The 70141-nt window shown below is 44.2% G+C and overlaps 3 protein-coding genes across 7 annotated transcripts in view; 2 read left to right on the plus strand and 1 right to left on the minus strand.

The window, feature by feature from the left end:
• Positions 1-8503, plus strand: part of LOC103756853 (cullin-9) — a 24180-nt gene extending 15677 nt beyond the window's left edge. For 3 of the 5 annotated variants that reach the window (XM_029964848.1, XM_018085458.3, XM_018085456.3), the window contains 10 exons: positions 169-309; positions 2598-2762; positions 2850-3013; positions 3892-3985; positions 4201-4275; positions 4764-4874; positions 6202-6319; positions 6667-6800; positions 6996-7087; positions 7349-8501. In XM_029964848.1, coding sequence (XP_029820708.1) covers positions 169-309; positions 2598-2762; positions 2850-3013; positions 3892-3985; positions 4201-4275; positions 4764-4874; positions 6202-6319; positions 6667-6800; positions 6996-7087; positions 7349-7541 — 1287 coding nt within the window. In that variant the 3' untranslated portion in view covers positions 7542-8501. Of the gene's footprint in view, positions 1-168; positions 310-2597; positions 2763-2849; positions 3014-3891; positions 3986-4200; positions 4276-4763; positions 4875-6201; positions 6320-6666; positions 6801-6995; positions 7088-7348 lie in introns of all 5 variants that reach the window. The other 2 variants (XM_018085457.3, XM_018085454.3) reach the window with 2 other exon arrangements.
• Positions 8504-20724: 12221 nt separating this feature from the next.
• On the plus strand, positions 20725-35737 carry APMAP (adipocyte plasma membrane associated protein). Its single transcript, XM_029964859.1, has 10 exons — positions 20725-20816; positions 25150-25266; positions 27888-28003; positions 29832-29924; positions 31249-31365; positions 32626-32800; positions 33246-33380; positions 33750-33942; positions 34339-34494; positions 35120-35737. Exons 1-10 carry the CDS (start codon positions 20725-20727, stop codon positions 35327-35329), a joined length of 1404 nt encoding a protein of 467 aa, XP_029820719.1. The 3' UTR covers positions 35330-35737.
• A 10733-nt stretch (positions 35738-46470) lies between these two features.
• CST7 (cystatin F) lies at positions 46471-52362 on the minus strand. Its single transcript, XM_008922929.3, has 4 exons — positions 52259-52362; positions 47592-47764; positions 47219-47335; positions 46471-46736 (listed from the first exon to the last, which is right to left on the minus strand). The coding sequence occupies exons 1-4, from the start codon at positions 52332-52334 to the stop codon at positions 46644-46646; spliced, it is 459 nt and encodes a 152-aa protein (XP_008921177.3). The 5' UTR covers positions 52335-52362; the 3' UTR covers positions 46471-46643.
• Positions 52363-70141: the final 17779 nt, after the last annotated feature.

A 70141-nucleotide genomic window follows, 5' to 3' on the forward strand; every position in this document is an offset into this window, starting at 1 on the left:
GTGATTCTTCAGCTCCTGATTTGTCCGTTCCCACTTTTGTGCTTTTGAGTACTTACCCATGGGTTTGTTACTTACCCAGGGGTTTTGTGCACCCTCTGCTGGGTGGGGAAGGCTTCCAGGATCACACGACCCTGTTTAGGTCTCATCTCCTCTTTTCTGCCTTCACAGCCCTGTTGGAGGGAATATCTCACGACTCGCATTGAACAGAACATAGTTGACAACTGCACCTGTCCCATATCTGAGTGCTGTGCACAGCCAACCACAGCCTTCATTTACTCCATTGTGTCCTCTGAGGAGATCATAGCGAAGGTGAAGTAGGAGAGGTGGTTGCTTTGTGTCTAAGCTCTGTTTCATTTTGGTCAGCACTATCAAATAATCTTGCTGCTGCTTTTCCCCTTCCTGTTACTAACTCTGGCACTGTGATAATTGAGGCCAACCAGATTTCTGCCCAGTGGTGTCTGTTATCTCTGATTATGACCAATACCAGCTATTCAAGAAAGCATAATATCAACAAAAGAGCACAGTGGTATTTCCTCTAAATATGTCTCCTGCAAATAATGTTTCAGGTGCATCATTAGTTCAGGCCCAGGTGAAAGCTGTGGTAGCAGCTCATGACAAGTATCCTCTACTGGTGTGCTGGAAGCAATTGTAAAATCTAGGACAAAGGAAAACGTGAGCAATTTCATTCTATTGCTGCATTGATGACCTCTGCGTTGTTTCTCTTCCATCAGTCTCTGGCTTTGAGCACCTCAGGTTTTTGTGAAGATGGCAGAAATTACCACATCAGACTTAATCTTCACTAAGTGTGTGTGGGTCTACAGACATTTCTAAACCAGGCTTCCTGGTTACCTTAGTCCTTGGTCAGCAGGGGACAGCAGCAGCTGCTTGTTCTGAGGCAGAAGCTACTTTTTCTCTCTATTCTTTCAGTTTTTAGTTATTAGAGCTGAATGCCTTCCCCATCTAATGGCAGAGCTGTAGCTGTCACATGACAGACTATTTCTGTTAACTGCTGGACAGAACAGTCTCGTCTGTTTTCCACTGTTCTGTTGTTTGACAGGTCTCCACTTCCTTTGCTTCTCCAAAAATATTCTCTTCTTCCAACTTCTTACTGTCATTATGATCCTGTATGAACAGTCATAAGGAGAAATGAACAGTAGTCATGAAGGCTTGTCTATCATACAGTTTCTCTTTCAGCTTGCAAGCTGGCAACCAAAATGAGCAAGGCTACAGAAAAGCATTGGTTTAGATGTATCGGTTTTTTGTTTTTTTTGTAAGAAGTGCTCAAAGAATTAGTGCATATATCTGGACAGTTAGTCCTTACTGCCTTTGCAAATCCCTTAGTCACACCTGTCTGAGAGCAGGTTTAATAGCCTGTTGCTGTGGTTTTTTTATAAAAAGAAATAATTATTGAACATAAATCGCAGCTAATTTTAACAAGTTATTTTGATGCTCTCACTGAAATATTATGTTTTCCTTTGCTCAGTAAGTGGTATGACTGGAGTGTTAATGTCTTGTGCAGAGACAGTCATAGAATAATTTAGATTGCAATAATCTGTGGAAATCTCTAGTCCAATCCTGTTTTCAAAATAACTAGATTATTGTGTGAAGATCTAATGCTGAAGTTAAAACATATTGCTCCAAGTTCAACAAAAGGAAATGCCAAGTCCTGCTCCTGGTGTAGTATAACCCAATGCAACAGGATATGCTGGGGGTCAACCATCAAGAAAACATCTCTGCAGGAATAAGAAAAAGGATCACAGTGGACACCAAATTAAACATAAGCCAGCATTGTGCCCTCATGGCTAAGAAGGTCCACTAGTGTTTTAGGTTGATGTCGGAAGAGCAGTGACAGCAGGCCGAGGAAGGTGATCCTGTACCCAGTGCTGATGAGACAACATCTGGAGTACTGTGGCCCTTTCTGGGCTCACCAGGACAAGACAGACATGGACATACTGGGAAGAATCCAGCAAAAGGGCACAAAGATGAATTAGGTTTTGGAGCACCTCTTGAAGTAGCTGGGAGTGGTGGGTTGGTTTAGACTGGTGAAGAGGATGCTCAGGAGTGGATCTTATCAACATGTGTAAATTCACAAATGAGATTAAGGAGCCAGATTCTTCTTCATGATGTCCAGTGAAAGGATAAGAGGCAGTGGGCACTAAGTTATATACAAGGAATTCCATTTAAATGTAAGAATACTGTTTTTTGGGTTGTTGAGGTTTTTTTTAATAGTAAAGGTAATGAAATGTTAGACCAGGTTGGGCAGAGACGTTTGTAGTCTCTATCCTTGGGTATATTCAAAACCCAACTGAACATGGTCTTGAGCAATCCTACTTTGAGCTGGAGGGGTTGGACTAGTTTTTATTTCCAGAAATGCCTTCCAACCTCAGCAATTCTGTGAAATGAAACAGCCTCCAGATATGACATGTGGGAATGGGGAAATTTACACAAAGGGAATGAAAGAATAAACTAATTGAGTGCTGTTTTGTTGTGAGCAGTTGTTTAGTGAGATGTATAGCCCAGAGGCTCCAGACCCTGCTTGTAAGGCCTAACTATGCAGCTTCTCTGCCTTAAATCTCCTTCCTGGCTTCTTATTACAGTATGAAAAAGCCCTCCTCAGACGCTATGTTGAGTGTTGCTCCAACCTGACGTGGTGCACCAACCCTCAGGGCTGTGATCAGATCCTCCTTAAGGATGGACTTGGTTATGGAGCAGCCTGTTCCAAGTGCTCCTGGATATCCTGCTTCAACTGCAACTTCCCAGAGGTGGGGCTGAGCTGAATCATGAGCAATACTGTCTTAGGTTTGGCATGCACCATTCTGCTTTTGTGTGGTTGACTGTCTCCCTTTCAGGCCCATTATCCTGCCAGATGCAGCCACATGTCTCAGTGGGTAGATGATGATGGATACTATGAAGGAATGACAAGTGAAGCCCAAAGCAAACATCTGGCTAAGCTCATTTCGAAGCACTGCCCAAACTGCCAGGCTCAGATAGAGAAAAATGAGGGTTGCCTGCAGTGAGTATACATTTTTGCTTGCTACTGGAGACAGGAGAGGGCAAAAACAGTTAGGTCCACTGTGCTTTGCTTTTTTTTTTCTTTTTTTTTTTTTGACAATTACTCAATTGTTATAGCAGGTCTGGTTTACAGTTTTAGGAGAATGAGTGATTGCTTTTAATTCCTAGAAAAGCAAAATGTTCCCCAACATTCAGAGTTAAATCTGTTGATGGCTCTGTGATAGAACTGATTTTGCAATACCTTGTGCTCTTGTCTGCTCTCAGAATCCACTATAGCCATACAGAAGTAAAGGGGGAGTGGATAGCTCAGCACCATTTTTTCTTTCATGCTCATCTATTCCTGTAACTTAAAGCAATTTTCTTTTGACTGTTTGTTTTGAATCAGCTTGGATCTCTGGCAGCTTTTTACATGATAGGGGAATTACCTCCAGCTTTGAAGCTAGGGCTTAGGAGTTGCCATTTGTTTCTCTCTTGCACTGGCACAACCCTTAATGCCCAGCTGTGATTTGTCCCCACATGTGATGTGTGGCCTTAGGGCTGTGCAGTGCCTTTCTGCATTGTGTGGAGTGCAACATGTGTGAGGGAAGGGTGAGGTGCTCATGTGGATCTTGCTTCAAACTGTGGAATGCTTAGTCACCCTTTAAGTACTTGATAAGCTACTGTGAGATCATGCTGTCAGTTTACCCATCTCATTTTTGGAGACATTGACTGGTTTTAAGCATCATCTGATTCTAGGAAAGGCTTTAAAAAAATATACTGGGTGAATGGGACTGACTGCGTGGCACACTCCAGTGCTGTGATGTAGGAGCACTGGAAGGAACTGTCTGCAAGTGGCTCTTAGGTCTGAGTGATTTCTATTGTTCTTTTCCTACCATTTAGTATGACATGTGCAAAGTGTAATCATGGCTTCTGTTGGCGTTGCCTCAAGCCCTGGAGACCGAATCATAAGGATTATTACAACTGCTCTGCTATGGTGAGTGGTTTGCTGTATCCCCGTGGTTCATGCCTGTGTTCAGAAGCACCCAGCCTCTCAGAGAGAGTATCTCCACTTGGGTCCTTTATTCTGGACTTTTGTGCTTGCCAGTAATACTAACAGCATTGTCAAAGACTCTGTGTGTGGTAGCCGTTTCCAGGCAGCCCTAGTACTTCAGAGAAATTGCTACAGGTTAGTTTTACCTTTCCTTTCAGGTGAGTAAAGCAGCTTGGCAGGAGAAGCGTTTTCAGGATTACAATGAGAGATGCACCTTTCATCATCACGCAAGGGTAAGGCCTCCTTCCTTTGCAGATGCTGTTGTTGCCTTAGCCCTAGGGATCAAGATAGCTTTTGTTATGTCTCAGTGTCTTTTCTGCTGAGAAGTAGGCTTCAGGTCCAGGTTGGGATGCCTGACCATTTCACCCTTGCTCTGACATAAGGGGTAGTCCTTGGCCTGCTTTCTTCTACCAAGTCTGTTGAGGAAACTGGGCACCTGACTTGTGGCGTTCACAGACTCAAAGTGATGCAGTAGTTGGAAGCAATGGTGATTGAAGGCAGAATTCTGCCTAGAGCTGAGGTAGTATAAAAGGTCAAAGTGATGGCACAGTGACAGAGATGTCATAGTTGGATGCATTAAGTGCTCTGCTGCTGTCTGCATCTTCTGGGATGGCACTTCAGGATGCTTAGCAATTACCTGTGTGGAAGGTGCTGTTTTTTTAATCTTGTAGAGCTTGACACTGACATTGGCTTTTTTTTTTCTCTCCTTTGGTTATTGCAGGAATTTGCCACGAGTCTGAGGAACAGTATTTCTTCCATCAGAGAGATGCCAAAAATTAGGAACTTGACCTTTGTTCTTGATGCCTGCAAAGTGCTAGAACAGGCACGGAAGGTAAGGCTAGATAACAGTCCTGCTGAGGTTTAGACCTAATTGTATTAGTGTGTTTTATGCCTTTCTTAAAGTGAGGAGACATGAGGAGACACGAACCTTGACGTACTCCAAACAAGGGGAGACAGGAAAAGCAGAAGGGGAAGGATAGCATCAGGACAGGGTCAGAGCTCATGTCTGCCTTTCCCTGCTCTCACTCAGAGTTGGGCTCTGTTTGCAGTGTTCCTTACAGTCGGATCATAAGACAACTTAGCTCAAGTTGGCACCATGGAATCAACACAAGGGTCTATAGGGTTTTTATATACTGGGTTTGGTCCATTCCAATTTGAAATGCCCTGGTGAAGATACTTACCTTTTGAAAGCTCTCCTGATGCTGTATTTCAGTTAGGAAGTTCCTCTTGATGTTCATGTTATGATTTTTCTTTCTTAACTCCATTTCATGATATTTTGGAAGCCTGAGTTAATTACTGTATGCCCTGATAGCCACATTAAAAAGGATTTGCAGTGCAGCCACTGGAAGTGTGCAGTAAGCTTGTGACAGCTTAGGCCTGTAATGCCTGCTATCCTCTGAAACATAGTCAGGAGGTGGGAATTGTCTTGTGATATTGACTTGGCATATACACCTTGTTTTTGCACTCAGGCTTGATTTTGAGAGAGGCATGTGGAAGAAGGGTGTCTGACCCTATATTGTCTTTTCAGTACGGTAGCCCCTGTGTTTTCCGGGATACATACCACTGTTGCTTGTTGCTGCTGCTGAATTTTCTGACCTATTTCTTTAAATGGAAACAGTGATCTTGCTTCCTGCTGGGTGCCTAGGTTGCTTTAGGGGTCATTCATTCATAATAAGAGTTTGACACTTGTTGAAACCCCTTTATCGTGGGCTTTTGGTGCTCCATAGTACCATGCCTGCTTCCCTTTGGGCTCCATTCCCTCAGTTCATTGCCACTTGAGTTCAGCCTGGGCTGCCCAGCAATGCCTAGGTCGTGTGTGCTGGTGGTTTTGACTCTTTGCCTGCTGTTCAGTGACACTTGTTATGCATTTACAGTCTGTGTTTTCATGATGGTTTGCAGGTGGGAACAATCAGTTCTTTCAGACTTCAATATAAAATAATTGCACATTCATTTCCAGTCCTGTGAGTAGCTCTAGGTAGCCTGGCACTGCTGTCACTTGGCATAATGGGTCACTGGGCTATGACCACACACCAGAAGTGCTGCCAGGCTTCTTTCAGCCACTGATAGCAATGAGGTCTGGAAGGGTTTGATACTGCTCACTTCTTGCCCACTCTGAAGCTGGAGGAGGGTGCTTAACAGCATGATCTGTACTGTTCCAGGTGCTGGCTTACTCCTGTGTGTACAGCTACTATAACCAGGACACTGAGAGCATGGATATTGTGGAACAGCAGGCTGAGAGCCTAGAGCTGCTCACTAATGCTCTGCAGATCCTTCTGGGTAAGTCCTGCAGCCTCTTTAAAGTAGCGACTAGTGTTCCAAACTGTATAGTTCAAAGAGCAGCAGCTCTGTAGTGGGACAATAGCGTACACACCAGCACCTAGCTGGCCTCTCACTTCTCCCAGCCCATTTTTGCCTTCTTGATGTAATTTCTGAGAAGTCCGCTGGCACAATTTGGCTGCCAATGGAGATTAATGCAGTAAAGAGCAACATGTTCCGTTCTGCAATGTGCCATATATGCACAGGAGATCTAAGTAGCTGTGACTGGCTTCATAGTCAGAGCCAAAGACTTGGTCTCTGCTTAAGAGTGTGTGATGCAACATGACTTTGTTGGTCTTCAATTGCAGAGGAAACCCTGCTGCAGTACCAGGACCTGGCCTCCTCTCTTCAGCTTCTGAAAGCAGAGCATTTCAGTGCTGGTTTGGAGTTGGTACGCCAGATCAAGGAGCGTCTCTTTGCAATTCTCTGGCACTCCACACAGGTGAAGTTCACATGCCTGATAGTGGCTTATCTTGCTCTGGTCTAATTTGATTGTGGGCAAGACAAGGGGCTTGGTCAGCTGAGGGGTTAGACTCTAAGGGTTGTGTGTGTAGGGAAGGGGTTTGCAGCACAAAATACACCCCAAATTGCATATTGTCTCTCTCTCTCTCTTCTGATTGTTCTTTCATGCTAGCAGGATTTCCATGTTGGGCTCCAGTCTTCAGGAGATCCTGGTCAGAGAAAGTTGAAACTCGCAAATGTGCCTACTTCAGCCCTTGCCTATACAGGGTGAGTTTTCTTAGCTGGATAAAAAGTGGATAAGTGCAGACAAAAAGCAGGTGAGCAGAGTTTTCTCCTGTGCTCACTGACATACAAAAGAGTGAATGACAGATACTAATTACTTGCATCTTCTTTTGTGGTTTGAGGTAACAATTTAAGTGACAGTGGTGTAAGGAAACCAGCAAAACCTCTGTAGTAGGGCACTATGGGGTTGGGTTGTGGTTGCTTCTCACAACTGGGGCTCTGCTCTGCTGCTCTCCTTCTCAACAGGCAAAAACATACCATCTTGTGTGACTCCCCCAACACAGATGAAGGTGGCAAAGAGGTTGAAGATGAGGAGTATGATCCACAGTGGCAGGAAGACTATGATGATGATGATGACCTTGATGAAGACAACTTTATGATTGATAATGAATCAGATTGTGATTCCTACTTTGATGATGATGATAGCTATCATAGCTAGAAGACCACCATAGAAGTGGTCTGCCACCCAGCCTGCCAACCTGGACCTCTGCCTCTACTCTGTCTCAACCAGTTTGTGTTAGTGTTTTTCCTCGAAGGCAGGGAGGAGCTCTCAAGCGGAACAAAGCATTTCCTCTGGGAGGCTAATTGCTCAGTGACTCTTCTTTAATATGCAGAAACATTGCTCTGGGCAGCTAGTCTGTGTTCCTGTGGCCACGTCTCTCAGAAAGATATCTCCTTGCCTTTTTTCCTTGTCTCCAGTTCTGCCTATAGGTATTTAATTGAGTTAGAAAGTCACAGTCCACCTGCAAAGTTAGGACTACTTGCCACCTGTTAAAGGGCTGCTCATTGTCCTTGGATGTGCTCTTCCCAAGGTCTGAGCACAGGTGAGTGTGGCATGTATCCTAGCATGGCACTGTTTAGAAATGACCAGTGTCTAGAAATGCTGTAGAGTGATGCATTTACACTCAAGTCAAAGCCTTGCATCTGGATCTGGTGGGATTCCCTCCAGAGCCACAGATGGATGTGGTTCAGTTCCTCTAGTTGAGAGGGGCAGCATTTTTGCTGTTGGGAGTTTTCTTCTCTGCTGTGAAGCAGGAAGGACTACGAGTGACACAAGTTTGCAGGACTGTTTAAGTGTATAAACATATGTTATATATATATATATGCAGAGATTGTTCAGATAATACTTTATCTTTGCAAAAAAAAAAAGAAAACCCTGAGGAACAAGGGTTGAAAAAAGTTCTGTTTAAAAAAAGAAACAGTTTTCTTCTAGCACAAGCCTCCTTGTTGTCTGTGGGGAACATGAATGGTGAGGGAGAGTAGGATACCCTCAAGTGAGGAGGATGTGACCTTGATGTGCTCATCCCAGGAGTTATTTGTGAAATTGATGTGGGTTTGGAATCCTCACCCAGGGCACACAGTCTGCCCTGTAAAGTGCCTTTTCCTTCCTGGGCAGTTCAGGGAACATAAAGAGGTATGGGGAGGGACGGAAAGAGGATGGTGGACCAGACACACAGGGTGATGGGGCTGGTGTTTCTGGGAGCAGGTGCAAGACAAGACTGCCTGCGTGTTGATGAAGGTGGTAACATCTGGTGCCCAGCAGAAGGCAGATGTGGAACTGCTTTCGGGCTTGAGGGGTGATTTGGAGGTTTGTAGGATTGTTTTGGAGATACAGGGCTCTTAAGGCTTGGGTATCATCTGGGAGGGCTCTGGGGTTCTTACGGGATGCTGGGCAGGGACCAACTGCCAGGACAGACCAGGAGAGAGGACTAATTTTTCCACTCCCCTGCACCCCCTAGCTCCTAATCCTGCAGTCTCTCATGGTGGAAGTCCCAACCCTGCTGCCCATATGTGGCAAGTGGGTTCCCTGTGACACCTCTTCGGGCCCTCTTCTCAGGGGCACTGAGGGGGAGAGACATGATGGGGATGCCCAGACAGCCTCATCCCCAGAGTGACCACTTGTTCCTTGCAGGAACAACCTGAATTTCCCAGGTTGTTGGGGGGACAGAGCAGAATGTCCTAGATGCCAAAGTTGCTTATGTGGAGATTCATGCCTTGAGTTCTTCATTCACTGTTTCCTGGATGCCTACTTAAAACCCAAAAGGTCAGAAGGATTGTGTCTCTGCTCTCATGGACAATATTTGTACTGAAAATCAAAATCAAACCTTGCTGTTCTGTTCTGCGGGAGGTTTCTGTCCTCCCTTAGCTTGTAGGACACCTGTGTTATGGTTTGACAGGGGTACTGTCCCAGTCAAGCTACCTACCTGACACTGGAGCTGGTCGTGCCAGGCACTTGGCATCAGAAGTGAGAGCCCTTTGGGACTCACTCACTCACAAACCTCACTGGGTAAGTGGTAGAAATTAGGAGTAGTATTTCACTGGCAACTGGTCTGAGTTGCACAACTGTGGGGGCCTCCCACCTCTGAAGGCCTTCTTCACAGTGTCAGACTAGAGTTGTGATCAACAGGCGCTTATTTCCCTGCTGATTTTTGACAAGCCTGTTCTCTTGACTGTGGTTTCTTTCTCAGCATAGTAAGTAGGGACAGTGAGAGTCTCATTCATCCATGAACATCACTAATTGAATGATGAAGCATTTGCCTGTTTATTAATCACAAAAATGGCATATTTCTCATCCAGGCTAAGTAAGGGAGCCTGTCCATCCAGGTAAGGTTGGTTGATTTTGTTGACAGATAACGTTATGCGGCATGATTGCCAAGTTCTCTTTTATTTCCTGCCTGCTATCCCTTCTACCTCCATTACTTCTGATGAACATCCATTTCCCCAGATCATGACAACCTGTAAACAAAATTTATTTACAATCAAATGACTTTGCATATAAAATGCAAAGGTAGGTACAATATCTACAGACATGCTACGTCCCTACTTTCTTCTTTCACATTCCTTTCTTCTTTTACATTCCTCCTTTCCTTTCCCTCCCCCCTTACTTCCCTCCATCCTCACTGTACATCTGTCCTTCCTCCCCTCTGTTCTTCCTTTCATCCATCCTTCTGTCTATCCTTTCATGTCCGTCCTTTATTGCTCTCTACTTCCTACCTCCTCCTTTTACTACTGACCTCTGTCCTTACTTTATATACTTACACACTTAAATTCCCCTTGTTTTCCTGCCTTTTTGACTTTCTGCTTTCCTCTATTCCTCCTTGCCCACTTCTCCACCTTCTTGACTTCTTAATTCCTATCTTCCTTCTTTTGCTACTTTCCTCAATACCTCCTTCTTTCCTTCTTGCCTGCCTCCCTGCCTGCCTTCATTCCTTCCCTGTTATTTCCCAATTTTCCCTTGCCTCCCTTTTTTCTTCCTCCCTGCTTCATTCTCCCCTCCTTCTTCCCCTCACTTAGGTCTCCCAGGTCCCAAGCCTCCTTGCAGAGTCTGTAGGAGTGTAACAGTACCCACAGTAGCGGGAGGCAGAATTAGGGGCCATTCAGGTCCATTAGACATGCATTAAGTCTTTGCCAAAGGAATGGCCATCCTGGTAAGGTGAGCTTTAAGCTGGGAAAGGTGGGGAGCAGGGGGAAGTTATAGTGACCACCCATCCAGAAAAATAAGGCTTAAGCAGGGATACCTCCAGAAAGCCAAAGATGTGACTATAGGGCATCCTCTTGCACCTCTACACTCCAATCCCTCTATAAGGTGCCTGTATATACCAATGCCTGCAGTATGGGGAATGAGCAGGAGGAACTAGAGCTCCCTGTGCAGTCTCAGAGCTTTGCTCTTACTGCATAATGGGAGATATAATGAGACAGGTCTCATGACTGGAATGTTGTCATGAAGATGTTTGGGAAAGAGACCAGGAAGACTAGACCATGGAGATGCAAAGGCTGGGAGCAGCCTTGGATACAGCGACCATGAGATTGTGCAGTTTAGTACCGAGTGAGGAGGAGCAGGGTGGCAAGGAAGATCGCAACCATGGACTTCAGCAGAACACACTTATCCTCTTCAGGGACCTTCTTGGAAGAATCCAAAAGGAATGGGCCTTGCAGCGAAGAAAGGTTGCCCTAGTTGAAAGGATAGGAGGTGAAGTTTAGCACTATGTGGGGTGGCCAAATGGTGTATTCTACACCATGTTTCATGTTTGGTGGACTGCCTCTTTCAATCCCAAAGCCGAAAACTGAATGTGGGAAAAATCCCTCTTTTAAATTTAGAAAGATGGCATAATTCAGGGAGCAAAGAAACAAGGAATTTATTTGGTGTGCCGGGTCCTTCTCTCACCAAGTTTTTGGGGAGAAAGACCCTGTGGGCGTACAACTCATACATTTTATAGTTTTCCAAAATCCCAGCTGTGCTGGTTTAAAGGTAAACCGGCAGGGGAAATGAACCCAACTCAAAAGAGAGATTATAAGTCAGAATAACAATTTAATAAAATAATACAATAAGTACAATTATACAGACAAACAATTGGTTTTAGCCCACAAAACCCAAATGTGTAAACCAGCACCCTGGGGCATGGACAGAGTGGTGTTCTTTGGGCCCCCTGAGTCCAAAGTCAAAGGAGAGGGGAAAACCTGTTGGTGAGAGTGCTGTTGCAGTCTGGTCAAGAGTGGTGATTGCAGTCCAGTCAAGAGTGGTGGTTGCAGTCTGGTTGAAAAGTGGTGGTTGCAGTCTGGTTGAGAGCGGTGATCTGCAGTCTTCCTCTGGATCCCATGAGTGGTTAAAAAAGTCCTAAGACCCTAAGATTATATGTCCTCCAGTTCAGGCAGGAATGCCCAGTACCTCCCTCAGGGCAGGGAGTTCCGCAGTGGGGGTGAGGACAGGAGCATTCTCTTATCTTGCAGGCCTCTTAACACCTAGTTCATAGCCTGAGGAGTCAGGCTGCTCTGGGCAGAGGGTGTAAATGGTCTATTGATAACAGTTTCTGGGAAATGGCATGGAAGGCTATAGAATACACAGTTTTGGGTTACACCCATTCAGTGATGAACTGGTCCTAGCTGTTCTAACTAGGACACCAGCCTTCTCAGATAAGTTTTAATGTATTCCTTTTTACCTAAAAAGGTTTCTTTTCTCTGAAAAGGGGCTTTCCCTTTATCCCAATTGGCTGCAAGCCATTCCCTGTCAAAGGCGGTGGATCTTTCTTTGTTCTTAGCCCAAGAAGAAAAGGAATCTCGTGTACAAAATGGCCCTAAAAGATTTAATTTTTAAGAATTTTCTCATTTCCCTTATTCCGCCGAAAGAAACCCTGATACCCAAGTTCAGCTCTTGGAACTTGGGTATCTTACAACTTCACAATAAGCCTATTTATAAAAAACCCCGTATTTTTATTTCTCATAGGAAGGTTTGCTATTTTTGCTGCTGCACAGGCAGGAGAGGGTGTGTGGGACTGGGAGTCAGGACTGTGTGTCCTCTCAGCACTGCAAGAGAGCTGCCACAGCTGCACCACCACTGCCAGAGCCACCACATCAGCACCACCACCACCGGAGCTGCCTGGGACCATGGCTGCTGCTTTCACCAGCTGCCACTATGCCAGAACCCACACCAGCATCTTGGCAGAATAAATACTTTTGGACAAAATAGGCTTCCAGGTTTTGTTTTGCCCCTGTTCCCCATTGTTTTTGTCTGCCCAGGGAAGGCGTTAAACTGGAGAAACTTGTTTACCGCATTACTTTCATTTTTTTCCCAGGCCATGTGGTGCACAGCAAGGGAATGGGTGCCATTTTTGGTTTTGCCCTAGGGATGGGGGGCCAGACAACATTTTGCCTTTATTGGTTTTGTGGGTTGACCATTTTTCTCTGTACTGTTGTTATTGGTAATTTTACCTCAGTAAAATTGTGACTAACATTTTTAACTGGTTGCAGTCTTGTTTTCTTTGTTTTCCCCTTCCACTATCATACAGGGGTGGCTCGAACAGTCTTAACTTTTCCTCCCTGGCATTTTAAAACCAGTACAGGGGTCCAAGAGAGCTGATCAATATTCAAACACCATTTCCTCCAAGGCTCAAGAATGGGTCATCCCAATGAGGAAGAAATTGGACAAAAGGGGCAAGAGACATGCATAGACAACCAAGGAACTCCTGTGAATACTCAAATACAAGCAGGAGATATAGAGGACCTGGAAGCAGGGACAGGCCACTTAAAATCAATATAGGGATGTTGTCAGAGCATGTAGAAATGAGACCAGGAAGACCAATGCCCAACCGGAATTAAATCTGGCCAAGGATGTCAAGAACAACAAGAAGGGCTTCTTCAAATACATCAGTAACAAAAGGAAAACAAAGCCTAATGTGAGCCTGTTACTAAATGGAAGGGAAACTCTTGTGTCATAGGTTTACTTGTTCTAAAAAACGAGGTGGGGAAATTTTTTTTCTTCTTTCCCCTGCATCATTGTATTTCTTCTTTCCCCTGCATCATTGTAAAAGAGGGACATCATTGTAAAAGATTGTTTGAACAAGGGAAGGGGAGGGTGGTTTTTTTCTTGGGTGATTCACACACAAAAGAACTGGCCACATTCCAGGCTGATGGCCCTCAGAAAACTGGGGGGGGAGATGATGAGGTTTTTTCCCTCCTCTTGGGAAACAGCAGGCACTCCACTTTTGCCCTGACTCAGGGAACGTGTGTGTGGAGAGGTTCCGAGATTCATTTTGTTTTCGGCCAGGTCATCTGGCTGCTTCTGGCCCCAGTTCAGCTTCATTCTCCTGCACCCTGTTCTGCCCCCAGCCCGGACCTGCGGGGATTTCATCAGAGAGGCTTGGCCCTTCTGCAGAGGAACCTTTGGGGGAGGAGGCTGCCCCTTCCCTCCTCCGTTCCCATTTTTGGCAGCAGCTTGCGTCATCGAGGAAGGGGGGGAATCCCGGCCAGAGCAAGCCGCCGACAGCCTGAGTTCATGGGAAGAACCCCTCTTCCCTCCCCTTCTGGGTTTGGGGAATCTCCATTTCGGCTCCTCCCGCGCTCCGGGGCCCTCACGCGGCGACCGCCGGAGCCCAACAGCGCCCCCTGCCGGCCACAGAGAGCAACTGCAGGCTCTGCTCCTCCAGCGATCCAACAGCGCCCCCTGCCGGCCCTGGCTAGAATTGCGCCAAAAGGCGGAAAGTGCCGAACTGGGTTTTTTTGGAGGGGACTTTGGGTACAGGATTAGTGTTCAGTTGTTTCTGTGTTCTTTTGTTGTTCTACCTGTACACATATATCCTTTACTAAAGGACTGTTATCTTTTCTTTCTCCATACTTCTTCAATTGCAGCCTCTTAATTTCAGATTTACAGTTGCTTAGAGGGAGGAGCTTGGTCTTCCTCATAACTCATCTTCCTTAGCAAAACACTTCAGTCCCATTAAACAGAGACACCTTGAAACAGAGGATGCAGAGCAGGCAGAGTTATTGAACAGCTTCTCTGCACCAGTCTTCACTGACATGAGTACCCCTCAGGAATCTCCGACACAGGAGACCAGGATAAAGGAATGGTGGAAGGAAGACTTTCCTTTGGTCAAGAGGATTGGGGTAGAGATCACCTAGGCAAACTTGACATCCACAAGTCCATGGGCCCTGATGGGATGCATCCATGAATACTGAGAGCTGGTGCACACCATAGCAAGGCTGCTCATGGTCATCTTCAAAAGGTCATGGAGATCAGGAGAGGACTCGGAGAGAGAGTCCTCAGGAGAGCTGCTGTCAGCCCAGTCTTCAAAATGGGCAAAAAGGAAGTCCCAGGGAACTACTGGCAGTCAGTCTTACCTCAATCCCTGGAAAGTCAGTGGAGCACCTCATCCTGCTATAAAGCCTAATACTAATATTGAGGTTATATTGAGTATGTGGGTTCTTCGTTCTTTCATGGCTGGGCTTCGCGAACGAAGATTTGGGAAGGGTTCTACCCACGTTTGTTGCAAGCGCATTGGTGGCTAAAAAGGCCAATATGAGATAGGCATGACCAGTTGCAAAAGGCAAGCAGAAAGACTCCTTAGATGGTGTATTCTGCAAGGCACGATTCTTTCTGCGTTGTCTTTTCCCCTCAAGGGTGATCCTGCGTGCTTTCTCAAAAGCATCCGCAGTGTTATAGATGGTGTGTCTCCAGGTCTTCTGATTGGAGGCCAGAGTAGACCAGTGATGTTGATCAATATGGCCAAGGCTGAGATGTTGTTTCAGGGAGTCCTTATATCTTCTCTTCGGGGCTCCTCTCTTGCGGCAGCCAGAGGCAAGTTCACTATAAAGCAAGATCTCAGGGAGGCGGTGGTCCTTCATCCTTGAGACGTGCCCTGCCCCTCGCAGCTGTGTTCTTAGCAACATGGCCTCAATACTTGTGACTGCTGCTTGTTCTAGAACAGATGTGTTGGTCACATAATCTGACCAGTGGATATTTAGGATTGTGCGGAGACAGTGCTGATGGAAGCGTTCTAAGAGACGCAGGTGGTGGTGGTAGATGACCCATGATTCAGACCCGTAAAAGAGAGTAGACAGCACTATGGCTCTGTAAACACTGATCTTTTCATTCTTTAGGCCATTATCATTGGTAGTTTTTGAACTTTGTTTGCATTTAGAGTGCAGAATATTGTGACAGTTATTAGGAAGTGTAAGTAGAAAGTTAGTTAGGGGGTATTTAACAATTATGGCTCTTCAACCTAAGTGAGAATGCTTAAGATTTTTTAAATTTGTGTTTGACTTAGTCCAATTCAGTCTCCTAGGGCCGAGGCAAGGATTATGGTGATTATATAGTTTTGAGTTGAGTGAGTTAGGAAGAGAATGGTGATGGGAGATGGGAAATTTAATTATGTTTGCTAGAATAATAGCTGTGATTAGGGATTAAGTACTTCTGGGAATCAGAAATGGAATGGGACTGGGACTAGTCTGATTGCAATTGCTGTTGCCAATAGGGGCAGGACGTTGGGTGGTTTAGTTGGCCAATGTCTCATTGGTTATGCTTCAAAAGGCGACTAATGACAAGGCGGCTGCTTGTACAAGGAATTATTTGATTATGGCTTCAATGGTTCGTGGGTGCTGGGATTTGAAGATGAGTGGAATGATAGCAAGGGTGTTAATTTCTATTCCTGCTCAAGCTATGATTCAGTCGTATGATTCAGTAAGATCAGAAAGGAGATTAATTTTGCATGTTACAGTTCTATCTTCACCTTACCATATTGATTCATGTTCAGGTACATATCCTTAAGGAATGAGGCAGGCCTGCAGAGCAGATTGGTACACTGGTGCCTGTTCTATATTGAATCCTAATACTATCTGTAATTCACATTCCAAAGAGGCTCCCTAACGAATAGTGTGACTCTGTTTGCTACCAGCTGTAATAATCAAAGGGGCCTACAAAGTCTAGACCTTTTTGGGCTTGTATGTAATTTAGGACTTATCATTCTTCTAATGTTAAGAAGGCTACAGCAGTTAGAATTGAGATATCATGGGAATAGGGATATGATAGAATATTTAAGAGTAGAGGGTCAGGTCAAGAGTAGGTGTAGTGGGGAAAGAGGATTTGAACCTCTGGATAAAAGGATTAAACCTTTTGCATTTGCTGAACTGTGGCATGCAAGCAGACCTTTTCTACAGCAGGGGATAGTATGGGTGCTCACTTGGTAGCTAAACTGAGTTTGTTAGTCAGAGGGAGACCTGTTTGTACTATTGGACTCACTTTTCTTGTCATTTTATAGAAGGAAAGGTTCATCATAGACAGAAACTGACCCGGATTGCTCTGGTCTGAACTGTCACATATAGGACTGTTAATGCTTGGATATGCAAATCCCTAAGAGCAGCTGCACCTTTAGGATGTCCTGATCCAACATCAAAGCTGTAAACTTCCTTGTCTGAATTGGCTCTTGGAAGAGATTGTGCTATTCTCCCTGAGTGGCTTAGTCCATTGGTTGGCTCTACTGCTCACTCTTGTTCACTAGTAGTACTTCAAGAGGTTGCTCTTCTTCAAGATGGATGGTGTTATTTTTTGAGAATTTCTTTTTCTTCAAGGTCACCCCAACCCAAAAATGCAGGCCAGTATTTCAGGGCAGAGAATCTGGTGGGCTTGAGCTTGTGTGTGATGACCACTAATTTCTAGATTCCACAGGTTCTTCTCATCCTCTCCATCTCTTTCTGCTTTTGCATGGAAAGGTCAAGCTCACTGAGGATCTGGAAGGGACAGAGTTAGGTTTAGGGCAGGCATAACCTTCAAGACTTGGTCAGCAGACCACATCATGGGGCAGGATGCCAAGGGACCAGATTGTCACTGAGTGGCCACAGTAGCAGTGGAAGAGGATCCACTCCGGTGTGCTGTACTCCTGTCTTCCTACAGGATGCAGGCAGAGCTCATCAGGCAGATGCTGCCCACTCCCAGACCCTCACCTGGGCATCCCAGGGGATGCGGGGGCTGTACCAATGGCTGCGCACACACCTGCTGCCTTGTTGCCAGCACCTCACTCTTGCTTCCAAACTTTAGGTTGTGTAAGAAAGCCCCCAATTCTGGAAGAGGGCAGTGGGAGCCCTAGAAAGGCTCAGCCAGTACGTGCAAGGAAAACATGCACAGGCCTACTCCCGCAGCCCCTTTTCCCTGCAGCCCCTTTTCCCCGCAGCCCCTACTCCTGCATTGGCCAAGAGAAAAATCCTAAGGCAGAAAAGGGGAGAAGAGCAGCCCAAGCTCTCTTGCACCTGCAAACGAAAACATCCACTGCATGGGTTTTGCAACCCCCCTCTTTGCCACTCTCCACAGGTGTTTGTTTTTGTCGGGCTGGCTCCCCCAGCACCAGTCCCAGCCAGATCCTGTTCCACAAAATACATCCCCACCACTGAAGGTGTGGGTGGGAAGGGGTCAGATGTAAATCCAGTGTAGGCATGTACCTTTCAGAGGGGCTCCTGAGGAGAGAAAGGGGAGGGGAGAAAATACTCTCCTGTCTCCTGAGATTCCCTTTCCTCCTTCACTAGCCATGTTCCAATCAGGAAGCACAGGGAGCACAGAGCACTCAAATTGGAACCTTGCAGGAGCCCAGCTCTGCCTGCCCATTCTAGGAGTGGGGGAAGGGTAAGAATTTGGGCAGGGCTTGAGCTGAAATGGCATTTGGTTGCTTCTGATTTCCTCGCAGCTTTCGCAGTGGGGCAAGAACTCCATCCCTCCAAACCACTCGCCTTTTGAATGCCCACGCATTCAAACTGTATGGCTGGCACTTCAGGGTCACTGAAGTGGCTGTTGCAGTTTGAAACAGGACCTCTTGTTGCATTTTTCGAGTTGCTTAACCTCCTCCCAATGGCAATAAAGCAGGTAAGTAAGGATGCAAAAAGATTACCCAGGGGACCAAAAGCTTGGAAAAGGATGAAAGAACACTCCAACTACAATAAAAAAATATTTTTTGACAGCAAATAAACACCCCTCCACCCCCTGCCCCCCCAAATTTGCAATTTCCTGTAATGGGGAACTTGATCAGGTTTCTTTTTCTGCCAGAGACAGAGGAGCGGATATATCACAGAATCATGGAATCGTTGAATGTATTGGTGGGAAAGGACCTTAAAGATCACATTCTTTCAACTCCCTGCTGTGGGCAGGACCAACTTTCACTAGACCAGGTTGTCCAGAGCTCCATCCAGACGGGCCTTGAATACTTTCAGGGATGGGGCACCCACAACTTCTCTGTGCAACCTTTTCCAGTGCTGCACCACCCTCTGTAAATGGTGGTGAGGCAGTAAAGTATTTCTTCCTAATACCTAAACTAAAGCTATTCTCTTTCAGTTTGAATCCATTCCCCCTTGTCCTTTTGCTGCATGTTCCTATAAAAAGTTCCTCTCCAGCTTTCTTATAGGCTCCCTCAGGTACTGGAAGGCCGTAATTAGGTCACCCCTAAGCTGTCTCTTTTCCAGACTGAGCAAACTCATTTCAGGTTTTCCTCATGAGAGAGGTGCTGCAGCATTCTAATAATTTTTTGTTCCTGCTCTGGACCTGCTACAACAGGTCAATGCCCTTCCAGTGATGAGGACTCAAGAGCTCGATGGAGCACTCCAGGTGGAGTCTCACTAGAGCAGGGTAGATGGGCAGAGTCACCTCCCTCAACCTGCTGGACACACTGCTTTTGTTGCAGCCCAGGACACCAGCCCAGGCAAATATCAGACATCTGCTGGGAAATCTTGTGCTTTTATCTGCTTCTCTCCCAGCACACTCTCAGGCAGGTGGCTGTGACAGCAGAGCATGCAGGAGTCCTAGGAAAGCCTTATTTGCAATGCAAGGTTAAAACACACCAAGTTCAACTTAACATCCAGTGTTGTTTAGGGAAAGTGGAAACAGGTGGAAAAGATGAACATTTTTTTATGACAATTTTGTATCCTGTGGGCTGATATATTTTTGTAGTTATACTGAGATTACATTGCCACAGCCACACTGATTTCCATGGAATAATTTCTTATTTGTATTCCTGTAATCAGGCCGAGAAGAATCAAATTTTCTGTTTAAACCATCTCTTCATTCAACTGTAGATTTTCATGCTCTCCTAGATGAGTTTTAGACTAACTGTACAACTGTACAGATGAGGATTGCTGAAGGTATGATGTCCTTCTTGATAATTTTCAGTTTTGCATTTCCACAGATTCAGTCTTATTCGCTGCTAAGACTTGCAGCTCCCGTTTATTTTGGTGAGAATTAGGAATTTCTGGCCTGGCAAAGTTCCATTCCCTGAAGGCTGTGATAAGCAGATATAAACACATGCAGAAATTTTTGTGACTCCAATGACTCCAATGTCCATCTTTTGTCTATAGTGTCAGTTTGCTTTCAGTTTCTTGACAAGATTAAAAAATCAGAAGTAGAAAAGAGCATGAAATAGCTGTGGCAACATATAAACTGAGAAAGCAGTACCATCTCCTAGTTTACAGAATGAGGAGTTTAACTGACCCATTCTCCATCCCTACATTTTAAAACATCAGTTGCAAAACAGTGCAGATAGGAATCCTGTGTCTAATGCTAACCAGGGCAGGGAGAAGGCGAAAGAGCAGCTCTTCCCACACTGGTGTTTGTTTTTTCTTCTTAAAGATGTGCATGCAGTTCGACATTTGTTTTCAAAAGCTTACTGAGTGCATACCTATCTCCCGGCTGCTGGCCTGACAGGGAGTTACACGTGTGTGTCCTTGCAGAAGGCATGCTGTCAGTCATGGCACTCAAAGGCGATTTCTTAGTCTGAAGCCAAATTGGCTTCAAGCAGAAAAAGGAAACCCAAGTAACTTGACTATGGTGAGAGTAAGCAAAAGTCTGCTTAATCAGAAAATCATATTATGTTTGTGAGGAAATTTGGTAAAACCTTTCTTGGTAGTTACAAAGAAAAGGTGATAGGAAGCACTGTTCTGCATAAGTCTCCCCTGCCACTGAAATGTGTTAAAAAAGCTCACATAGATGTCAAAAAAACGTAATCCCAAAAAATTTCTGTAATTGAGGCTCAGTGAATAAGAGTAACACTATGCGTATGATAATGTACCCAAATGACAAAAAATCCAAAACTTTTTTGTCCAAGGAAATAATTTTTGGCACATGCAAGGCAAGTATCATAGTTAAATGCTTCTGGAAAGGTGCTCTGAGACCCCCGCGGCTGCAGGGCAGCTGCCGGCACTGCCCGAAACCCGTGCGGGAGGCCTGCGCGGGGCCGGGCCCGGGGCTTGGGCGTGGCCTGGGGGATGTAGGCTGCTCTGAGGCCAGCGGTAGGGCGTGGCCTGGGCAGCGGGGCGTTGGCCTGGGGCCGGCGGGTGGGGCGGGCTGTGGTTCGGTGCGCGGCGGCGGCAGCAGCGGGATGATGAGGGTGGAGGCGCTGCGGCAGCGGGGCGACTGCCCCCCGCAGCGTTCATCACGACGACAGCGCGGCGCCAGCGAGGCCAAGGAGGGCAGGTGTGTGTCTTCCGCTGCGCGGCTGCGCCCGGCGGAGGCAGAGGCCTGCTGGTGACGCTGCGGCTGTGGGCCGCGCGTTGGGCCCTGCCCTGAGAAATATATTGCGCTGGCGTGTGTGCTGGGAGGAGAGCGGCTCTGCCCCGCCTGGGTTGCGACCCGGCGAGGGAGCAGCAGGTCTGGCGTCATGACACTGTGCGCAGGGAGGAGCTGGAAGGGACTGGCTGGCTGCCCCGCGGCTGTGCGGGTTGAGGCCGCATTTCCTCTCGCGTGGCTGGAGGCACAGGTTGGTGCTGGGTACCCGCGGGTGTCAGCTTGCGGGTACCTCCAGCACCTCGGCTCTCCCCAGTGCTCCTTCTGCTCGAGGTCGCAGACGGGGAGGAGGGGTTGGGACAGCGCTTGCCTACCTGCTTTGCCGAGCTGCAGGAAGAGTTTTTAATAAAGGAATAAAAAAAAAAAAAAGCAAAGAAAAGCAAAGAAAAAAAGTTTTAATTTATGGCTGGGGTGGTTTTTTTTTAATGTAGATCTGTTTAAGTACTGTTTATCATTTGCTAGTGAGAAGTTAACAGTTATCCCATTGTGGCTTGCACAGGTTTATTGTGGGTGTGATTAAGTCTTGTATAACTGTTTATATCTTAGCAATAGTTTAACGACAATTCTACATGTTTCTGAGTCAGAATAGCTATATAAGCAATCTCTTTGTGGCTAAGTTAAAAAAGATTCTATTTACTATTTTCTGTTTAGGAATTTTATAAATAAAATAGCCTCACTGTAACTAAGGTAATAGCTGCCATAAGAAAGTGGGAGTATTTACCTTTCATTGAATAAGGTAGTTGATGACTTCTAATACTTTTGTTCACCATCTTTTATGTCTCTGCTGATTTGAGTACTTTTCAGATTCTTATATCTGCCCTTCAGAGTCATCAGAATGAAAGACTGTCTGATGGCTTGCAATGTAGTTCCTATTTTTAAAAAAGAACATAAGCATCTCTGAGCTTGGGACTACTTCTGGCTTCAGCCTCTTTTGGTAACTGCTCAAATCAGTTGAATATCAAGGGCTCCATCAATGATCCAGAGTATTCACAGTTCTCGTGTTCTCATGTCCTGCATGAAAACAGTGGAGGAAATTCTAGGGCCTGCCATTTTTCTGGCTGGGAGCCATGGCAGAAACTCTTGAGGACAGTTGCTTTTCCCTCCAGCCCAGCAGTGCTTCTGCCAAGTGGATGAGGCAGCCTGGGCTCCTAGCTAGGGTGACCCATGGTATTGTCTTGCTAGCTTACTGTGTGTCTTCAAGAGCTGGTGTAATGGCTTCTTTTTTTAGTTCACAGTGACAACTAAATTGCTGTTATTATAGCTGGAGTCCTGGTAAGTTGCATTATTGAGATTTGTGGCTGCAGGCCATGTAGGATTAATTATCAGAGACATAATTAACAAAGGATTTCTGTTTTGCTTATCACTGTTGGTGAACCTTTACTTCAGTGATTCTTTCCTGTGACTTACAGTTGTCATTATTCTTTATCATGTCCTTTGATAATGATTCTGAGCAGCTGACTTGTTTTTTTTAAAGTTTTTGGGTTTTACTTGAATTCTTGTGGTTTCAGCAGTGTCTAAACTAGGTCTTGCAATTTGCAGGCTTGAAGTGTGAGTTTGCTTGTCACCTTATTCTTGCTGACTTTTTCCTTCATTGTTAGTTCCTTGCAAGTTTGAATGAGAATCAGAAATATGACTTTTACTGAAATCACGCCTTCAGGAACTTTAATTAAGCTGTGGTAGATGAGTTCCCAATTAAGTTGACTATAGTAGATGAGTTTCCATTCATCTTTATCTGCTTTCTTTTGTGTGAGCTGTTCTCAGCTGTCACAGAAATGCTCAGGTGTCTGCTGACAGTACTTTGAATATTAGAATGTTGAGGCTTCATCTTTTGAAGGACAGTGGAAAGGCAAGGTCAACAACCGAAGTCTTTGTGTAAAATTGGGGATTGCCTTGTGTCTTTACCCCATGCTCTTGGATTCCAAATCCAAGGGGAGACAGACTGGGAGGTTATTGCTTCCTCAAGACATCAAGCAGGAAGTGCTGAATCATTTCGATTGATTGTAAGGGCAGTCTGGCTCTTGGGAAATATGAAGAGCTCAGTGCAGGTGAAAAAGCTTGTTTGAAGCGGTTTCCCAGACTGATCCAGCTCAGATGGAGACAGGCTTAGTGCTGTAACATTGCAGAAGTTCAGGATGGGAATGCTGCGCTCTTGAGAGCAAGAACTAAAAGTTATTTTTTAATATATTCCAGAGCAGGAATACTTGCACATGCTTATGGAAAGGAGGTAGGCTCAGGTGGTTAGTACCTTAGGGGAGCTGAGAAGTATTTGGTGACCAACAGCATCAGTGCTATCAGCACTTCTTGAAACAGGCTGAACTGTCTGTCATGGCAGGCTGTCAGCATCCTTGTGGCAGTCACCTCGTCACAGCCTGGTGGTTTGTGTGGTGGCTTGTGACAACCTGCTGAGTGCTGTGCAGGGCTGGGGAAACTGGGGCAGGACTTCATCCAAACTGCCTACGTCTGCTGCCAGGAGAGAGGGGCTGACAGCAATTTGCCATCAGGAAAGAGATGTGATGAATTATGAATGTCCGAATTTCTAGACATTGTGCATGCAAGCACTGAGTGAATCCAGGCCTAGTTCAGACCTTGCTGTTCTAGCTGGTAATCCCAAAGGTTACCTTGATGCTGATATCAGTACTACAAGTACATGTCATTAACTCCCCAGTTGTGATATTTGTGCTCTGGGCAGTAGTTCATGTTTCCTACTGTCTGGGTGGTTGGCTAATGAAGAACAAAACAATGGAAGTGGTCCAAGGATTAGTGCAGAACCATCAAGCAGTTTGTCTTTATTTAACTGATACTGCAAAGGGACTGGCTGGCTGGGCCAGTGAATGGTTCAGAACAGCTAAAATTGTGAGAGCTGCTTCACTAGTTCAGGACTAGAATTTGTTGAACTTGGCTCTGTGCTTTCCTCTGTGAATGCCTGATTGATTTCTCTGAACTTTTTGAGAACTGTAGTGGTTTAAAACCAGCTGGGATTAAACTCCAAATAAGATGCTCTCCTTCCCCCTGCCCTCCTTTGGTGAGAGAGGGACAAAGGCAGAAACTATGGGTTGAGATAACAATTTACACACAAAATGGTGCTCACAGTTATTCCCAAGACAAGGACGAGATGGTGGATGTTTCTGCAGCTAGTGCCCCATAGCCTCCTGAGACAAAGACAAGATGGCAGATGCTCTCTGCAGCTGGCCTTCCCAGTTCCTGAGCCCGAGACAATGAAAAACAGTGACGGACAAAACCCCCAAAAGCTGGATCGTCTGTATTGTGCCATGCCGCCCACTCCCCTCGGCTGTGTTTGCCACTTTGGAGTCACGTCTGCGGCTTGGCTGTGTTCGGCAGGATTCAGCAGTGTTTGACTGGGTTCGGCTCGGCTAGGTTCACCACCGCTCCGTTCCCTGTGGCTGCTTCTGGCACCAGCACCCCTGATGGGCACAGTCCACCCGACTCAGCTACGTTTGCTGCCTGGAGCTGCACACTCCTGAGGGATAGGAAGGGACAAGGTCCACAGCGCTGGTCCCAGCAAATTCCCTGAATGGAACAAAACGGCACAGGTCCAGTGTACGTTCACCTTTTTCTTTCCCCTGAAACCACCTCCCCCACCCCCTGATGACAGGAGTGGTATAGAATAGCAACCTCACCAAACCCACATGGCTCTAGGCCCTACCCCCCTGCAACTAGGACAAGAACAAAATCTAGTCTTCTCCTGTGGAAGAACAGTTTTTACTTTTTTTTGTTGTGTGCCTTGATGGGTAAATAGAAGATAATTTCTTTTGTGTGCTTCATTTTGAGTTTCAAACCAGAGTTCACTAAGTTAAGCAACCATTAATTTAACTTTCTCTATGTTTGTTGTATCAGTGGAACTTTTCATTCAGAATTTTTGCTGGGATGGAAACCATGGCCAAAACTGAAGATCAAGTTTAAAAAACCCCAACCAAACAATTCACTTCCTCTGTTTCTTGGTGGTTTTTTTTTTGTTTTTATTTTGGGGTTTTTTTAGTCAGTTGTAACTTGTAGAATGTATGAAACCTGCACGTGAAAATGCTCTACCTCATATGATGCCAGTATGCTGACCTTTCTCTTATCCTAATGTGTTCAAATTGCACCTTGAAGGTCAAGATAGTGGTTGGGCAAAAGTGTTTCTGTTTCCTCTTCTGAAGAAAATAGGCTGCTACAGAATTTTTGAGGACTGTTGCACCTGTAAACAGCTTAACGTGTTAATCCTATTTCTTGTCTGGTTTGGCAGTACTTACAGCAGCAAGGTGTTCCGTGTTACCTTCTTGACTTTGGCTGCGTCTCTGACTGTGCCGCTGCTTGGAGTAACTGTTCTACTGGATTGTCCTATAGACCCTCAGCCTATAAGGTAAACTGTTGCTTTGCTTTGGAGTAAATGTTCCTGAAGCATAACTTCTCCTATGTGTTCTGTTGTTTTGTTTCAACAAACAAGAGTTAACAGCATAAAGTGGTTCTAACTGGATTAAGAAATTGGGGAGTGATTGTGATATTACCTGTAGCCAGTCTGTTTCTGAGCCATCTTGTGTAGTTGTGTGTCACTACTGATCATCAAAGGAGCTGAATTACTTTCTTTGATTATTAATATGGAAAATTTTCTGCTATCCAAGCTATCAGTGGAGCTTGTGATTACACACATGTGCTCTTGCCTTCTGTGAGACAAGAACTGCAATTTCACTAAGGACCAAGCTGTGCCCCTGATATTATCATTCTGTCAAAGAGAGGCTGCTTATCTGAGAATGAAAAATGAAAGTGGATAACCCGAATGAATTGATTTGGTGCTTTGTATCAGGGGAATCATCTGATGATGTTACGTTTAAATGCAGATCTCATAAAGCAATGCAGCTAGGTGTCTGAATTCATAAACATCTGAATTGAGGTATGTGTCACGTGTAACAGTGAATCAACTACATGAGATGTGACCTGTATTGGGAGTTGTGTGTTAAATGCTTTGACAGCTACCCTAGGGTGGAGTGAGGCTGTTTAGCGCTGCTGGCATTTTGAAGTAGGTAAAAATGCTCTGTCTGATAAATATTTATGATCAACTCGATAATTGCTATATGAAAAGGAACAACAACACTGCAAACATCTCCAAAGTTGAAAGAAACTGTAAATGTGGTTGGGTGGTACTTACAAGTCTTGCAAGTAGGCTATTAGACATAAGCTGCCTCAATGCATATCATAGTGAAATACTTTATACTGTGATTGGGTTTAACAAACCCCAATTCCCTAAAATACATTGCGACTGAACAGTAATTTTAAAAGCCAATTGGAACAGGTTGCCCAGAGAGATTGTGAAAAAACATGTAGGAGTCTCACTGGCTAATAGTGAAGTAGTAAGCCACTGGAAACTATAACGAATAATAGGAGGGAGAAAAAACTGCCTGTGAAATTCCTGCAACTCTGTTTTATTTCAAGTTCTTTCTCTATGAGTCTGTCTTGGATAATATTGATCCCAGGGAGATTTTTCTGCTTGCACACACAACTGTCCAAAGTTCCCAGCAAATGAGTTCCTTATCTGAAGCTTCTTATCCTCATCTGAAACTCTCTAAGCTTGGAAGAAGGGATGGAAAACAAATTTGTGTTAGCACTGTGAAGACAATTCTCCTGTAAATCTCTTCTGTACAGAAGCTAATAATTCAGTTGTTTTTGTCACTGTAGTAATATATACTTAAAGAAAAGTTTGCTGTCTGTAACCAGACAGATAGGAATATGTATTTTTCTCTGTTTCTGAATTATTCGTGTTGTGAACCTGTTTTCCTCAATTGTCATGGCTTTCATAGTTTCCAGTTTGTTGACTTTTTTCTTCCAGTTACTGAATCTTTAGAAATTGTAATGATTTTCACCATATGAGCAGTAGATTTGCAACGTGGTTGGTGACAAATAGATCCTGGATTCTATGAACATGGGTAAATTTTGGAGTCAGACCTCATCTTTTAAAGATTCTCTGGGTGTAAGGCATTTGCTTATGGTCATATAAAGGGTTATTAAAAGAAAAAAAATCAAAAAATTATTTCAAAACTTGGCCTGTGTATCTTTAGCATACTCCTGTGAATGAACAACTTGAAATCCTTAACTCATGGAGACTGAGGGGCTTATGTGTTAAAAGCTTTTAAGAACTTAAGAGGCTGAAACATATTCAAGTTCAGTTAAGGCTGGTTTTGGAGTCTGGTATTTTAGTTAGAGTTGTAGGCATCTTACTGCTTCCCTTCTCTGTATCTCTGTAGTTGGAACCCTAGTTGGCTTGAAACTGATTGTTTATGTGAAGGGCTTGCAAGATTGGGCCTTATTTTGTCATTTTGAGATGGGAGTTCAATACCCTTTAAGTTCATGTGCAACTTACTCCTTTGAGTTGGTCTTTCTCTAAGGGCCTGCATTCAAGTTATGAACAAGACCCTATATTTCAATATGGTATGAAAGCATGTGTGTCCTAGTGTTCAAGCTACTGGAACACTTTTCCCCCTAACTGTAAGCTGGGGGGAAATAATTAAGTTATTTTTTCTCTGAAAGTGCTGTACATTGTCAGGTCTCAGTGTATTGTAACATACCAGGCTTTTAATTTTTAAAACTTTTTTGCTTATGAATTTGTACATATCAACTTAGGAAAAATATTCTGGTACAAACAACTCATTCAGCTGAGAAAACTGCTATTCTTTTGTGTTATGGCAATGCACAAATCCTTTGCTTTTGTGTAAGATAGGTGAACTGTTGGACTTGAAGATGTAGAGATTTCTTAGGAACACATAACTGCAACTTTTCTGATGAGCAGAACCATGAAATTGTTGTGATCCTTGAAGAACAAGAGTCAATATTTCAGCTTGTTAGCTGTGGGTGTTTTTGAAATATGCTTTATGTAAAGCATAGGTCAGGGTTGCAGGAGTTGGCAAACTAGGTAAAAAACGATCCAATATGTTGCTCAAGAATGTTTGCATTTTGTGCAAAGCATCACGGGGTCTGTATTCTGTTTTGTAGTTTGAAGGAACCTCCCCTCCTGACGGGTGTACTAGAGCCCAATATCAAGTTACGAAAAGCTGAGCGGTTATGGGAAAACCAGCTGTATGGACCAGAGTCCATTGTCAATATTGGGGGTAAGCACTGACAAAATAAGCTTTTAAAGAAGGGTCTTTAAATGTTGCTCCATCGATAAAGAGTTTGTTCAGCAGTATACCTCTTAGATAACAAACTCTGTAAGTTACTTTGAATTTTTGTAAAAGTAATTGTGTTAGGCAGCAAAACCTGGCTGCAATGTACTGCTTTTCTCCTCTTTCGTGAGAATAAAATAAATCTTGTTGCCAGATTAAAAATCCCTGTCCTTGACTGAAAGCATCAGCAGTGTAGTCAGGGGCTACTTATGTTTGGAGGAAGTGGTCCCATTTCATTTGACTAGCTCTTAACTGGGAATTAATATTCACCTGCTCTTTTAATGGTCATTGCCACTGAGGGAGCTGAGTTTCATGGTCTTCATATTTGCTTTTATGACAGAAAAACCCTCAAATTGGTACATAGCATAATATATCCCATATTCATAACTCCTTCATATTCCATATTCATAACTCCTAAAACTTGAATCCTTCCTCTTCTTTTTGAATTGCAAGAAATCTAACCAACACAGGTACCATCCTGTATTTCTTCCTCACGGAATGTGTGTTCTCCCCAAATCACAAACCCATGCCACCTCTGAGCACTTTCTTAATGACTTATCTAGACTTCTAATGGTGTGACCCTCTTAGCAGGAACCTAACATTGTGCAGGGCTTGTTTCCTGTGCCTCCTGAAGGAAGAATAAGGCTAGAAACTACTCTTTACATGAGTCCTTGAGTGCTTTTTCTCTGAAAGGGAAAGGGTGTGGGAGTTCCAAGCAAGGCCCTTCCTGAAAGATCCTTCGGTACAAGAGGTGTTCAGTAATCATATATTTTTTTTTTCCTTCTGCTTTATCTTCTAATAAATTAATAAAATATTTTTAAGAAATTATTTTACCCAGTAAGAAACTACTGTAAATTCCTTCCTCAGATTACACTTTTTAGCACATTGTAAACAGAGATAGGTAAAAGTGATTACCTGAAGCTATTGATTCTTTTATGTTGCCTGGTTTTGTCAATCTCTTCGGAAACTCTTTAAAGAAACCTTCCTGCAAGGGACTATGACCTATGGATAAAATAATCAACCTGACTGGGAATAAATGTTGGAGTCTTCTTATTCTCTTTTAAAAGTGTAATTAGCAAACCTAAAACATCAGTTAAATTAGAGATGGAAAAGTTCAAGCAATGGGCTCTACTAATCTAACAGTGTTTCATTTAGTTTGGTTGTATGGAAAAGTTTGTGTTGTTTGTATTCAGTTAATGTCTTATGCTATCACACAGCTTGGCATGAATGCAGTAATTTGGCAATGCTTTTGATTTGTATGGTTGTTCGATTGCCATAGTTTTTTGTAATTCATCTCCAGAACTGATACAATATGAGCATTGGCACATGCCCAGCAGCCAACGTGGACTGTATCCGAATGAGAAGTTTTATCTAGTCAGTCTCTCATTGAAGAGTGATAAGATAAATGCAGTGTCTGACCACATTTTGTGATGATGTAGAAATTTACCCAGATGGATCCAATGACTGGCCATTAAGTTATGTTTACCTTTAACTAAGAACTTAGACCACCTGTGGGTGAAAAGCTTCATATCCTATAGACACTCCCAAGGTTTAAATCCTTCCCCTTCTTCCTGAGTTGGAAGAAATCTAACCAAATGCTCTTATTTGCCTTCATTTTTTCCCCTTCCATGTATTTTTCTTTTGCTATGACTGAAGAAGTCTGTCACTTCACTGTCTCTAAAACCTGAATTCTACTACATGCTAGTAGAAGGATCATGTAGAAGGATGTTTGCCACTGTGGGTTTGTGATCAAGCTAATCAGTTGTTTTTGCAGATATACTATTTACTGGGACAGCTGATGGGAAGATTATCAAAATTGAAGATGGGGAAATACAAACAATATCCAGAATTGGCCATGGTCCTTGTGGTGAGTGACAGCTCCTGAACATAGTGTATCTGAAAATGTCTGAGTCAAGGGTATGTGTTGCTTAAACTATGTTCAGTCTGGATTGCTCATGCAAGTGCTTATCTTACCCAGAGTGGTAATGGGGTGCCTGGACTTTTGTACTCCTTGAGTTGGGGAGGGAAGTGGAAATGCTGTAGCCAACTGCCTTCTCCAGAAATTTCTAATTTTTCAAACTGTAGATGTTCTGAACTTCTTAGCTCTTCAGGACTCAAGTATCTCCTTGAATTTGTCTAAATTCTTCAGATTTACAGTATTCCCCTTCCTCTTCGTGTAGAAGTATTCAATGTCCGGGTCTTGAGAAAGCAGCTATTTCATGACAATGTTGGACCTTTTCAGAAAAAGAAAGGTTTTTTTAATTAAAAATTAATTTAATTAAAAAAACCTAATTCCACGAACCTGCAGTAAAACTGATTCTTTCTGAGAAGAAGCATTTCATTAAATTCAATTTTCTGATATTTAACCCTATTTGAGGCAGCTGTTAGCTAGTGACTAGCCTGGCAGATTGTATGATTCTCTCTAGACTGGTGAAAACATGGCATGGGGATATCTGTTTCACTCACACCTAGAAAAGTAGGAATCTTTTCTTTAATGAAGGTATGTGCCATATGTATGCCACAGAGATTTTTAAGCTACAGTTTGAGCCAGGTGCCCACCAAGCTGCTCTATCATTCTCCTCCTTAGCAGGATGGGGGAAGAAAGGAAGACAAATAAAACCCCCTCTTAGGTTAAGATACAGACAGTTTACTGAAACAAAAGCAAAGGTCACATGTGCAAGCAAAGGAAAAAAAAACCCCAAACCCTCAAATGTTTTATTCTCTACTTCCCATCAGCAAATGATGTCTGACTTCTTCCTAGGAAGCAGGGCCTTGGCACATGTAAATTGCTTTGAAAGATGAATGTTGTAAATAATGAATGCCTCCCCTTCCTACTCCTTTCTCTTAGGTTTTATATCTGACCTAATACCATATGATGTGGAATATCCCTTTGGTCAGTTTGGGTCAGCTCTCTTGGTTATGTCCCCTCCCAAGATCTTGCCCAGTCCCAGCCTACTGGAGAGGGGAATGTTGGAGAGAGCATTAATGCGGTGCCAGCACTGCTCAGCAGTAGCCAAAACACTGGTCTGTTATGGACACCTTTCTAGCTACCAAAGCAAAGCACAGCATTGTGAGGGCTGCTGTGGGGAAAATGAACTCCATCTTACACATATCCAATACACTTATATAGGTAGCCAGAATGCCTTGTATTTGTTTCTATTTGGAAAACCATTTTAAAACTGTTTCCTAAGGAACCCACGAAGATGAGCCAACGTGTGGAAGACCACTTGGCATCAGAGTTGGGCCAAATAACACTCTTTTTGTGGCAGATGCTTATTATGGACTCTATGAAGTTGATCCTGATACAGGTATGACCTTTCTGCTCAGTTCTTCCACTGACAAATCTGGGCTTCATTTGCAGTTTTACCAGATACTGCAGGCCAGAAAACAATGCCTGTCTTCTTTGTAAAGTGATTTGAAGCTGTCTGGATGAAATGAGTCATGCAAGAACTTGATATTTATTTTCCTGTAGCAGTCACTTCCTCTCTGTATCTGTCTGTCTGGATCAGTTACTATAACTTATCTTCTGGTGTTACATATTTTTGGTTGTCAAAATTGCTACCTCAGAACCCATGAATAAAGCTCTGTGTAGCTGTTTCAGTTTTCATAAAAGGAAAGAAAAAAGATTGTTGTTACATAAACTTTTTGTTGTTTTTGCTGTACTTTTGTTTCTGCCTTGATCTTGCTGTGGTAGTGAAAAGCTTATAACTTCTCTGTAACCTAAATCTACACAAAGGGAAGAAAGATTTATTTTGGTGCAGCTGAAGATCACGTGGCTTGTTCCTGCTGAGAAAGGCACTGTTGCATTGTGCCTTTCAATGTGTCCCTGAGGCAGATCTCAGGGAGCTGTTTAGGAGCTGTGCTGTCAGAAAGTGATAGTTGGTTTTGTGTAGGGTTGATTTTTCTGTCAGTTTACCTCTGCACATTGGCTTCAGGTGGGGAGAGGCTGGCCAAATGCTAGGTGAAATGTAATAGAAAGATTCAGACTGTGTTGCCCTGGGAGAGTATTTGGATGGCAGACAGCTGTCATAATAGCTCAGTCATGACAAAAACAAGCATACAAACCCAAACCCTGTGCCTGAACATGACTTAATTAGATTTTGGTTGATTTTTAGAGATTTGACCTTAATAATTGACCTGGTAGTTTGTGGCAGAGCAGTTCAGTGGACCTGCTGATGTTTTAATGCCTAGAAAGTATTACTCTTTGTTCCTACAGGTTTATAGGGAGAGAAGGAGTAGTGATTGGCTTGCCTGCATCCTTGCCTGCCCCCTGCTTGCCTGCAGGTTGGGACCTGAGTTTGCACTTTGTTTCATATGAACTTCAGAAATGTGAAAATTTGGCACTTATCATTAGGGAACATAATCTACTGTTTCAGTTTTTCTGGAGAGTATTTTCTCCTGGTCATTCATGTTGAGTTGTTCCATTACAGGCCAAAACCTTCTTGCTTAACAAAGAGGCAGGAATTGAAAAAAGTGAACTGAATTTCGTATTAGTATTTACTCATTTCCAAAGCAGGACATACAAAAGCTTGTCTTGTGAGTCTTTTTTTTGTTTCTTTTGTAACCAGGTGAAACGAAAATGCTTGTGTCAACCAAAACAGTAATTGAAGGTCAGAAGTTGTCATTTGTAAATGATCTTACAATGACCCGGGATGGGAGGAAAATCTACTTCACTGACTCCAGTAGCAAATGGCAAAGACGAGACTACTTATTCTTGATTATGGAAGGCACAGATGATGGGCGGCAAGTATCTCTTCTCTGAGGCATTTAACTTACTGTAAGCTCAGTTGTAGGAATGGACTTCACCGCTTCCTTGGTCTTCAAATTTTTTCTCCTTATAAACCACCTGTGCAAACACTGCACTGCTCAGGAGAGGTAAGAGTATGTGTGGATGTTGCTAAAGAGACCTGCAGCAAAATAAATGAGATTCTTCTTTTTCCTTCAAGAGGACTTGCATGGAACATCTGTTTTAGAAGTGAAGGTGTTAGCATTACCTTCAGCTCAAATCCTTCACGAATGCTGCCAGTCTCAAGTGGCTTATTATTTCTTCTGTGTTCATAAACAAATGCTTCCTGGCTATTCTGCCTTTTTAACTTAAGTGAAGTGCATTGAGAAAAGATGGAATGCCTGGAGAATGAAACAGACATGAATAAATATTTGTGTTAACTCAAAAATGCTTTTTTTTTAGCCTCCTTGAATATGACACAGTAACAAAAGAAGTGAAAGTCTTAATGGTGGGGCTGAGGTTTCCCAATGGTGTGCAGCTCTCTCCTGCAGAAGACTTTGTCCTGGTGCAGGAGACAACCATGGCTAGAATCAGGAGGTGAGTATGACTTCACTGAATTTATTACCAATCTCTGTTTAGAGATTGTTTAAATAAATGAGTGGAATGATAAAAGAAATCCTACACTTTATTTATGCCTAGGTATAAGTGACAGAGAAGGTGGCCTTCCTCGATACTTGTTTTTTTTTTATTTTGCTGTAAAAATCTGCAATGCGTAATCTTTCCATCGTGGGCTCCTTACACATAGTGGAGTAAGCTGACTTTTTTTCTGGTGAGAAGAGTGTGGCTGTATTTCCCTGAACCTGAGGAATGAAAAAAAACCCTCTTTTTGAAATGAAATAATTTTGGGACTTTTATTTGTTATTTAGACTGCTTAAGATGTCCTAATCTACTATCTATAACTTTCAGGTATTATGTATCTGGGCTGATGAAAGGTGGAGCAGATATGTTTGTTGAGAACATGCCTGGTCTTCCAGATAATATCAGGTTAAGCAGCTCTGGAGGATATTGGGTAGCTATGGCAGCTGTCCGGCACAATCCTGGATTTTCTTTGTTGGATTTCTTGGCTGAAAAACCATGGATTAAAAAGATGATATTTAAGGTAAAAAAAAAAAATTAAAAAGAATTTTTTTAAAAAATCACCTTTAGTTTAGGAATCGAAGTGCTAAATATTTGTTTTTCGTGTTTCTTCCTCTTCACAGGAAGACTTAAAAAAATGTTTTGTGTTGTGCTTAAAACTGTTGTTGCTGTCCCTGGGTAGAACAGTCCTTTATATTCATAGGTAGTAAAACAGAATATTCTGAGTTGGAAGGGAGCCACAAGGATCATCTAGTCCAACTCTTAAGTGAATGGCCTGTACGGGGATCATACCTGTGACCTTGGCATTATTAGCACCATGCTCTAACTAGCTGAGCTAATCTGCATTCTGTAAAACTAACGTTTGCTTCTCTGAGTAGCGGGTAAACATCTCTTAAGTTGTCTTCCATCTTGATCTCAGGAAAGAAACGGGACTGTCTCTACTCTAGTCATGCAGCAACACAGGATCTACATTTGGATATGTGAAGACTTCACCTTTGTACCTGAAGTGCCTAAAATACTTATTGCCAGGTGTCTGAGGAGTGTTTGGGAAGTCTGGCCTGTTCTAATGACTACCGTAGGCATCTTGGGAGACAGTGTGTGTGTTATGGATGGTGTTGGGTGACATTTTGTTCTGATTCAATATGCCTTTTGTTGTGTCACACCCTGAGGATGAGGATGAGCAAGAATAAGGGCTATCTGATGCTAAAGAAACGGCATGGTGCTTTTTGGACAATACAAAGACATAAAAATACTTCTTCTGTCCTTGAAAAAATAAAAATCAACAAGTGGTGTTTAGAATGGAAGCACCATTTCAGCTAAACAAGCTCTGTGCTGTCCCTGTCTCTCCTGGTGCAGTGCAGGAGCCTTAACAAAAAATGATGCTACGGGCAGCAGAGCATGATGGCTGCTTGGCTCAGCTGCACCAGAACAAGCTGATGTCTCCTGCTTGGGCAACCTTTCAGCCTAGCTCTGGAGTAGAGTAAGCTTCTGCTGGTTGTTTTGTTTCTTTTCAAGTTGCCTTTTCACATATTAATGCATTAACCCTGTGTAATAGTCTTTACTCAAATTGTGTGCTTATGTTCTTAGCTGCTTCTTCCAAGGAGTGTGGAATGGTCTTTGCCTGTATAAGTGGCTGAGATATAATTGTGGAGAACAAAATCTTTTGTTAATTTTCTGTTTTTCTTTTCTTTTTCTTTTAGTTGCTGAGTCAGGAAACCGTGACAAATTTTGTGCCCAAATATAGCCTTGTTGTTGAACTTACTGAGACAGGATCCTACAGAAGAAGCTTTCATGATCCCAATGGAGTGATGGTAGCTTATGTTAGCGAGGCACATGAACACGATGGATATCTTTACCTGGGTTCCTTCCGGTCTCCGTATATTTGCAGAATTAATCTTCAGCATGTTTAACTGTCCCTCCATGATGAAGTCCCACTGTCCTATAGTATTCCAGAGGTACAAAGGAAGCATATATTAGAGGCAGTTTGTGACCAAGGACAAAAAGTGAAAGTCTGTTAACGTGCAGTAGCACTGTTGCCATAGGAAAACATACAGCTTGCTGTACCTGTTCTCTTCCTTGATTTGACTGCTCATGTTTTGGAGTTGGTGTGCATAATTGTTAATATCTGAAGAGTATGGTGGGGCATCTTCATTCAGTTATTTGTTCCTCAGAGAACTTCCACTGCTTTTCCGTGCCCAGCCCTGTTTGGAGTCATCTTAAACAGACATCATTGTGTTGCCTTTAATGCAACTGTATGTCTTCTTACACTGGAAGGATTTGTGATATATGGAATTTAATTATGTAATATTTGAATTGAAGATAATGGCTTGCATGTGTTTATTTCTGTTTTAGAACCTGCTGTTTAGGATTACAGTATATATTCTGATGTCATACCATGGTGCTGTGGTAGAGGCAGCAACATCCAGAAATCAACAACATGTGTAGAAATTTAGTTAGACCATTGGGTTTCTTCAATTCCAACCTGTGTAAGTAACATTAGACACTACAATTAGCTGTTAATCAGAACCAAATTTCATTGTTACCTGTGGACTCCTGTGTTTTTTTCTAGCATTGTGATCAGATGATGAATGAAAGTTGCATTTTCTATGTTATTAAGGGCTAGTCCCAGCAGGTTTAAAAAGGGTCATATGTAGTATTTCTTCCATGTTTATCAGGTCCTGTAAGTCTGTTGTTGATTATCTAGGTGACCATTCCTGAGAGACAAGTGAGAGAAGAGGGCCAGCTGCAGGAATCCTCTTCAACATGCTTTTTATGGAGAAATGGTAAAGATTTTGGGGAAGACTGGTGTCTGAAGATGGATGTGGACTCAAAGGCCCCCTGTAGAATCTAGTAATGGTGGATAAGGAAGGCTTTGGTGGAAGATTTTGGAATGCAATAGTAGCTCATGGATGCTTTCTGTCATTCCAGAGGGAATGATATACTTCCTCTGTTAACAGATACTCTGCTTGGTAAATCCAGAGAATGCTTTTCTGTCAACTGTTGCAAAGGAAAACCTGTGCCATTACATTTTGTGGCTGGAGAGGCTGGCAGCACAAAGGAATTCCAGGCACCTCAGACAGTAAGTCTTCAGAGGCTCAACTTAAATGCCTCTATGCAAATACACATAGCATGGGGAATAAGCAAGAGTTAAAGATGTGCATGTACCTGCCTGTGGTCTCATTGGCATCACAGAAACGTGGTGGCATGGCTTCTATGGCTGGAGTGTTGAAAGGATACAGGATCTTGAGGAAGGACAGGCAGGAGGCATGAGGAGAGGGTGTTGCCCTCTGTGTCAGTGACCAGCAGGAGTGCATGGAGCTCTGCCTGCGGATGAATGAGGAGCTGGCCGAGGGGTTAAGGGTCAGGATTAAAGAGAGAGCAGGGACAGGTGACGTTATAGTGGGGGTCTGCTACAGGCCACCCAGCCAGGAAGACTGAGTGGATGAAACTGCCTATAGACAGGAGGGGCCACACGTTCACAGTTCCTGGTCCTCGTGGGGGATTTCAATAACCCTGACATCTGTTGGAGGGACAACACAGCAGGGCCAAAGCAATCCAGGAGGTTCCTGGAATGCACTGACAGTAACTTCCTTCTCCAAGTGATAGAGGAGCCAAGGAGGAGAAGTGCTATGCTGGACCTTTTGCTCATCAACAAGGAGGGGCTGGTGGGGAATGTGAAGCTCAAAGGGAGCCTTGGCTGCAGGGACCGTGAAGTGTTGGGAGTTCAAGGTCCTTAGGGCAGTGAGGAGGGCACATAGCACATTGCTGCTGCCCTGGCCTTCAGGAGGGCAGACTTTGGCCCCTTCAGGGGTCTGGTTGGTAGAGTGCAATGGGATAAAGCCCTGAGGGAAGAAGGGCCCAAGAAAGCTGGTTGATATTCAAGGGTCACCTCCTCCAAGCTCAGGAGTGATGCATCCCAACAGAGAGAAAGCTGGGCAAAAATGGCAGGAGGCCTGTGTGAATGAACAAGGAGCTCCTGGACAAACTCAAACACAAAGTGGAAGCCTACAGAGGGTGGAAGCAGTGGCAGGAAGCCTGGGAGGAATACAGAGATTGTGTGAATAGCCAGAATCAGGTTAGGAAAGCCTGAGAGAATTAAACCTGGCCAACAACATGAAGGGCAACAAGAAAAACTTCCATGTGTATGTTGATGATAAAAGAAAGACTAGGAATAATGTGAGCCCTCACTAGAATGAAAGGGACAACCTGTTTACTGGGACATGGCAAAGGCTGAGATAGTCAACAACATTTTTGCTTCTGTCTTCACCAGCAAGTGCTCCAGCCACACTGCCTGAATTGCAGAAGGCAAAGGCAGGGACTAGGAGAATGAACCAGTCCGCTGTAGGAGAAGATCAGGTTCAAGACCATCTAAGGAACATGAAGGTGCACAGGACCTGTTGAAATGCATCCATGGGTTCTGAGGGAGCTGCTGGATGAAGTGGCTAAGTCACTATCATATTTGAGAAGCTGTGGCAGTCTGGTTAAGTTCCCGTCATCTAGAAAAGGGAGAAAATAACCCCCATTTAAAAAAAAAAGGGAAAAAATGAAGACCTAGGGCACTACAGGCCAGTCAGTCTCACCTCTGTGCCTGGCAGGATCATGGAGCACAGAGAGACTGGAACATGTTGCCCAGAGAAGTTGTCTTGAACCCTGGAAGGGGTTCAAGGCCAGGCTGGATGGGGCTTTGAGCAACCTGTTCTAATGGAAGATGTCCCTGATGATCTCTTAGGTCCCTTCCAACACCATGATTTTAAATAAGAGGTTTTTGCATCTTGGAGAACTAAAGGGTTCAGCAGCTTTGTAATTTAGTGCATTGATTTGTACTTTGGAACTGAAGCTTTTGCTGCTCTCTCCTTTTCTGCCACTGGGTGACAGTCAAATATAAACGTACGTTATTGCTCAATTTCCTCATCTTTGAAAAGGAAATAATTAAGTCTTGCTGTATATGTAATGCAAAGCACCATAGACGGGGAAGATGATAAAAATGTCATCCACTTTCACTGGCCTTCTATGCTTCTCTCTATTAATGGAGGCCTATGCGAATGAAAATTATTCTTTCTTGTCAGTGCTTCTGTCACCTTGTTCTGTGTTAATTCCAGGCTGCAGCAGTCCTGTGGCAAGTAGAAATGTTTATGGATGATGGTTGCTGGATCAGGCTGACTTCTTCCTGTACAGGCCAGGAGCTGCAAACCCTATTGCTTAGTATGGTGGTTACTCAATTTGGGAGGGTGTTCAGTAAGATGCCAAAGAAGCTTAATAGATGAGTTGCTGCAGGCTCTGACCTTTGGTGCAGCTGAACCCTATCTTAATAGTTTGTGGACAGAGATGGAGTGATACTGTCGTAACTTTGAAAGGCTGGAGAGGTGTGACTGCTACGGGCATGGGCAGACTTACTGCTGTGAGAACTCTGAAGAAGGGCTGAGAATGGGACATGCTTGCAATGTCTCTTTTTGGGAAAGCCCAGCCCAGGGCGGGCTGTTTCAGCATCAGCTGATTAACACTGCTCTGCCAGCCCTTGGAACTATTTGTCCTGTTCTGGACGGATGTGAAAGTTGAACTTGATGTGATCTTAAACTGGGGTTGAAAAAGCAAGTCTGCTGTGGTGATTCTTTTATGCTGATGCTTTGGTACCCGAGGGGCAAGCATGGCTTTGCCTCTTGAGACATAGTTATCTCTAGTGATTCATTTGCCAAAGTATCCAACAGGAGGTTTTATGAGAAACTTTTCCTGACTTTTGCAGCGAAGTAGACCTCCACTGTTTTGACATGCCAAATGTGATGGCTTTTGTGTGACTAATTCCCTTTTAAGACAGTTTCCCCAAAGTTATGAAGTGGGAAAGCAAATAAGTTGTAGTGCTGTGGATGCTCAAGAGGGTAAGTCATATGAAAACTTGTCTCTTGGGAGTTTTTTAGTTCGGATTCTTTTTCTACTCCTCTAACCCTTCGCTCCTTCCTGGCCATTGTTGGAGATAACTTAGTACACTGTGGTCTTGTCTTTTTTAGTTCTGTTTGAGCTTTGGAACAAGTACAGCTGACCCAGAGATCATCAAATAACTTGCTTTTCTTGGGGAATGGGAAAAGAGAATGCCAAATATGAGTAGTATTTAACAGAGTGTGGCTTTGTCTGGTGTGACTTTTGAGTGCTCTAGTCCAAGCTGTCAAACTGTGGCCAGGTGTATCTCAGGGGCAGGTGCAAGAAGACTAGAAATGTTTATGGCAGAACTGAAGCCCAGAAGCAACTTCCTCTAACTTGAACATAGCTAGTGCCCTTATTCACTGGGGCTATTACCTTCTGAGCTCATCTTTTAATCCTGTGATAGCAGGGAGGGTTGTTCTGCCAGGTGCCACAGTCAGGAGAGAAGGCTGGGCACCACGAACATATTGGAGCTGTCTGCACAAGAGTCTTCTGAGAGGGATCAATTTGCATGTAAAATCTGGCAAGTCAGTGGTGAAAGCTAGTGCTGTGGCAGGGAAGAAGCTGAGCTAATGCCTTGGGTACTTGGGTTCTTTGTTGTCCCTGATGTCTCATGGGAGCTCAGTCACTACTTTTCCATTGTGGCTGGTGGTGCAGGTTTGTTGCTGGCCAGACCTCTTCATCTGTGAAATGCAGCTCTAACCACAGCTGCATTCGAAATAACTGCAGGCAGACACCCCTTTGCACTGAGAGCAGGATGTGAATTCTGGGAGTAGGGGTCAGAGGCAAGCAAGAATTTGTGCCCATGAAATTTGTAGTTTCTGATATCTTGCCCTACCTGTCTTTCATCCACCTCGGGCAATAAAATTTTTCCATCGTTCTTGTCTATGCTACATTGGCAAACAGCTGCATAACTTGTCAGTCTAAATGAGTTTGTCTAAAGGTTAAGCGTTTGGACAAAGTGCGGTTTTCAGTTAAATTTCTCAGAATGAAAAAAACCTGATTGTTGAGCCTGTACAGAGGGAGTTGATTGGGTACAAGTCCAGTCAGTCAGTAGTACCCTTAAAAAAACATAAAGACTGCTGAAGTCTGTAAAACCCCAAATATAAACTCTGGTAGGTGGCATAATTCTAAGCAACAAACTTTGCACAGTGACAGGCTACTTAACCAGGCCACTGGCATTTAATTTGTTGTAAGAACCTTAACATCTTAACACTTAGTTTTATCTGAAGCTTTGTCTACATAAATAAACTGTGTTTGGCCCTGCAAGTCAGAGGTCAACCTGAAGTGGAGTGGGATTGTGGTATGTGAAGCACCAACGTCTAGGAGAAAGCCAGCATGCTTGATGCTTTCTGGTGAGAGAGATGCCTGGCCCAAGATGGCTGATGCTTCCATGGCCACTAAAATGGAAAGGAGGCCAGTTACTGTTGTGGTGACAATGTTGGTGGGGGACCAGAGTGGAACTGCAGAACCAAGAAGAGGTATCATTGTGCAGTTTAAGGATATTATGACAAGTATCTGAATGCAGGGTCTGCATACCTCCAGTCCAAGGAGACCTGAAGTGTGCTGAGGCTGAAAGGAGGTGCCTTTCCTGAGAGCAGATGGTGTTGTCTCCCATTCCTGCTGCTGTGCTGGATCCTGATAATGCAGAAATGGGGTGATCTGTTGACTGACACACAGATCTCTCATTATTCGGCATAAGGGGTTCTTAAGGACAATATTTTTCTAGAAACTCGGGGTTTTCTAATCCTTAATAGTTCCTCAAATACAATTCTCCTAGAGTAAAAGAGCAACGCTAAAATGCCTGTGGAATAAACAAACTGACATAATCTCCTCTTGATGCTTCCATGGAGACTAGTTTTACAGGCTCGTTCCACTTCCACAGAGGCATCAGTCAATGGCATGTTGGTTTCAGATGCACGTGTACATACCTGCCTTGTGCAAGGAGAAAGCTGGAATAAGTCAGGCTTGAAAAAAACCAGCCAGTCTTCTTGATGATATCAGTGCAGGAACATGACACCTTTGCAGCTCTGAGACTGTTTTCTAGTGTGAAAACATGGCCTTACTGGAAGCAGCGAGAGGTATCCAAAGATCTTGCCAGAGCAAGATTGGTTTTTGGTGGCAGAAGAAAGGGGCTGCAGTTCCCTAAAAAGGGAGGAAACCCTGTCTGCATAACTCCCAGAGGAACCTGAGGCTGCTTCCTGTGTCTTATCCAAGCTTCTTTTGGGACATACTATGGCATATGAAAGAATATTGCTCTGTCTCTTGAAGGACTTGGTGAAATTTTTGCTTTAGTGTAAAGCCTTGCAGTGAAACAATGTAAGGCAAGGAACTAAGCTGGAGTACTCCGTGGCTGTGCATTCTAAAGATGTTTTGTTTTGCCTTGTTGGTGGAACAGATGTTCCTGCAGGGCACAAGTATCAGGAAGATTTTGCTGAAGCTATTTAAAATGTTACTCCACAGCTAACTGCCCTGTCTCTTTTCTGTAGCAAACTTCTCCTTTAGTAGAGCTGCTGGAAGATAACTCACGTATCCCTCTGACACTTTTATGCAAAAGTTGGTTTCTCAGTGTAAACAGCTGATGAAAGTGATTGCAAAGCCTTGGCATAAGTCTGATTCCTTTAAATCTGTGTCTGCTTTGTGTCAGTGACCTTTGGAGGTGAGATGATGACCTCTAGGTCTGTCTGTTCAGTGATCTCAACAGAGATCTGATGATGCTGACACCTGGGCCTTCTTATCTAGCTGCAAAGAGCACATAAGGCAGCTAATTTCTGCTAATTTGTTTGAGGTATGGACTGAAAAATTTTGCAGTAAGTGATTGTAGTTAGCTATATACAAGGCTTTTTCCTTGTAGCCAGCAGCAGTCGTGTCTCCTTATCTAGCTGCTGCCGATTAAACCTTGTTTTGGTTCTGTGCACTGCACGTGTGACTCCCCTAGCTGTGAGTTCTGAAGGTCAGTGAGGTTGTGAAATTGGGTACACCTAGTATAGGCACGACTTCCAAGTCCTTAATGTAGAGCTATTGATGTGAAGAGAATGCAAAGTGAAAGTCTGTCAGTAAGCAGACTGGTGGCAGGCAGTTTTTCCTGTACAGTTTCAAAAATGAGAGTATCAGAGGAAGTATTTGCATAGCAAAGCTTTTGAGCAAATGCAGATCTCCCTTTGAGGATCACTGAGCACTGTGAAACTCTGGTGAAACTCAGGCTAGCTTGGTTTGAGTAGCACTGGAGGTCTCCTCAGTGTGCAGCCAGTCCTTCCATGTGGCAGACTGTTTGAGATCTCATCCTCACATGCAGCTAAGTTTCCTCTTAAGTAGATGAGCCAGGAAACTGTGTCATGCATTGAGCCCATTGCTTCCAGCATACTGGAGAGAAATCTGAGGCTGAAGTAAGCCACTCCTTCAGCTTGTTTGTACCAGTCCTGCATGAACCCATACTTCAGAAGCACCAGCTTTGGTTGTTCACAAGCTCTTAATGTCACTGCTGGGATGTTCTTTTTTCTCCAACATCCAGGGCTAGCAAGAACAAGTTTTTCTTTTCACCTTATGCCCTAAATATTTACTAGAAATATTTTTATTTAATCGCCATTGTAACCTGGAATAGACGTCAGAGCCTTGGCAAGCTCTGCAAGGATGTGAACTCCTTGGAGTGAAGTGATGAAGAGTTAACCTTGGTGTAAATTCTAGCAAAGATGCAGAGGGCAGAGACATTGGCTATTTGATTGCTGCATGTCATTGGGATTAAATGGTATTTAGCTCCAGTTCTTTAGGTCAGTGCTAGCAGTGTCCTCTTCTTTAATTTCCCAAATCTTTCCTCAGCGAAGTGCTCTGGAGTGGTACAAAAAGCTTAGTTGACTTTAGCTCTGCTTATTTCTTTGGTGCTCATGAAAGTTCTGTTATCTACCTGGGGAGATGATGCAGCTTTAAACATAAGGCTGACCTGTCTTTCTCAGAAGGTGCTTGTCTGTTTGGATAGAGAGGTCCAAACTGTCTTGCTGCATTTTCCTGGACAGAGCAACAAGATCATGTTGGGTTTATCAGCCTGCATGATGCTAAGTTATTAGAGAACATTATTAAGGTATTAGAGAGTGTCCAAAGGAGGGCAGTGAAGATGGTGAAGGGCCTTGAGAGGGCTGTATGAGGAGCGGCTGAGGTCACTCTGTCTGTTCAGCCTGGAGAAGAGGAGACTGAGGGGAGACCTCATTGCAGTTACAACTTCCTCCTGAGAGGAAGAGGATGGTCAGACAGTGATCTCTTCTCTGTGGTGACCAGTTGTTGGCAGGACCCAAAGGAATGGCCTGAAGTTGTGTCAGGGGAGGTTTAGTGAGATATTAGACAAAGATTCTTCACCCAGAGAGTGGTTGGGTGCTGGAACAGGCTCCCCAGGGAAGTGGTCGCAGCACCAAGCCTGACAGAGTTCAAGAAGAATTTTGACAATATCTCAGGCACATGGTGTGACTCTTGGGCATGGTCCTGTGCAGGGCCAGGATTTGGACTCAGTGATCCTTGTGGGTCCCTTCCAACTTGGCATATTCTGTGATTCTGTAAAGTTCACTTGGCTTTAACTTTTGTTGCTCTGACAAATAGAGAATTGGCTCGGTGAGGAGACTGCGACAAAGCTGCTTGTGTCAGGGACTTGAAGAGTCACACATGGGACACTGTTCTGTGGTGTGCTTACTGTCTGCATGTGTCTCTGCACAGACGTGAGCCAACAGTGTGCTGCCTTTCACCCCCACTGTGGCATGTGAAAGGTGTATGACATCCGTTACTGTCCTGCTATCTGAAGGAAGAACCATTCTGGGCTAGACTGTGTAGGGCCAACAGCCTGGTTGGAAGCCCTTGGCATTGTGTGAAACACTCAGCTGAAGGGAGAAAGGGATTGAGACCATTCCTAACTGTTATGGTGAATATTCATACCATTACGTCATCTGAAGAGGGTATGCCGTGTTCGAGGAGGGGGGGTGTTTTGCTGCGGGGAAAGAGTTGATCCAGGGTCTCAGCCATGGCCAGAAACCGTCCCTGCCTTGCTGGGACAGCAGCAAAGCTGGGAGCCACTGACTCGCTGTGTTGTGCTGGAATCAAAGCAGCCCAGGGGTCACCCCTGCCCCCCCAGCTGCCACACTGCCACAGTCTCACCGGCGCTGCCAGAGTGCCACCCGGGCCTGCCACTGCCAGAGCACATGGAACTGCTGCTGTTCACTTGCCACGTGGAATCGCTGCCTGTGCCGGAGCCCCTGCTGCCACTACACAGCCCAGTCAAGCCAAGTGGGCCAAGGCACTGCATCGGGGGTAACATGTGGCAGAGAACAAGGAGACTCTGAACTGGTACCACCACTGCAGTTTTAGTTTAGTTAACTAAATCGTATGGAGTGGCCAGTTTGGTGGTGTGGCTCCTGTGAGCAGCGCAGTTCTGGTTTTTTTGCTTTTGCCCCTGTTCTTCCATGGTTTTCTTTTGTTTGGTTGGGTGGACAGGGTGGTTGGCAGGGAGGACCCTCCACCATTCTCTTTCCCCTTTGTTCCTGGGGGACTGCGTGATGCGGTAAACTCTTTTTTTGTGGGTAAGCCATTTCCTTTGTATCTTTGTGGTGCTGCTATCTTTCCTTGTTAGTAAACTGTTATTTTTTCACTTAAAACCTCCTTGCTTTTTTTTGTCTCTCTATATTGGGGGGGGGGGCTAATAAAAAGGGGAGGGAATTCATTTTATTGGAGTTCTCCTCCCAATATTTGTCTTTAAACCAAGACACTAACCCCTTTGAGATTCGAAGAGCAGTCTTGGCTTCTTGCCTTCCTACAAACTTAGCTGTGGCTTGACTTTGCTGCTTCCTGAACAACTCAAGCCACTATAGTTGACTTTCTTTCTCCTTGTCTTTGGCACCAGGCTGTCAGTGGTAGCTTGTGTGTTGGGTGAATGTAGCACCAAATTACATCCTTTCATGACCCTTCGGGAGCTTTCTTTTGAACACTGCTTTTTTTTCCAGACAAAAGACTGCTATTCCCAAAGACAAGATGCAACACAGCTGCCTCTCCAGCACTGGATGCTGAATTTGACCTGCTGGTGGGTCACCTGCTCATCACAAATGATGTTTCTGAAGCAGGACTTGAGACTTGCCCAGCTTGCAAAGGTTTGCTTTGGGATTACTTGGAGCAGAGACCTCAGCTATGCTGTTAATAGATCCATCTTAAGATCCCCAGCCCTTGGCCCAGAGCTCTTCACTGGCCTTTCTTGACTGAATGCTTGTTATAAAGGCTGAAATTGTTACTGCTAATACGAGTTGCAATATTGCTGTAGAAAGGCAACAACTCTCAGAAGAGGAGTGTTTGTGGGGAAAAAAACATGCTCTTTGTGGCTTAGGTCAGGGCCCTTTACATTTAGAAGTGCTGGTCTATGAATGACTGAACATGGGGTCAGACTTTATTGCTGTTTTAAGGGACCAGCTACCTGAATCCTTGCTAATAAGGACCTTAGTCCAGTGTAAGCAATAATCAGCCCATGGATGAAGAGTGAAGGCTGAAGGAATGGTAGATGCCCACGTAAAGAAAACCATCATTCTCCTGAACCTGAATATAATCTGTGGTCTGCCAGAGATTAAATATCATGTGTTAACCTACATGAAACTATTTTGTTTAACCTCAGCAGAATTATGCTTTGGGAATATGATTAAGTTTATTCATCTTGGCATTTGCAGTGATGCCCTTTCATAGTGTAGATTAGCTTTTGATTAAAGTAGAAGCAGTAGTTAGACTGTGTCATTTCTGGGCTATCTATGTTTCAAGACATTCTTATCCGTACTTCTGTCTTGAAAAAAGAACTTCTGTCTACCTCTTGCATTCCTGATAAATATGTCTAACCTTTTCCCTATCACTGGAGACTCTTAAAACTTGTGCATGTGTGTATCCCCAGGCAAACTATCCCACTGTTGTAAAGCTTTCCTCGGTGTTGTAGTCACACGTGCTGTGGTTTAGACTTGCTTCCATCATGGCTTTGTGAAGGTTATCACAGAATAAAGCAAGTGTAACGACTTCCTGGGTGTGCTTGAAAATGCAGCCAGAGCGTGGATGGGTCATTACTGAATCAATGAAAACATGTGTTCATGTACACTTTAGTTTTGGAAAAAGAGATACACAACTGGATAGCAATACATTCAGTCAAGGCAGGTCTTTGTCACTTTTGAGTATCGTTCTCAAGGAAAAAACAACCATGCACTTTGAGAGAAAAGCTCTATGGTGGTTCTGTACATTCTCCACTTTAGTATTGATGTCAACAGTCCAGATAAGGAAAAACACATGGTGGTAGATCCCCTGTAAGTCAGGGTCTCATGGGGAAAGCTGTTGGTGACAGTGGACAACAGGGACATGTACTTTCTGTAGCCAAGGTGTTATCCAGACCTCAAAATAGCATCTCAGCGTCTGCAAATAAATGGAAAATTGGTGAGAAAGTTCAGGTGTCTGTTGGTCTCAACCCCTCTCTGTGGGTTGGTCTCAGCATTGCGGGCCATGATGGGGCAGGAGAGGAGAGCATCTTTTTGTCTGCCCACTTTATCCCAGGAAGAGTACTGTTTGCTAAGTAATCATGTCTAGCAGGAAAGCCTGTGTAAGGATTTCCCCCACCTAGAAAACCTCTAGCACCTACTGTATTTCTGCACACGTTCACCCAGGGATATGGGCTAGGTGGATGTGTCCAGTTCAATTCTTTGCAGACAAGAGCTGGCCCTGGATGCTTGAGAGATAATAATCCTACCTCACCCTGGCTGGCTCTACAGAGAAGAGGCTTGTACATCTATGGGGACTTGGCAGAGCCGGTCTGAAGGTGATTATACAGCTAGAGATGGCCAAGAATCACCTCCAGTTACTCCAGCAGTTATTGAATACCCAAAAGGAATTGGACACACCTGTTGCAGGTTTTTTTTCCTCTGGAAGTGACAGCTGTCCAGGCTGGAGTGCTTCCTCTTCTCACACACAGTGCGTTTGATTTCCACATGGAGCATGTATTTCAGCCCTCTGACAATCTAGAGAAAGTAGTTTCCTCCTTTAAAGTAAGGGCAGGGGAAAGAGATGCCAAAATTTTGGCTAGGAATCAAGTGCTACATCTGAAAATTGTGTGTCACTTACACAGAGCCCTCCTGTGTAGCAGGGCGATAGAGGGACAGCTTTAGGCATTCATAGCAGTCCTGAGGAGGATCAGGGCTGCCATGTCTTGGGTGTGCCATAGGAGGGTCAATTAGAAAATGGGTTGAAGGACCTGCAGAAGTGTGCTCTTCTTACCTGTACCATGGCTTTGTTTATTCGTGAATCCTTAAACAGAAAGAGGTCATTGGAACTGTTGTTGTATCTATAAACCCCAAAGCGAGCTGCTTTGCGAACACCAGGGCTGTTGATGTTCGCTGGGATAGGGGAGCCAGGTTTCATGGTTGAATGAGGTGGTGGTACATGTATATCTGAAACAACACGAAACATGACTGTAAAATACATCAGCTGCCTGAAAGGGTGGGACCTTTAACCCTCTTAACGTTCTTACCTGTCCAATGCTTTTTGTGCTTCAGAAGGACTCTGCTCACATCCATTAAAAGTAATTTTCCTTTTTATGTTTGAAATGGTGAAAGAATCCGGTGGAATGAAGTGACATAAAAAGCTGCTGCCAGAAGTGATAGCAGAGCTCAAACTGACTTAGAAGAACCCAGAGTATCACTAATATTATTTAAAAGGTCTCTGGTACAACTCCCAGTTTATAGAAGGACTGACTTTGAATCTACTTATAAAGATAGATCAGGTTGTTCTGAGTACAATACAGTTTTGATAACATATCAAACACTGGCTAGAGAGCCCTGCTGCTCTTAGTTTGCATATCTTATCTTGCAGATATAAGTTCTTTCTCACCCACACCACCCTTAAGCCTTTGATAGCATCTTGAGGTTTTTATGTTAGAAGCATTTAGATAGTGATCAAGGTGAGGGGAAGATGCCCTCATTGTATATACTGACAAAAGACAGGGTGTCCCTCTTCTCCAGCTGGGCAGGGAAGGGCCTGGGGCAGAACTTGGACTAGTTCCTCACTGTAAAATGAGCTGCTTTGAGAATTGAAGTGCTGTTGCCCCGACCCAAATGTCAGGGACCATCTTCTGTCAATGTCAAGATCCCACATGGAATACTTCATCAAACTCTGGGGCCTCCAGCATAAGAAGGACATAGACATGTTTGAGCAAATCCAGAAGAGGGCCATGAAGATGATTAGAGGATGGAGCACCTTTCCTATGAGGAAAAGCTGAGAGAATTGAGATTGTTCAGCCTGGAGAAGGTTCTTAGGTGACCTTATTGCAGCCTTTCAGTACCTGAAGGGAGCCTACAAGAGACATGGAGAAGGACTTCTGACAATGGCATGTAGTGACAGGAGGAGGGGTAATGGCTTTAAACTGGCAGAGGGCAGGTTTAGATTAGATATTAGGAAGAAATTCTTCACTGAAAGGGTGATAAGACATTGGAACATGTTGCCCAGAGAAGTTGTGGATGCCCCATCCCTGGAAGTGTTCAAGGCTAGGCTGGATGGGACTTTGAGCAACCTGGTCTAGTGGAGGGTGTTCCTGCCCATGACAGGGTGTTTGGAATAGATTATCTTTAAGGTCCCTTCCAACCCAAACCATTCTATGATTATCAAGGTCATGAAGTGGAGAAACAAGTTGTGGAAGAAATGGAAGTTGGGGGGTGTGAAGGTTAACCCATTGCCTTTCACACTAGAGCACTTCATAGAATCATTTACTGTATATTTTTACTTGGTTGTGTAGCTATTTCCCCATGCTCTGCTTATTTTTCAATACTTGAAAAGAAGCTGGAAGCTTACAGTTGATATCATTATTTCATCCCCTTTTACATTTGGCTTCCTCTCCATTTTCCATTTTCCCACTTCTGAAATCAAAGAAGAGTAAAAAATCCTCAACCTGCACAAGGGGCCGTGCAGCCACTGCTAATGCTAAGACCTGCCAGTGCAGGAGATGATGCTCAAGTTCATGCTGTGTTTGTGTAGGCAGTGATCGTGTGCACACAGAACTTGTATTGAATCCATTGTGAAAGTCAAGCTTTTTATCACCTCTAGTGGTTTTTCACAAATAGATTACTCACTCACAGCCAGTTACACAGAGCATAGACTCTAAGCCAATTTGCACTGAGAAACCTAAGTAGAAGACAGGGTCTTGGTGATCCATTTAAAAAATAGATTATTTAAAAAAAAACCCAAACCAAACCAGCATTACATGTCATCATCATCAGCATAGAAATTTGCAAAAATTTATCTTACAGGTTGCTTATATATGTCCTAGTTACACTATCACATCCTCCTCCACAGGTGTTAATTGCTGCACCTACTTGCAACACTGTTCAAGGATTTACATCTTGACCTGAAAAGACTCAGTTCTACATCCCTCCTCAACCCAAGGATGTCCAAATTCATATCTCTTCCTGGCTGATACCACAGCTACCTTAATGACTTCCATGTTTTCTTGCAGATGGGAGCTGAGAGACCATGTGTTTGAAAGGAGCAAATGTTCTCCACGTGGCTTTGTGTTTGGTGTGGAGGTGATGAACTTTCCTATCCCATGTCTCTGATCTATGTTGGGACTGGGTGTGCAGCCATTGCTGGGCAATCTGGTGGTGTTTTTTCACCTAATAGTCCAGAATCCACCTATGGGTCCCAAGATTATTCTCTATGGGATGGTATTTTCTCACTGTAGCAAGGATGGGATTCAAGAGTCACAGAAGCTCATGACCATGGAGCCTTGGACTGAAGGTATTTCTTAAGCAAGCACATTTTACCCAGTTGTCAAAGGGGGTTAAGGCACTAGGATCCACAGGTGATTCAAGAGGGTCATGCAGGACCTGCCTGAAGTCAGAAAGGAAGTTTGAGGTAGAGCCAGGCTTTGGTTTGCCCGTAAGGCCAGCTGTCCTTTCCCTCAGGAATGCCATGCTTTTACCTGTGCCATCAATACCAACCCAACAGCTTATAGGAATCAGTTTTATCCTGAGCTCACCTAGCAACTGAAATAGTCTGCCAAGCTAAAAGCAGGTCACTGCCCTGGGTTCTTCTTGCTGCTCACCAGGACCTTGCTTGAATCTGTGCTTTCACACCTGTTGGAAGGTCAGGTGTGGCAGTGATGGGGGTGTTAACATCAGATACTCTTCTTTGTAGAAGAAATCATAGGCTTTTTCAGTCTTAACACAAGGTCCTTTTGTGGCTTTTGAGAGCCCTCAACACCTCTTGAGTCATGGTGATGTCTTTTACAGGCATGGGGTGCGAGGGTGAGTGAGACTGGCTGAAATTACACTTTATAGGAAAAAAACTATCACCTGTGTTACTCAAACCAAAAGTCAGAGTCCAAAGTGACCTTGTTCCTGACTCCAGTGCCTGGTAGATTGATCAGTGTCACATGTGGCTACATGTCTGAAATGCATCACCTGGAGATCTTTACCCTCCTATTTTCCTTCGATGACTCAGATTCCTTAAGGTTAGGATTCAGTTTTCTTTGTGTGCTTTGCTTCTCATTCAGGATGGTCACTGCATGGCACACACACTGGACTGAAGTCACTTTTAGTGTTTGAAATAGTTTGCAGTACTATATTTCCAAAACTCGGAAACTCTCTGATGTGAGGCACCTGTACTCTCTGCAACCTTTTCTGTCTGTTTCTTCCCTAGCTTGGCCCTTGAGTGCCATTACCTTAAAAAGTTGAATTTGTGTAAGGTGATGGCCCAGCTCCAGGCACAAGGCAGAATGGCTCAGAGGGTCAGATAGCAGTGCAGGGCTCTAGGCATACCAGCATTGCTGAAACAATTGTAATCCAGTCCTGGGCAGGAGCAGAGACACTGCATGACCTGCCCAGGCACCTACAATACTTAGAGGCCCAGAGGATGTGATCTCATGACTTGGGCAGAAAACTCTTGTGGGTCTACCAGGAGATGCTTAGGGCCAGAGCATACATATTTCAGACCCCATCATTGCTTCTGGATTTGTAAATGTGAAGAGAGAGAGAACGAGAGAGAAGCCAGCCCTCCTCCTGCTCCTCCTCTTGGATGATGGTAGGGTTAGATTCTTTTCTTGCTCAAACTTAACAAGCAAGCGAGGACTGTTCTTGCAGAGAGGAGCTGAATGTTGTATTAAGAGGACCTCTTTTGTGCTTTCTTCCTTAAGTAATACTTTCAGGACCTCGTTTCTGCAGTATGAGAGAGCAATCCTGTAGATGCTCCCTCCCAGCCCGCAGTGAAACAAATAGGCAGATTGAAACAGGTTGATTTTTTTTTTCTATAAGGCGCTTTCAAAACCTCTTCCTCGTTACTAGAAGCAATGCTAGGCCTTATCTTTACACTTAAGATGCACCAGAGTCCCTGCATGCCTCTGCAACACCTAAGGGAAACCACAGCAGAAACAAAAATCTACTGGCTAACCAAATACCATCCCCGAGTGCATCAGTATTTTCAGTATATGGGAGGCAAAGTGAAACTGAAGTAGAACTAAAACCTTCAGAGAAAAACACTCCTGCTTGCAGCTGCCATTCTAAAGATTTAAGGGCAGCTGCAATTAAGTTTCCTTGCTCAGCAAAGAAAGAAACGATACAGAATAATGCTTCATTAAAGTCAGCTAATCGGCACTCAAGTGCCCATCTGTACCTAGCAATCAAGTTGTTACCCACAATCTTTAGATTTAGTATTTAAGGTCACGCAGAGTTAAAACCGTTGACTTTAAAATCCTTAAATGATATCCATGGAGATAACATGCTTAACTACAAGGAAAGTCTTTTAAGCAGTTGGATTTTCAGCTGCAGTCTCAACCCTGCAGTGCTGAGCCAGCATGGGCAGCAGTTGGAAAAGAGCTGTTATTGACCAGTGCATTAGGTAGCAGCACTCACAGAACCTAAAACACAAGGACAAAAGCAATTATTTTTCACTCTTACCACATGAAGTCCTGTTGAAGCTCCAGAGTGTTAAGCAGCAAAGTACAATACAACTGTAGATGAAGTTCACTGCCATCTCCACCACTTCATAGGAGCCTGGCAGACAGGGGAGTGACTGCCCTACTTCCTGCTGGAGAAGATATGCCTCTGTGAGTGCTCTTATTGGCTGTGGGGGAAAGAAAAAAATCACCCTAAAACCCCCTGAGTCATCACAGCTCTGACGTAGATCATCTGCCTCTTGCTGATGACCACATACATCGAAGTCCAGCCACAAAGCTCTGGCTTGGTAATAGCAGCACCAGCCTTGCATTAGACAGGGACTTTTGCTTTGTGATCCTCAGGGGTTTTGCAGAAGCATAGGCAGATATGTGTGACCTAATACTGGGAAATGGTGTGGGGGTGAGGAGTGTAAGAGTCACGTGCTTTGAGGGGGAAACTTAATCCCTAAGAAATGGGCAGTGAGCCCTGTGGATGTAGGTCTTGGCTTGTATATGTGCATCTGCATGTGGAGAAGCCTGACAGAGATGATGAGTCCAGTGTCTTACTTCTGCTGATGTAGAGATGTGGGGTTTGGGTGAAAGACACACAAAAGTTTTAGGGCTATCTACCCAAGAGGACTGAGTGGAGCAAAGCTGGCAGGAAGAAGATTTTGGTTTTGATGGTAGAGGAGAACATCATACCCTACATTTAAGAAGGCTTTATGACAGTAGGAAAGGGCTGTGTTAGGTTCAGAGATGAGGAGTTTTTCTCTAGGTGCTCTCCAGAAACCAAGGGAAACATGAGGAGAGGGGTATTTTGTCTCTCTGCCTTGCAGAGCTTTTCAGTTCTAGGGTTGGATTCCCCAGTGTCAGTATATGGTTTCCAGAGACTTGCTCTCTAGGCAGTGTTGGCCCATGCTGAGAAGCTTGAAAAACTGGGGAAAAGGCTTAGCTTCCAGATTTGTGGTCCACCTGAAATAACCAGCTGACAGATTCAGGAGACCAGGAGATGAACTATTGTCTCACTGAAGGGCTTAGAGGGGTGGACCTCAGTCTGTGTGTGGGCGTTTGCTTCAGGTGATACTTAAAAGCAGCAGAAACAAAGTCCAGTCTTGTTTACTTGAGATACATCTCTTATCTAATTCTCTAGGACTTCTCTAAGATTATTTGAGAATACCGGAATGCTGTGAGTAATGTTTCTATTCCTCCTATCATAGGTGAACAGGAAGGTGATGGTTGCCTTTCACTTGCCCCGACAATGAATCCTGCTCTTTTTTGACCAAAGGCTGCCTCAAGTAAGGTCCTAATGCAGGGCAATGTGCATGGTGTATAAGAGGCTTGAGGAAAATAATCTTAGAGTTTCCTTGTAGGAAGGGATTAGTAAACACTCTATTGAAATGTCCCACCAGGAAAGAAAGGGGAAAGCATGGTGTGTCATATTTATCGTCAGCCCTTCTTGCACAGTCTGCTGAATCAGACTCCAAACCCTGCGGAAAACACTGAGATAGAATGAGAAGGACAATATTGACTCCTCCTCCTTTTTTTTTTTTTTTTAGAGCTGACATAGTAGCCTGTCCCATGACTGCGACACAGGTAGAGACTCAGTCAAGTATTTTCAGGCCTCCCTTTCTCCTGAAGAACTGTGCTCTACAGTTTCTACCTCACTGAGAGACTCTGGAAGAGTGTCTTCTTAAGCCTATAAGGCTGTCTGGTCCTCTAACATGCAAGAAAGATGTGGTTGAGACCCTCATCACCAGATCCCTACCATGTGATGCACCAGAAAGGGGTTCAGGTCCTGCAGGACCTCCATTGCATCTCCTTTTGCTTCCTGGTGTGCTCACAGTGGCCTTTTGATTTGAGTTGAAAGGGGCCTGCTGTGAGTGATTTGGGGGGATCTTTCTGGAGTGCAGATTCCTTCCTCACTTTAAACAAGCGCCTGGGGCACCACGAGCAGCCCTTTGACAGTGTTTGGTGTGAGTGGGGATGGTGACTAGCAGAGGTAATGCGTGCGCTGACGTGCACGGAGCTGTGGTGCTGTGTAGGTGTGGAGTTGCACGGCCACCTTAATTCGGTGATGGCACTAGAGGGCACCAGGCGGTAATTCCCGGTGCTGGAGCCCAGCCTCCCTCTTCGGAGGACGTTCTCCCCGCCTTCTTCCCTCTCCCCTTCTTTCCATAAAATCGATCATTTATAGCTCCTCCACATCAAGTTTTGTATTTTTCTATTGCCCCTTTTATGATTTTGTTGAGGAAATTTCTCCTGTTCTTTTCTCCTAGGAAGTAACAGAGTGCTCACTAATGAGTAGTAGTATTAATAGTGCTGAGTACCATTATGTAAAAAGCACAAAGAACATAACATCAAAAATCCCACCAAAAAACTCCCTTCCCCCAATAACAGACAAACAACAGCAAACTCCTCTATATGGATATACTTGTTTTTTTCCTTGGGAATTTTTGTGCTGTGGAAAAATTTGTGACTGGAGACTGGGACTATTGTCCCTTTGTGATGTCTCATTCCAAACAGGTATCATTTCCTAAGATACTGCTCTTGCCCCAAATCCATCTGCAGGAGGAATGGAGGAGCATGATGTCTTGTCTGACATCGAACCTCAGAAAATGAGTCAGATACTCTTATCATTGAAGGTCCTTCAAGGTCAATGATAGGACTTTCATCCACTTTCCCTGGAACACATGTGTAGTTCACTTCCTGCACTCCAGAACAGGGCATGTGGGGCACTCTGTGGAGTAGTTTCCACTCGCTAAATTTCCCATTATGTGACTGTTTCCTGTGTGAGCAGACATCCTGAACAGGGAGAGGATAAGTGGGCAAGGAAAGACTCACTGATTATCCCAGGGTAAACAGAGCATTTGCTTTAATCAAATAGCTAGTCCTGAGCCAGTCTAAATCAAACTTGTGATCTTTCTGCATCGAGCTGGATTATATAGGCCTTAAAAGTCTTGCACACACATGAGAACCCTTGTGTTTGTTTTTTTGTGTGAGTAGGAGATGTTTGTTGCAAGTTTATACCAAGCCTGCTCTCTTTTCTGCAAGGGAATTTGCAGGGTCATTACCTTCTTTCTCTCACTGTTAGTGTGAGTTACTAGAGGCTTTGGAAACAGTGGGTAACTGTGAGGACTTTTTCGATTAAAATAAAAAAAAACCACCATACTTCTATTATCTATAAACCAAGGATATAATTATATTCTCCTTTTTACTGAAGAAGCAAAATCCACAGTATTGATATTTGATTTTCATGACATTTGGTGCATGACGGGGACTTCTTCATCATTGCTTTTTCCTTCAGTTATTCAAGGCCAGACCTTCTTCCAAACAGCACAACCAAGCAGTTGCTACCATGGCTTCCTAGAATAATGCCAACTGGATCTGCAAGAGATCCTGTTGGAATTATACTCCTGTAAATGCAAACCACAATATTTAATTTTCAGTTTTTAAGCCCTAAACTTGAAAGAAATGGGTATGACATCTTCCACACTCAAGACCTGCACTTTGCAGATGCTGAAATACGTTGAGATGCAGAGGAAAGACAATTCAAGAAAGAAGGACTAGGATAAACAACTGAGGTGAGGACTCAGCTGCTCCTACAGCAGGAACACCTCACTAGCTCACCTTTTGTAAGTGGAAAACCATACTGTTCATATAGCAGCAGCTTTACAGTACAGGGTAACCCGGACAAGCCACAGAATGCTTGAAACCCTTCTGAGCAGGTATGTGGCTGAACAAGTTTGATGAGGTATATGGGAAGAGGAAAATGGTACAGAGCATATGTCCCTATGTAGCATAAAGTCAGCAGTGTGAATATGTGAATATTCAGACAGTTGTGAATATGTGTCTGTGTACTCACTAACAGTAGGATGAATAGGAGAAATTGATGAGTTGACCTCAAAGCAGAGAACTTGTCTCATACTCCCTTGCCTTTTCTGCCAGGTGTTCTGTAGCTCACTAGCACACCCCACCTGTGCCTCCACTGCAGAAGTAACTGATTTTTCAAAGGGATCAAGGCTTATGCAGTTGCATCTGTTTTTTAATACCAGCAATAACTTTTGAATTTCCATTAAATATGAAAGGAGTCTGGAAGACTTGAAGATAATCTGGTTACCATACATTTCTTGAGAAGAGAAGAGAGGAGAGAAGTGAAGAAGAAATTACTGGCTGGGCTGAGGAGTACAACTGTGACATCATTCAGTTTATCTGCCAGCAGCACTGTCAGCTGCTGTGCAGATATTGCCTATAGATTGCACTGTGGGTTATTTATAGGATGGGTCATATGTTAAGACCCCTCCATGTTTTACCTTGAGGCTATTTTAGTAATTTTGACATTAACAAACCTCCCATGCTCTCCATCTGAAGAGCACAGAAGCATTAGTTCTGTTAGCTGGCTGGGGTCCTGTTTGGAGACTGACCTAGTTAAATATGTCTTATAACTTTGGAAACTGCCTGAGCAGAGCCACAGGCTTAGGCAGACAGTTAATCACAGAATGTTCTGAGTTGGAAGGGACCCACAAGGATCACTGTGTTCAACTCTTAAGTGAATGGCCCATACGGGGATCAAACCCACAACCTCGGTGTTATTAGCACCATGCTCTAACCAGCTGAGCTAATCTCGGGGTCAATGCTGCTAAATGCTTGAGTTTCAGCAGTGCTGGAGGTTCCTGCGGTGGACTACAATCAGTTGTGCAAGAGGTCCATGGAAAACACTCACCAAATGAACTTGTGAACTCTGTTAGACACCAGCTACCACAGCAATCAACTAAGAGTAGTTAGCAAGTCTCTATCTAGTTCATGGATGAGAACGCTTACAGCTGCTGATTACAGATGCTTTCCCTCCCTTAGAGTCACCCTGAAGGAAGCAAGCCACTGTTTCTTTGAAAAGAGGGAAGAGGTTGTCTCAGAGGTGGGAAGTTGTGTGATATGAGCTCAACAGGGGAAGTTGCAGAGGGTTAGAGCTGCTAAACAGCCATTTAGATGGCCAAACTAGGGGTCGCAGTGAGAGACTGTCTCAAGATGGCAGCTATCAAGAATTGCTTTTCAGATGAACACTGTGTTTTCTGTATTCAGGATCAGTCCTAACACAAGCCATGAGGAAGCACGTGCACAACACAGTGCGACATATTGGCGCTGCAATGTAGGCCTATGTCTGCAATGCAGCACATGCTGCAGGTCTCCCAGTATGAAGGAGGATAAATCTGTGCTCTCCAACCGTGTTTGAAAATCCCATTCACAACTTGATGGAGCTTCTCTGTCTGGCAGGTACCCAGCTATTCAGCACTGATGAGACTTGGATTTAACAGCCCCAGTCTGTGTTCTCCCACAGAGAGCAGAAAATTGTGTCCTTAATAAAATTTAAACCAAACAGACCTGGGTGCTTTACATTGATACACTAGGCAGAGTGTTAGCTTTGCAATGCCCCTTTCCCATGTGAAGTACATGTGGAGCCTAGGGTGAGGGCAGCAAAGTCCCTCTCCCTTCCCAGCCACTAGGCTTCTCCCTGCAGTTTGGGCAGAGACTTGAAGAGCCACACAAATATTATCTGCTGAAATCCATTGCTTAAAATGTGGCTAAGCCAGTTCTATGCAGACAAAAGTGAGGAATCAATCAAGGCTTAATGATTTTTCCCAGAACGCAACAAGGCCTGTTTAACAGCAATCTTTGCTATTCCACCCCTCCTGAAAGGTAGTGCATGTATTCACTACATTTTCCTGCATTCAGCTTCTTTTCCCTTTAACATCAGATCGCTTAATAGAGAAAGTATTACAACAGAATTGTAGTAGAGAGAAATCTGTCATGAGAGAAAAAGAAGAAGTTTGTACTCATTATATTTAGAGAGTTCAGTGTGTGTGTGAATCAACAGTAACATCTTTCCCTGGGAGGGAGCATTTGGGGCTGGTCATAGAGCCTGTGCCATCCACTGCCTGTAGAAGTGGCAGTAAGCTAAAGCTTCAAGGCCCTTTCTGGAGGCAACAGGGAGTTCTCAAAAACAGCTCCACCTGAGAGGACAGTTATGAACAGCACCTGCTTTGTTAGTGCCTATGAAGCAAACCAGGTATACAACAAGGATGGAAGAGCTGTGCTTAAGTTTCATAAAAGAATCCAGAAATGACACTAGCCTCCATGCTAGGTGCCATGTGAGCTGAGCAGTGGCGGTTGGGGAAAAATGTGATGCCTGGTTACCCTGTCCTAATAGGATTTCTGCACTTTTCTTGGCAGAAGCAAGTGCTGCTCACTGTTATAGACTGGTAGAATAAATTCAGTCATGCTGGAGACACTGGTTGGGAGTTTTCTGTGGAAAATGGTTTTTTTTTGCAATGTCAAAATATATTGCTGTGAAATGAGCTTTCTCAAATATCTTAGATTTATTTTTTTCTGTTTTCCACCAGAAATATACAATCAGAGCAAGTCAGAGTGCTTTGAATTGTGCTGCCATTAAACAGGGCTGCTGTAGTGCCTCAAGGGAGTATGATAAGATGTGCTCTGTGCAGGATGTGGGAAGGGGTCAAGCTCTGTGTCATCTTTGATCTCCCTCTGGGGCTATATTGGTTTTCCATCACACGTAGTATACCTCATTTTGCAATATGCGCCCTGGGTGCAGCCAAGCTCCATCACATCCCCCCTAGGTCCATGACCAGAGTCCTTGCTCTGGCTCAAAGACGCTTCTTCTGTATAAGACCAATGGAGTGGGAAGCTGTGTGTCACTGGTGTTGCCCTGTGGTCCTCATTGTTTTTGCTGGCTGTGCCCGAGGGTGAAAGCTAAAAAGTGAGTCATCTCTGGCAATGGGAGCAGAGATGCAGGAGGGGAGCAGACCTTCTTGACACTGACCCTGTAGTGATCAGGTTTTCCCATTATTTTCTCTTACTTCAGGCTGCTGCTCTTTCTGAGGCAGTGGGATGTCAGGCTTACAGAGTTTCAGTAGAGACCAGTGAGCAGCTTTCTCTGTCAGAAACAGCTTTCCTCAACAGAAAATAACTATGGTTACTTTGTCCACAAGCTGCCTGAGACAAAATAAGATTTTGTCTTATGTAAAATGAGACCCTGCAGATTTCCTCTGTGAGATGGAAAGAGCTGGAGAACTTAATATGAAGACTGAGGTGTGAGAAAAATCCCCATGACACTCTGGGAGGTTGCTCTTTTCCTCCTTGCTAGGCAGCCCAGCATCATCACCCAAGCATAAGGAGACAGAGAAAATGGGAACAACAGGCATGGGACACCCACCAATGAGCAGTTTCTCTTGGTGTTATGCCAGTAGTTTGGTCCCCATCTCTTTCTCATTACATATGTGCCAGCAGTGCTCAGCTGACAGAGAGGATGGGTGGGAAGCAAGTGGACTTACAATGCCCGGGTTGAGGCCAGGGTAATGTCATGGCTGTGGCTGCTGGCACTGAAGATAAGTGGTAAGGAGAGCATCAGCCAGATTTGAGGCATTGAACCACTGTCATCTCATGATTCAATCAGTAGAGACTTTGATGAAGGCCCCTAAGCTGAGGCTCCTAAGAGGAGAAAGGAGTTGTCCTCCATAAATACACTGTGAAGGCAGGAATAGCAGAGGTGAAAAGGGATCTGCCACTTGCAGGACAGAATGGTGCAGCTACCAATTAGTCCAGCAATTCCTTGGAGGAAAAAGAAAAATCCTCAAACTTGGAGATTTACAGAGTAGATGTACAAGTATTTAAAAGTAGCTTTGTCCTGTGGAAATACAAATGTCTTTAGCATAGGAACCCTCATCGTCAACTAACTTGGACAGAAGCTCTAAAGGGCTGCTTGGTTGTAGAAAGACATTATTCAGAGCCAAAGAACCAAGACATTTGCATGAAAACTCAGGGCAGCAGATGTGTCACTGAAGAGCTGGGAACACCTGTCTTTTCTTTCTTATGGGAACATATTTTTCTATGTAAAACAGCAGACTAAAAAGTAAAAGGTGAAGAAGAGCTGAGCTCAGTGTCTGTAAGCTACACTTCTGCTCTGAATAGGGCTGAAGGTCCAGGATCCTGTGTGTCCTGTGCACTGTGGACAGGGGTTCCTCTTGCAGTTGATGAAAGATGACAGGTGTTAACCTTGGAGCAGACAGAGCTTGGCACAGAAGGCTAGACTTTTTTGGGATTCATGGAGAAGCAAAAGAGTTAATATTCCTCTGCTGGCCTCCCAGCAGAGAAGCACTCTGTGCCCAGCTGAACGTGAACCTTCTGTTGACATAAATGTAGTTTCCATCCTAGAGCTTAGTGTCAAATGGTAAATCATCTCCAGTAGCTTGATGTGTATGCCCAACCTCAGCTCTGGGACCACAGTGCTAAACTCTGCAGACCTGCAAGAAAGCCAGAGTCAGTAAAGAGGAGGGTTTTCTCTTGATTTACAGGGCCTGTGACCCATAAGTCAACACCTATTTAATTCTATTTTGTTTCTGTCTTCTGTAGATCAGTTTAAATGGGAGAAGCAACCGTGTACTGAAAGTGAGTTCATGAAAGGCTCTTGGCCTGTGTATGTGTGAACAGGATAGCTTTTTGCTTTGATTTGGATTTGTTCATGTTGTTATGCATAAACAGCAGCTATTAATGAGGAGCCAGCTGTAAAACTACTGGGATGCCTTGTGTGCTAGTCCTGTCACACACAGAATTTGCCCAAAGTCTCTTATTTGAAGTTGCAGATGGTATGGACACATCAACAACTGCTGGTTGCTCGGATATCAGATTAGGCTTGAAAACCTTCTCTCCAGGCCATACATAAATGTTTGTGTGACAGTGTGTCAGAGATATCTCTTGGGCTGGAGACGTGCTGGGGGATGGCAGTAAACCCTATCTCTGACTCAGTTCACCTAGAAGAAGTGAAGCCAATCCTTCTCCATTTGGGTTGGGAAGACTGACAATGAGCCTGCTCTCTTGAATCAGGAAAGGCAGTGCTGCAGGTTACTGTCACCTGCAAAGGCCAGGGAAGAAAAAAAGGGACCTATAGAAATATAGAGACTGGATGAACACTGGTTCCAGCTAGGAAGAATTATAAACCTGGTGGGTGTGGGCTTTCCCTGGAAATGGGGAACTGACAGGGCACTGCGGCCAGCCTGACTCTGGAATCAGGTAAGCCATGCCCTAATAAAAAGCAAGTGCTCTCCATGTGGTCTAACTATTGAAAAAAAAACCCATGAGGAAAGGCCATTCTCCATGTTCAGCTGGGAAACCAAACCAGGACCAGCTATGTTAGAAAGAACACCTGCACCATGGCTCTGAGCAAACAAGATGAATGTTTCCCTTGACCGTCTCCTGGCTGGTCTTTATCCCCTAAGAAAGTCAGTCAGGGGCTCTCTCCAGCTCCCTCTTTTCAAGCAGTCTAATCCTTCAGTGAGCAGGGGTGTGAGCTGTTCCACTGCAGCAGAAGGAGGGATGGCTTTGCACACAGTCAGTTTTCCATACAGAGGATCAGATTGCACAAAGCCCTGCTTACAAAATACCCTCAAGAAAATCTGTATGAAGCTGGGAGTTGGAATGGGGGAGGATACTGATTTAGAGAAGAAATCAGAGGTTTGTTTCTCAGTACACACTAGATGTCACTGCTGGAGGAAGAATTGGAGCATACCTTGAAGCCTTCTGAGTTTAGTGTTCTAAAGAGGAGGCCACTTCTCCTAAAAATGCCTTGCTGGGTTGCTAGAGAGTAGTGAAGGAAGAGTTACAGAAATACTGTGTCCAGTAAGTGTTTATGTCTGGCACTTGTGCAGTAAAGGTTTGAAACCTTTGGTGCACAAGCTTTCTGTGGAAGGGGGAGCAATGGAGCTGTGTGATCCCTGTCTCAGCAGGATTTGAGCCTTTGGTCACACTGTGACTTGGACACCTGCAACTTCATCCCTTACCCCTTCATGGGGTTTGGCAGTTGTGCTTAAGGCCAAATGTGATCTGATGCTGCTGTAACCTGAGATTAAACTGGAAAACAAAGATGAGAGAAGCTTCTTTGTCATCTCCTCTCCTTGGCTGTGGATGTGAATAAAGTCAAGTCCTTGCCTACAGCCTGAGCTGTGCTGTAGGTATGCCTGGCTCTGTACCCTGCTGACCTTTGTGTTGCTTTGTTGATGTGGCTTCCCAGTTTGACCATCAGTCTGCCTCTTCAGCATAGGGCTGTCTGGGGATCACTAGACTGTAAGCATTACCATGGGTAATGTCACTAGACTTGTCTCTGTGTTCAGGCACTGTGGTACTGCACCCTGGTTGGTGAGGATAGTGCCCTGTCTTGCTATGACCCTGGGGTCCCAGCTCTGTTTCTTTCAAGGAACAGCCCCTGGCACAGCCTGTAGTCACCATGAGAGCCCATACAAGTGAGTCTCTAATAACGCTTTTCATCCTCCTGACCCTACAGGATGTGGTCAACAGATCTTTCTGACAGTCTTTGGCAAGTGAAGAAGGTTGAATGTGGATGGAGTAGGTGCAGATAAGCCCACAGGGAAGGAAATCTGGAGCCTGCTGTACTACTTGCATGTTGAATCAAGGAGGCATGCTGATCCTTGTCTGTAAGAACATCCTTATCATGCTGCTGCAGACCCTGGCCTCAAACCCCACTTCAACACAGTATGATGGGGAGTACTGGGAACAGAATGTCAAGCCATTGAGTCCAAGAAAAAATAGAAATGTCTTGAGACACTTTTGGGGAGAGCAGGTTAAGCTGGTATTTTGGTAGCTTAAACTAAATATAGACTTTTCATTTGGTACGTGAAGTTGTCCTACCTTTCTAGTTCTAGAGCTCCTCAGTCCTTGAAGAATGCTTTTCTTCAAGGCTCTGGTTTCATTCAGGACATCAGAACAAAGGCCACCAGCACAGGACCTTAGTTACAATGGGGTCAGAGGAGGATGAATGCTGCCTCCAAATGCACTCTTCACCTGCTGCCTGTCAGAAGGCAAGGTGTACGGTTCTGCCCTGGGGATTGGAGGGAGAGTACTGGACTACACAAGTGCCTACTGCATCCACATGGCAATATAGGCTGCCCTCATGGAAACCACAGTTCTCACTTGCTTTCTATATCAGCTAAATAGACTTCTGTTCACAACACATGTAAGTCTCTCTCTTAAAGAAATGAAACCAAACAAAAAAAATCCCACAAAAGCCCAGAATCTCCACAAGAATCTTCTGGCCATCCTACCATGTTCCCATTGCGACAGTGATGTTCCCTTAAAGATGATTCCTATACAACTCACAATAATCACATAAGAGTAGGGGCTTTTAGAGAAATAACAGGCTGATTACAAAGCATGTTTTTGTGGTTAATTTGTATTCCATGTGGCATTTTTTCCCCCAGTCTTTGCCAAATGGGAGCTAGATATTTTCCTGGAACTACAGGAGAACTACAGGAGCAGGGTCAGGACTGTACCTGCTGTGTTGTGGTGCCTAAATAAGACTGCAAGACTATTTACTATGTCAGAAAGAAGTCTGATGAAATGACTGCCCAGGGAGAGAAAGTACTAGAGGGCTTCTTAATAGGACAGGATGTTCCAGTGACTGGTATAAAGCCCTGAGGTCACTCGATGTTTTTTAAAAGGGTCTCAGGTACTTTGATACTCTGAGGCAGCATGGGGGGAGAACAAAACAAAGTTCTCAGGAGGTTGAATAACTGACTCTTACTTGAAAACTTTTGACTATCAAGATAGCATAAGGTACTTGGCAAATTTTAAATCAACATCCACTTAAAATAAGGCACTTCACAAAGCGTTGATTTGGCAAACTCTAGCCCATCCAACTTGAAGTTACCCAGATTTCTAGAAGAGGAAGTTAGGAGAAGAAGGAGAAAGAGTGAGAGAAAAGAAAGGGACAGACAAAGTCACCACATGAATCCAGTGTCGTCTCAGTTGCTATAAGAGCCAAGATGGTGGCCAGTGACCATGTGTACTCTTATGCTATGGCTTTTATCTGCTCTGGTCTCCTGGAGCCCTTCCCCTCCAGGCATTTCACAAATCAACCAAACAAGCACACCAGGCATCCCTAAAGCTACATCTCTGGGTGAGCTGGGTGGGGGCAAGAGGCTGTCAACAGACATAAGATAATCTGTGCAAACTTTGTTTTTTGACATTCTTTATTTTTCAAGGATATCTTCATACTGGGAACTCTTTCAGAGTGTCTTTTGTAAGCTATTGCACTGACACTGATGACCTGGAAACTATTTCCATTTTAGAAAAAAATCTACCTCATATTTCCACAGTAGACAGATGAGGTTTTCAGAGAGAACTTGTGTGAGCTGTCATTTAAAATTTCCCAGCTTTCAGTTGCTCTTAAAAAAAAATAAATCTATAATATTTTAGGAATGGTGTATTAAAAGAACACAGTATTGGAAGGTGGCATTATTAATCTGGAAATGGTCTGGGATGTACTGTGTGGGAGCATACCTCTGCTTGGCTCACATTACTGGTTATTACTGGTTACAGCACAGTGTCCACAAGCAGAAATGCAGTGATAAAAGGTGCAAGAGTCCTTTTACACCAGAACAGTTGATTTTGCCTCCCAAGGTGGAAGGACATATATAACCCTGGACATACTTTTGGGCCTGATAACCTTATCCACCCTTCAAGGATGTCCCACATGAATTACACTCCACAGGCAAAGCAAAGAACTTTGACCTGCAACAAGGTTTGGTAGCCAAAGCCTGGGTACATCAGTGGAAAGGGCATTGGTAGGTTTAGAATAAAACCTGTTGCCTGTAGAGCATAAAGTTCAATAGAAGGCAGCTCTCTAATAGAATCTTTCCCAGCCTGGTGCTCTCGTTTAATGCACAGTCATCTCTGAGCTATTTGCATTATACCACTTGCTGAACAACTTGCCATTGTCTGTACATGAGTTCTCTGCTTACAGGCCCTCTTTGCTTACAGCATCATATTTCAGATATTCTTTGAGCATGGCTTCCTCTTTTTTGTATCATTAAAGAAAGAGAAGTTTCTTTGCCCACCTCTTCTCCTTAAACTTCTGTATTGCTTCCTTTTATGCTGCATACATTCAGAGGGTAATAAATTCAGTTGTTTTTGGTCTAAATGTAATTCCTTAGTAATTGCCATGTATTTATTTTTTTATTGGTAGCAATATCTTAACCTTAAGAATGCAAGATCTGAACTCTTTGATCAGTGTGCAAAGGCTTGCTTAGTAAAACTAAAAATGCATTTGAGAAGGTTTAAATTAGATGGTTGCAGAGAACTCTCTTTTTGTCATGGAATCATAGAATCATACATAGAATGGTTTTTGTTGGAAGGGACTTTTAAGATCATCTAGTTCCAATCCCTCTGCCATGGGCAGGGACACCTTCCACTAGACCAGATCACTCAAAGCCCCATTCAGCCTGGCCTTGAACTCTTCCAGGGAAAGAGCACCCACAGCTGCTCTGGGTACCCACTGTGCACCCACTGTGCCAGTGTCTCATCATCTTCACAGTAAAGTGTTTCTTCCTAAGTATTTTTCCTATCGTCTAATCTAAACCTACTTTCAGTTTAAAGCCATTCCCCCTGGTCACTCCATGCCCCTTTTTAAAAGTCCCTTTCCAGCTCTCTTGCAGGCCTCCTTCAATAACTGGAATGCTGCTAGAAGGTCTTTCTGAAGCCTTCTCTTCTCCAGGCTTGACAACTCCAATTCTCTCAGCCTCTCTTCACAGGAGAGGTTCTCCAGCCCTCTGATCATCTTTGTGGCCTCCTTCATACTCACTTGAACAGGTACATGCCCTTCTTATGCTGGAGGTCTGAGAACTGGTTACAGTACTTCAGGTGGGGTCTCATGAGAGCACATAAAAGGAGCAGAATCACCTCCCTTGACCTTCTGGCCATGTTGATTTTGATGCAGCCTAGGATGTGGTTGGTTTTCTTGGCCCAGCTCACAGTGCTGAGTAATGTCCAAACTCACCAACTAATATGCTCAGGTCTTCCTCCTCAGGGCTTCTCTTAATCCTGTATTTGTGCTTGGAATTGCCCTGACCCAGGTGCAGGACCTTGCACTTCACCTTGTTGAACCCCATGGTGTTTGCACAGGCCCACCTTTCAAGCCTGCCCTCTGGATGGCATCCTTTCTCTCCAGCATGTTGACCACACCTCAGAGCTTGATGTCATCATCAAATTCACTGAGGGTGCACTCAAACCCACTTGTCCTCATTGCTGACAAAGGTGTTTAACAGTCCCAGTTCCAATACCAGCCCCTGAGGAACTTCTCTGGACTGCCTCAACTTCTCAAATATTATGGATGGTGACTAAAACACTTCATCCGTCAGTTCCCTTAGTCCCACCAGGTTCCTTAGATGACCTTGAACCTGACCCTCTGATAAAGAAAGAAGTTCTTCATTCTCCCAGTCCTTGACTTTTTCCTCTGTGCCTGGGGTGGTGTGGGTCGAGCTGTGAGGAGGTGTAGAGCATGGACAGTGGGATGGAACCCTCCTCTTTGGGAAGATTTAGAGCATCTGAATGATGCCTTGAAAAGTACATCTGGAATGACACTTGAACGATATTGAAAGGCAAAGGGTATTTTTTATTTCAGCCTTGTCAATAAGCAGTGTCTTCAACAAAATTCGTGACCTTCCCATTCTCTTCCATTGTATAGTAACTGATGGAATGGTCTCCTACTGATGTAGTTTCCTGATTCAAACTGAGCATGGCCCTGTGAACACTATTGTTGTAATTTTCCCATCCCTTTTGCAGTTTTCTTTCTCATATTTTGATCTGTCCACATTGAGAGAACTAAACCTTCCAAACTCACTCTGACCCACATGCACATGCAGCACACAGTATCTTTTTTTTGGTAATCACACTGAGCAAACTTAAAGAGAAACGCTGTGTAATTTTCATCTCCATTTTCATTTCCATTTTATAATCAGATCATTAAAATGAGAAAAGTAAAACACCTCAGAATAAAAATGACAGTCACAAAAGAAGGTCTTTAAATATTAGCACCTTTAAAATTATTGTTTGATAAAATATCTTATTGACTTTTGATTACAGGTGCCTTTTACAAAGTTCAACTATTAGATCTTAATCTTTTACTGCGCACTACCAGGAAGATAAAACACAGTTATTGCTAGCATAATTTGGCTTCTATACCCTTAGTAAAAGTGTCTATTCCTTGGTTGCCAAATGCTATCAAAAGGGATATGATTTTATTTACAAGTCAATAAAGTCCCTTCCCATTTTCATGGTAATAGACCTAAAAGAAGTTATTTTTACTCACTAGGACCTCTTAAAATGTCAGTGTTAAGGTACATATTTAGGCTACTGAAATTCATAGAGCTGTTTTTTTGCAAATCATGTCAATTCAGCCCCTACCTCTCTGCTCCCTGGTAGTGGTTTCTGCAGAGGGACAAGCAGGATCTTGCAAGTCCTATGTGCTGAGCTGTCTGGGACTGTCACTTGTCCCATGACAAAGAATGGGGACAGCACTACCAGTGGGACTCTGTGTGTCTGTCCATGCACAATGTTCTATGTATAGTTTCTGCTGCAGGAAGGAATGCTTCTGGTTGCGTCCTTCCTTTTATTGCTGCCTCCGGCTGTGCCCAGGAAGCCATAAAGTATGAAATGTGAGAAATAGCCCTATGTTGCTCATAAACACTTACACCTGCTTTTCAAGAGGAGTGCTTAATCAAGGGAATGACAATATAAAATCTCTTCCAGCTGTCTTGGGTCATAAATGAGCCTTTTAGCAAGGGTAAAGTGGGGCATACAGAGAATTGCTGTGGTTTTCACTGGCTGAGAAACTGGCTGTAATGATGGTTCTTAGACAACTCCATCTCATTAGTAAGGTAGGTCTAAAAAGACACTTATTTCCTGGAACAGAATAGGGCCACAACCCCAGTGATGTTACTGATGATGAAATGATAAATCTGGACTCTTCTGGTGCTTAGTTTTAAAGCATTGCCCTGACCATCCTGACAGAAGAGAGAGCAGAAGTGCCTCCAGAGTCATGCCTTTCCTATAGCTTGTTCTCACCGCCGCGACCCGTGTTCGATTCCCCGTCAAGGGAAACTCCCCTGGGCAGATGGAGCTCATCAGCCCTTTAAGACCATCCATCTTAGAGAAGGTCACTCTAAACAAACCTACGTCCTGAGGACCTCACTGCCACTGTCCAAGCTTGCTCGGCCCCGGCAGATGAACCTCAGGATTAAAGGGTGGGCTCAGTTCAGCGCACACTGGGTCTCACCTAAAAAAAAAATCCACTGCGCAGGCTCGAAGGGTAAAGACCTTTCCCAAATCTTCGTTCGCGAAGACTGACCATACTATACTCGAAGGGTGCCTACCTTTCTCTCCCTGGAGAGAGCATAGAAGTAGAAACCAACCTCCTGACTCTAATCTTGAGCACCTCTAGCTTTCACATTGCCTTTGGAAGTCAGGCTGGTGAGCTGTGAGTGACACGGAGATATTAATTTATACATTCATGGTATAAACCATGTGCTAGGATGCATGGAGACCACATCCCAGACAAGTGTGGAAGAGGATGAATAGGAGTTGTTCAGACCAGAGATGAGCACGGAGACATAGAGAGAGGAGATGCAGACCTTCAGTTCAGCAAGCAACTGTGTGCCATTGTTCTGCACTAATTTATCTGGAAAACTTGTTGGGGGTGTTTCAGTTCATGTGGGTGCTGCTCTGTTTGGGCAGTCAGGAAGGAACACTGCTTTGCCAGAGCCTCGGACTGCATGCTGGATGAACATCAGCATCAGGGAAGAAGAAACTGGTGCCATTAGCAACTAAATGGTTTTGCATCTGTAGATGACAAACTTGCTGCTTCTGACAGCAGTGACCATGCCAACACATTGCTGGCAAGTTACACACGGGCAGATTTAGCACTGGGGACACATGCTGTTTCACAGAGAAGGGCATCTTTACGTTCCAGGAGAATGGTAGCATGCTTGTATGAGTCTGTGTGGGGCTTTACTCAGTTTTTTGGGGGACTTTCCTGCATGAGCAAACCCCAAGGTTTCATTTGGGCTGTTAGCAACTCAGATGCTATTGGAAGTGCAGAAGCAGAAGTGGGTATTAACACTGTGCCTGCAGCAAGCTGTGGAAAGAGGAAATGGCCATGAATAAAAACATCAGAATCTGGCCCAAAGAGACTTCCATGTAGCCAGCAGGCTGACAACAGTGAAGTCCAGGAGGGACAGCAGTAGTTAGTTTGACTCATTGGTTATGGCAGGCAGCTGATCTAAATTCATTTGCAGTGCAAAGCCCCGGGCAAAGGAAGCGTGAGGCCTGTGAATGTTTGCTAGAAAAATAAACAGCATCATTTAGAGCTAAGAAAGTGCATGGAGTGTGCTGAGTTTGGGGCTGTTGGCACTGAGAGCAATTTGCGGAACAGGGAGGACCTTCTGCCTCCAGGTCCTCAAACTGCGACACAGATAGTGACAACTGCTCTAGGTCTACTCCCTGAAATGGTTCATCTTGCTGTGCAAGGAGGTCCTGATTCTGCAACGGGCTCTGGACAGGGACTGCAGCATACCTATATGAGGCAACTTACAGGATTGGGATTCTATCCTGAGTTTAATCCTAAAGCACGTATCTAGTTTGGTGATGTGCCTTTACATACTGTTTGTGCCTGAGCAGAAAACACTCACGCGGTCTTGTCAGGGAAAAAGTTTCCTTGAGCCCATTCTGCAGTGACACTGAACACTTTGCACTGGCCATGGTGTTAGAGTCTGTTTTTTTCTTTAATGATTCTGTGCACACTCCAAAGAGAAGAAGCCAAAGCATGGGTCGAAAATCTTGTTGCAGGGGAATAGCTGTATTTCTTAGTGCTTACACTGAATCAGTCAGTCCCTGTGGCAATACAAAGAACTCTCTTATAGTCTGTATTTGGGCTGATAGCTGTAGTTCACAGAAAACAAATCAGCAAGGTCTTTTCCAAAAGCTGCTAAGAACAAAACCTGTTTAATAGGAAGCTCTGGGTAATGGACTTTCAAGGAGGAAGTTGATT

Source organism: Manacus vitellinus, unplaced genomic scaffold, assembly GCF_001715985.3.
Source record: "Manacus vitellinus isolate BGI_N305 unplaced genomic scaffold, ASM171598v3 scaffold_81_pilon, whole genome shotgun sequence".
NCBI lineage: Eukaryota > Metazoa > Chordata > Aves > Passeriformes > Pipridae > Manacus > Manacus vitellinus.

What these genes read in the sequence shown, in the direction of transcription:
- CST7 (XM_008922929.3), bottom strand. Translation starts at nt 52,334, where the DNA reads ATGGCAGTGAACTTCATCTACAGTTGTATTGTACTTTGCTGCTTAACA. An exon ending in TAAACAAAGCCATGGTACAG is followed by an intron (nt 47,336 to 47,591) that starts GTAAGAAGAGCA and finishes TACTTTCTCTAG; the next exon opens with ATTGTCAGAGGGCTGAAATA. An exon ending in GGAAAAAAAACCTGCAACAG is followed by an intron (nt 46,737 to 47,218) that starts GTGTGTCCAATT and finishes ATTTATTTGCAG; the next exon opens with ACGCTGAGATGCTATTTTGA.
- APMAP (XM_029964859.1), top strand. Translation starts at nt 20,725, where the DNA reads ATGAGGGTGGAGGCGCTGCGGCAGCGGGGCGACTGCCCCCCGCAGCGT. An exon ending in ATAGACCCTCAGCCTATAAG is followed by an intron (nt 25,267 to 27,887) that starts GTAAACTGTTGC and finishes TCTGTTTTGTAG; the next exon opens with TTTGAAGGAACCTCCCCTCC. An exon ending in ACCATGGCTAGAATCAGGAG is followed by an intron (nt 33,381 to 33,749) that starts GTGAGTATGACT and finishes TATAACTTTCAG; the next exon opens with GTATTATGTATCTGGGCTGA.